This window comes from Haemaphysalis longicornis, unplaced genomic scaffold, assembly GCF_048455015.1.
Source record: "Haemaphysalis longicornis isolate Haplotype H1 unplaced genomic scaffold, Haemaphysalis longicornis Haplotype H1 scaffold_14, whole genome shotgun sequence".
Classification (NCBI taxonomy): Eukaryota; Metazoa; Arthropoda; class Arachnida; order Ixodida; family Ixodidae; genus Haemaphysalis; species Haemaphysalis longicornis.
In genome coordinates this window covers 59,102,652-59,163,599 of record NW_027526245.1, presented here as the reverse complement: position 1 = coordinate 59,163,599, position 60,948 = coordinate 59,102,652, and the positions used below count along the sequence as shown (strand labels likewise).

Genomic DNA, 60,948 nt, shown 5'->3' with positions numbered 1-60,948 from the left:
CACCATGCCCTGTGTTGGTTGTATTCTTTGAAAAATATCTTCGGAGGACGCTCGGTGTCCTTTCGCACGCTCCTCTTCCACGTGCAGCCTGAGTTTTTTCTCGAGAGCATCGTGCCTCCCACCACAAAACGCACGACGCAGTTCCCTACAAGTAAAAAACATCCCCCTCGTGAGGGGCACGATCAAATGCAGAGCATTTCTGCGGGGGGGGGGGGGGGCGCCTGCAAGTCGTATGGATTACGTATTGGTTGTTGTTGTACTTGTCTTCCAGCGTAGACATTGTCGATGAAGTCGATGGTGAAACGTGCCGTGAACCCCTTGCCGCGGCTATGACGCAACGTGGAGCGGCTATGACGCAACGTGGCGCGGCTATGACGCAACACAATCCAACACAATCCACTTTATTCCAATCCAATCCAAATCCAAGCCAATCCAAGCCAATCCAATTGAATCCAATCCAATGCCCCTCGCGAGAGAGTGTTATAGCGCCGAAATCGCCACCACGCGAACGCGTGATGCTGACGTCACGATCACGCCACAGATGTTAGCGACCGCAGCGCGCGCGAACGACATATGTTTTAAGCGCGAACCGACCGCGACGAGAGAGCGCGATGCGAGCGCCTCACCTGTTCTTGCGCGCGAACCTAACGCGGCGAGAGAGGGTGTTGCGCACGTCCCCACCTGTTGTGCGCCCGAACCGAACGCGGCGAGAGAGGGCGTTGCGAGCGGAGAGAAGGCGAGGAGGACGCGGGGGAGAGGGCGCACCTCTGGCCGACGGTTGAATGAGTCAAGGATATAAGGCACGTTCGTCACCTTCCGTTGTGTCGGCTTTGTGGCTCAGTTGGTAGAGTACCGTGCACCTTGCGTTCCGCCCGCAGAGTCGTAGGATCGAAACCTGGCGCCGGCAAGTATTTATATAGTGTAGGTGGAGCGATGCGGACGAGGACTACGGACGCCAACGCGGGTGACATCGTGAGTTACTGAAATGCTCTGCATTTAAAATCAGTCAGGACGACTTGGGCGCTGGATTATCCTCTTGCAATAGTATGACTTCACGGTGATCTATAAGTCTGTTCGCAAGCTTCTCGACGCGGACGCGCTTTCTTGGTGTCGGCTGGCGTAGTCTTCAGATGACGTTGCCCGACATTCCAATATTCCACCTTTGGCCATTGCACCTATCTATATTCCCATCAACAATACCGCCGACTTGGTAGCCCGCAAACGCGCAGACAGTTATTGTCGTGCAATATTCGATAGGCTCACCGGCTCCACACGACCACCGAATAGCAACCGACGTCGTCAGCTGCACCAGTTCCAGCTTCTGGATGGCGCACTGTACCACATCACCCACCACACCTATGGAGCTAGATGGGTTCCGGTTGTGCCCCGTCTCTACGTCCAGGCATACTGGAAGCTTTGCACGATGACCTAACTGCAGGCCACCTGGGATTCCAGAATTATATGACCGCGTCAGAATGATATGACACGCTCCAATATATGAGCGTGTCCGACAACGCTTCCTTTGGCTAGGGCTTTCTACAAGTGTCGCCAAATACATCGCCTCTTGCGCGCATTGTCAGCACCTGAACGCTCTTCGTCGCCCCCTGTCGGTCTACTCCAGCTCTTTCTTGTCCAGCAAGCCGGTTTGAACAAATCGGTTGTGACCTTTATGGTTCCTTGCCTACGGCAGCGGCAGGTCATCGCTGGATAGTTACTGCCGTGGATCATCTTACTCGCTATGCCAAAACCGCTCCACTTCCTTCAGCTAGCGCCACCGAGATCACTCACTTCTATTTAAACAACATTTCGCTACGCCAAGGAGCGCCTCTTGTTTTGCTAAGCGCTTGAGGCAAGAGATTTCTGTCTCAAGTTCTGGCTGGCTTGTTTTGAAACAGATCAACAATTTTGTCATTGAAACACATAAAGAATTTGGAACGAAAGAAAGTCTTTCCAAATTCTTTATCTGTTTCAATTACCTACCACATCCTCCCCTCTGCTTACCGAGGTTTTCTTGACTGCCAACTCTTATTTCTGTGTTATTTTCAACCAGCCCCTCATTTCCCATTCTGATTCGCTACATACATAGCGGGGGCCTCTGTTCTGGCAGTCTAGATGCCATAGGAAGCTTAAGAGGGTTCAACGCTGGTCGACCACTCTCGACATGTCGTAGGAATTGAAGTCACGGCCCGGGGGTTTAAAAGGAGGTCCTCTTCACCACAACCTCTCCTGTGCTTTCCGAGGTTTTCTTGACTGCCAACGCTTATTGCTATGTTATTTTCAATGAGCCCCTCATCTCGCATATATATATATATATATATATATATATATATATATATATATATATATATATATATATATATATATATATATATATATATATTGTGAGCACAGGCGTCATCGTTGTTTCATAACTCTTACTCGAATGGCCAATCCCACCTAGCAACTCATCATCAGTGTGGCGCACGCGAGCACCACACCGTCTTCTTCATCTTCCATCCTCGCGCCTTCTTCACCATCGCTTTTCGCAACGGCCTCTCGGCGAGGTTGCGTCGTCATTAAACGCGTCCCTCAAGTCTACTGTGTTCGAGTCTTGCACGTGGTGGAGGTGCACCTCGATCCACGTACGCTCTCCCCGGCTTCTCCCTTGAGCTTCGCTCAGGTTGGCGTGTCCATCTTCACAGCATGCCGGAAGGTGATCCGACCAACCCTGCCGATGGCCCAGCACCGGCAAGCCCGCTGCCCCAGCCTGGATGATCACAAGCCCGCAGCGAGACCCTCAGAAGTTTTCAGGACTTCCTGGGGAAGACGTAGAGGATTGGCTCGACGATTATAACCAGGTGAGCGCCTACAATCGGTGGGATGATAAGCTCCAGCTCGCCAGCGTGAATTTCCATCTAAGAGAAGTCGCTAAGACATGGTACCTGAATAACAAGAAGGTCTTCACTGACTGGTCGCGGTTCACCGCATAAATACGTCGCATATTTGGCCCGTCCACTTTGCGCTCAGGCGCGGCCAAGAAGAAGCTTGCTGAACGCTATCAGCAGCCCACCAAATCGTACACGTCGTACATTGAACACGTTTTGGCTTTATGTAAGCGAGTGAACCGAGAAATGGCTGAGTCTGATCGAGTGAAGCACATCCTCAAGGGAATTTCTTCTTTTGCGTTCAACGCGCTCGCCGTGCAAAACCCGACCACCGTGGATGATATCGTGGCGATTTGTCAGCGCCTAACTGATCTCCAGGCCTTGCGCCTGCAGCCATCATCTTCCGACACACTTGTACCTGACCAAGGCAACCTGCGAGCCATGATAAGAGCAATAATTCGCGAAGAGCAGCGTGGCCAGGCTTCATCGAGCTTTCTGGTGGTGCAGCCACAGACATTCGGCCCCAGTCTGCGGGAGATTATCAAAGAAGAATTGGCCGCAGTCACGTGCTCTTCACCTCCGAAGCCCGACTTTCGCGCCGGGCCTGCGCACTCTGATGTGGTTGCGACGCCACACCCCCTTCCTCGCCCGCCGTTCCTGAGGCTTCCCATGTTCACCTGCCCCCCCCCCCCCCCTCTCCGCTGCATACCAACCGGCCACTTACCTTGCACCATACTACCCACCATGGCGGACACCTCGCCCACCATGCTACTACTGCGGCATCCGGGACCATATTTATAAGTTCTGCCGATGGCGCCAGCGGGATGAACGTCAAGTATTTTCTACTCCGCGACGGGGTGATCCCCGGTCCACGTATGACTACCGACCGCAGCCATTTACCTATTCTCGCCGCCACTCACCTTCTACTCCGGACTCCGTTGATCATCGTGCCACCAGCAGGTCTGACCGCCGCTGATCCCCTTCACCTTTCCGTCAATTTTCGCCTCCCCTCCATCCAGCCTCTCAGAACGTCGACCGCCGCGCGGAAAACTAGGAGCCGCAGTTCAGGGAGGTAGAACTGCGTCACACGGAAAAAGACAAGTCCTCCTGACCGGCCATGCAATATTTTGGAAGTTGTTGTTGAAGGAATTCCCGTCGAAGCTTTAGTAGACACCGGCGCGAGCATTTCCATTATTCATGCAGACTTGTGTTCGCGGCTACGGAAGGTCAGAACTCCTTATGTTGGTCCTGATCTACGCGGCGCCAACAAAAATGTGATTCAGCCTTCCGGGCAGTGTACAGCGCGTGTATTCATTGAGGGAATCCGTCATCACATTCTCTTCGCGGTATTACCCCATGTGCTCATCAGATGATCCTAGGTTGGGACTTCTTGTCATCAGCATCTGCTATAATTTTCTGTCGTGCACCCGCCCTTTCTCTTACTGACACGGCTTTCGACACGGTACCGGACGGGCGAATACGTCAATTGGTGTCAGCTTCCGATTTTGTCCTGCCTCCTGGAGAATCCGTCTTTTCTATCACGTCTGACAGCATTGTCGATGGCGATGAGCTCATCGTGCCAGCTGGACACTTCATTCCCAAAGGACTTATGATACCGGCATGCCTTGTCCGTTTTTCTTCCGCTGCAGCTTTCGTTGCCGCTGAACCCACGACTGAACCCATTTCCTACGACTGAACCCATTTTGCTACCACAAGGCGCTACTATTTCTTTAGTGCCCCGCGACGATCCCGTAATCGTTCTTCTGGTCTCTTCGCTTTCTTCGCACCAACCTAGCCACGCATCAAAGCCCTCGCCTTCCCTTTTTGCTAGTTTCATCAGTTCTGACCTGACCTCGGATCAAAGAGAAGCATTGCTCAAGTTGTTGACTAAGCACCGAGGATCATTTGACTGCTACTCTTCCGTCCTTGGCCATACCTCTGCCGCAACCCATCGAATCGAAACAGACAACTCCTGCATCGTCCGTCGCCGCCCATATCGTGTGTCTCCGTCAGGAAGAGAAATTATTCACGAAAACGTGGATGATACGCTGAAGCGGGACATCATTCGGCCATCATCGAGCTCTTGGTCAACACCCGTTGTACTAGTTCGGAAGAAAGACGGAAGCGTGCAATTTTGTGTCGATTACCGAGCCCTGAACAAGATACCTCGTAAAGATGTATACCCGATGCCGCGTATCGACGACGCTCTAGATACCTTGCAAGGTGCACAATTTTTCTCCAGCCTTGACCTCCGGTCAAGATTCTGGCGAATTCCTATGGATGAGGCCGACAAAGAAAAAACAGCCTTCGCCACACCAGATGGTTTGTTTGAGATTAACGTTATGCCTTTCGGGTTCTGCAACGCGCCTGCAACCTTTGAGCACATGATTGACAATGTTCTTCGTGGCCTAAAGTGGAAGACATGCCTCTGCTACCTTGACGACATTGTTATCTTTTCTTCTACCTTTGACGAAAACCTTCACCGTCTAGACGTAGTTTTAACGAGCCTCGCCAATGCTGGCTTGCAAATAAACACCAAAAAGTGTGGCTTTGCGAGCAAATCAATCAAAGTTCTGGGGCATGTCGTCGGCAGTGATGGGATTCGCCCCGATCCCGACAAGATCAACGCCGTGGATAATTTTCCGCGACCTCTTCTTCAAAAGGACCTTCGAAGTTTTCTGGGCTTGGCATCCTACTTCCGCCGTTGCATCCGCAATTTTGCCCAAATAGAGCCGCCACTCAATGAACTACTAGCATCTGCGACCCCTTTTACCTGGCCTGGTGACGGCAAACCTGCAATCCAGACACTCAACAATGCCTTGACTTCTGGACCGGTTCTCTACCACTTTGATGATGGTGCTCCCACTGTACTCCACACGGACGCCAGTGGACATGGTATCGGCGCGGTCCTCCTACAACGCAACTCATCATCAGTAGAGCAAGTTGTTGCCTATGCAAGCCGGACTTTAACACCTGCGGAGCAAAACTACACTATAACGGAAAAGGAATGCCTTGCCATTGTTTGGTCCGTCCAAAAATTTAGACCGTACTTGCACGGGCGTCATTTCTCGGTTGTGACTCACCATCACGCGCTTTGCTGGTTGTCGTCACTGAAAAATTTGTCGGGCCGCCTCGGTCGTTGGATTCTCCGTTTACAGGAATATGATTTTACAGTGACCTATAAGTCAGGGAAGAAACACATGGATGCGGACGCTCATTCCCGCTGCGCGCTGTCGTCTCAGTCAGATGATGAGCATCCTGGTGTTAACTCCCGAATTTTGCCGATTGCACCTGCACATTACGATACCTACCACTTGCCTGATAACCTGATCTCTTTGCAGCGGTCCGACACGTACTGCCGAGACCTCATCAATCGCCTCGGCGGCTTGGCGCAGCCTTATAACAGCCGCTCGCGTGGCCAGCTGGACAAATTTCGACTTTTGAATGGCGCTCTGTACCACTACAATTACCATCCTACCGGCGACAGATGGGTTCCTGTGATTCCCCGTTCGCTTCGAAAGGAGATTTTAGAAGTTTTCCACGATGCCGCCACTGCTGGCCATCTGGCGTTTCGCAAACCATACGACCGCGTCAAGAGCCGGTTCTTCTGGCCTGGAATTGCCACCAGTGTCGCCAAGTATGTTGGATGTTGTGCAGCTTGCCAGCTTAGAAAACATAAAACCACGGTACCTGAAGGACTGTTACAACCAATGCTATGTCCGTCTACTTTTTTCACGTGGTGGGAATTGACTTGTACGGGCGCTTACCATTGACGACAGCAGGTAACCGTTGGATCGTCACTGCGGTGGACCATCTAACCAGATACGCCGAAACTGCCCCGCTTCGTACCGGCTGCGCTTCAGAGGTGGCTCATTTCTTTTTAAAGGACATATTCTTGCGACACGGCCCTCCCCGCATTCTTCTCAGCGACCGCGGAAAAACATTCCTGCCAACACTGCTGAATGAAGTTCTTCGCGCTGCTGGTACCGTCCACAAAACCACATCAAACTACCATCCCCAAACAAATGGGCTGACTGAGCGATTTCACCGCACCCTCTCCGATATGCTTTCGTTTTATATCAGCCCTGACCACACGAATTGGGACACCGTTTTACCCTTCGTCACTGAACGAATTACTGGCTTTTCGCCCTTTTTTCTTGTTTACGGCCGCCCTCCATCTTCCGTCCTCGATGCTGCTTTCTTTTCTGCACCTGCCTCTTCGCAAGCGGATGTCCCAGGAGAATTTGTCTCTCGCCTTGAACACTGCCGCCGTCTCGCACAGTTGAACACCCAGACCTGTCAAGAAGACCGCAAGTCTCGTCATGATGCGACGCATCGGACTGTTTCATTTCAACAGGCCGATGAAGTGTTACTTGCGACTCCCATGCGTGCAGTGGGATTATGTGAAAAGTTCATTCCACGTTTCATCGCTCCTTACACCGTTCTGGAGCAGACTTCTCCAGTCAACTATCGAGTGGCTCCTACTCGCCCCACGTCCGACCGCGGGCGCCGTGGAACTGAAATTGTCCATGTCTCGCGCATCAAGCTGTTTCATCGGCGCCCCTCATCTCTTTACGCCCGGAGGCGCCCCTTTAGCCTTGGGGGGATATTGTGAGCACAGGCGTCATCGTTCTTTCATAACTGTTACTCGAATCGCCAATTCAACCTAGCAACTCATCATCAGTGTGGCGCACGCGAGCACCACACCATCTCTTCATCTTCCATCCTCGCGCCTTCTTCACCATCGCTTTTCGCAACGGCCTCTCGGCGATTGCGTCGTCATTAAACGCGTCCCTCAAGTCTCCCCTGTTCGAGTCTTGCGGTATATATATTGCCACGAGCTATGTATGGGTTTGTTTATTTATTGTTTGTTTTTACTGCCTGGCCACGCCCTGCTGTGTTATCTGCGTTCCAAACGAAGCGCGTCTTTCATTCTTTACTTTCATCCCGCACGGGCTATCACATTCAGATAAGCACACTGTTTCGTCCTAACGTCGCTAGCCCAGAATAAACTTCTGTGATCTACAATGCTCTGGATGTGAATCGACGGTTCCAGAAACACTTGCGCCGAAAGTTAAAAACCTGCAGAGCAGATGCCGTGGCATTTTCGATCTCCGAGACGCTCGCTTGAGTGCGTCACTTTGCTGACTGCTGCTTCGCCGCCTGTGTATTATTTGAGTTGTTAGGGGAGCACAAGTTCGTTCCAATAAACGTGTTTTCCTTCAAGACAACTGCGTCGGCTCTGCCTTCGTGGTGACAATATATATATATAAATACATACATACATATATATATATATATATATATATATATATATATATATATATATATATATATATATATATATATATATATATATATATATATATATATACTTTTTATGCGGTATTTACAACTAATTGGCATCTACATGTTTGGTATTTTGATTTGGCGTCTGTGGACGTCAACTGGAGACTGCGAGTGACTAAAGCACGTTCATGGCACCGCCTTTCGACTCGTGTGGCACCCGGCGCTATAGCTTCGCATGTGCTCAAGCCAACCGTATGGTTCCAAACGGGATAGTTGTTTTAGCTTCTCCTCTTAACTGAACAATTAAAGCAGATGACTCCAAGCAGCACAAGCCTGTACGGCTTAAAATCAGCCGAAGAACTTCAGCCGGGTAATTTCTGCCCGGCCTTTCTCCAGTCAAAGTGTAAAGCGCGCACTCAAAGGTGGGCCTCTGCCGTGTGTTTAAAGTTAACTGCTGTACACCCAATGGCCACTCTCCTTTTACCAATTCATAGCAGAGGGGTCCACAACGGTCCCCGGCCGTACAGCTTTGCCGCAGATCAGCCATTAACCTTTGCCCGAGGCCGGCTGTTTAACTTTTGCAGAAGGTCAGCTGTTGACCTTATGCCGATGGTCGGCCGTTGAAATGTGTCTAATCAATGGCCCATAAGCTTTTGCCGAAGTACGGCCAGTCAGCTTTTCCTGGTGAGCGGCTCTTGAACATATTCTGGTGCCTGGCTGTTCAACTTTAGGTGATATACTAGCCGTTCAACCATAGTGGACATTCTGCCATTCACATCCCGGCTGTCCAACCCAAGCAGCTTTCAGTTCGAATTGCGCACATGGGTTCCTAAAAATGGGACATGCTGTAAGTTTGTACTGCATGCATAAGCATTTGTGCCCTTTTAAAGAGCACTGTTTGCCCTTTCAGGGACAAATGTAGTGATTTACAAAGCCTGTGGTGATTAGGTTTTTTTTACTTAATTTATTTTGCTCAGTTCATGCTGTCCAGTGTCTTCCGGTTCGTTATGCTCAGTTCATACTGTCCAGTGTCTTCCGCTTCGTGCAGCCGCCATCCCGGTAACAGGCGGAGTATAGCCATTTCTTAATAACCGCTGCCACAGCGACCTTGTTTGCGTCGGGGTACCTGGGCTGTATCGACACTGAAAGAAAATTGAAAACAGACAAATAAGTAATATACTACACTGTAAAAATATCCACAGGCTTAGCAATGCCCTTCCTGAAAAAAAATTCAATTGATTGATTGATTATGAGGTTTAACGCGCCAAAACTACGCAGGTTATGAGGTGCGCCGTAGCGGAGGGCTCCGGATTAATTTCGACCACCTGGGGATCTTTCACGTGTGCTGAAATCTCAACACACGGGTGTCTGTTTTTCGCCTCCGTCAGAAAAACGGCCGCCGCTGCTGGGATCGAACCCGTGACCTTCAGCACAGCAGCACAATGCCTTAGCCACTAAGCCACCGCGGCAGGTGAAAAAAAAAAAAACGTATTACAAGCTTGCTTAATGCAATGCCTCTAGTTTTCACAACGTACAACTATTCCAGAGAGCCAATATTTATTACGCATTATCAAACAGTATCCATATTCATTCCTGTAAACAAGAACATTAAAAATAAGCTCTAATGGTCGAACAAATACACTGAAATAAAGTAGCCCCTGAAAATATTATAATGAATTCCTCGTGCATAAAATAAAATCAGGGCAGCTTACTAAGAACAAGAGACAATCCTGTCTAGCTCGCAGAAGGCCTCTTTCGCCCCCTTGGACCCTGCCCAGCTGCAGGACAATGCCACTGGCTGCCCAATCACCATGCCCAACACCGTGCGGGCAGCCGCCTTGAAGTCGTAGCTACCCATGTGGCTAAAGTACTGGGCCTAACAGGAGAAAGGAAATTTGAAATACACTTGTAAGTTGAATGCATCGAGGCTGAACATATGACGCAAAAGCATGCCTTTAACGTGAGCACATGAGAAAGCAAACAATTCGTTGTCGTAGATAACACAATCAGTTCTGCTGCCTTTTGGTTATGGCACGGCACAGAGCTCTGGCCTTTTCTTTTTAACAGCAGAGCTGTCAAGCTTGTGCTCCTCGGAGGGATGTTACCAGGGCGCTACAGCACACAGTCCGGCAGCCGAGTTTGCGAGGGGGAGGAGGGAGGAGAGTGGAGACGAGGACCGGTGCACGTACAAGGGTCCTCATGCAAAAGTTTAGCCTTGCCGAGCGCACATGGTATGACGTTAGCAATGACATCAGCATTCCGCGCATAACTTTCGCGAGGCTGTTTGCGACAGCAAGGCCACGCCTTTTCTCGCCTCCAGATCGTTTTCGCGGGTCTGCACCTTGTTTCCCGCAGCGGACTACTTCGATGGCGAGTCCGCCGGGATGAAAAACCCCGGGACATTAGTTTCCCTCTCGGAACGCGCTTTGTCGGGCCGCGCTCATGTTTAAGTTGCTCGTCGCAGTTCCGGGCAAATACTACGGCGTTGTCGAGGTAGACTAGGAAGGTGTGCCATTTTCTGAGGCTTCCCCTCAGCTCCACTGGTCACTGCTGTTTGCAATAGCAAAGCCACGCCTCAATTTTGTTCATAATGTTTTTGAAGTCCACATTCTATGAAAAAAATTCTACATGCGCAAAAAGAATGATCAAAGCGGCGCAGATATGAGAAAGTTATTCTATTTTTTAGTCTAACAATACAAGCACATGCAGTACTGGCAACGTCACACTTGAGGCCTCCGGATATGACGACAAAGAGCGGTGGCCCTACAGTTGGCTCAGCTTGAAAGTGTGTATATGCCATTATTTTGACCAAACGAGCCTAAATGTTGCCTTACTGCTTGTTTTCTTTAAAGTAAGCATAAAAGCTTAACCGTGGGCTCAAAGAATACAAAAATCTATAGAGACAGTAACAGAGCCGCACTATGGCTCCCCTTCGAGCACGTGTGCCTTTCCATGGCGTGTTACGATGCACCACTGTTGATATCGCCTGGCGTCAGCGCGCGTCGCCAAAATACACGCGAACTCGTTCATTCACACGCCGTATGCTGATGTCTATTCACGGCAGATACTGGCATCGATGGTAGAGGAGGCGTGGTCAGGGAGCATAGCAAAAGTGGACGGCAGCTTCCAGGTTATCAGTCCGTCTCTATGTCTGGGGACATGTTTTAGCACTGGGAAATGCTGTTTCGTTCACTGAAAAACAGCAACATTTTTTTCTCTAGCGGTGCTTGGCTGCCTTGAGACAAATTGAACCAAACTTTTTGTTAGCAAGCTATTATCCCTTGGAGACAGATATAATTCTGTGTGGCACATTCTGTACTTCGCTACCTTTGCTTGCGTCGGAGAGATTGCGATCGCGTGATGCTTGTTATGAGGTAAATATGGAAGCTCTAGCTACATTGCTTCTAGTATTAGCAAGATGGGGGTTGTCTGCAAGCTTGGTGCGTGAGACACAAGCATTCTCACTGCCAGAATTTCACAAACATGACAAGAAACAGACACACCTGGCAATATTTGTTGACTATATAGTTCTGTGCTCAATTTTTGCAAGCCTCACAGCTTGTGTATATGGTCGAGAGGTAAGAAGCTGGAGTACTGGTTTGCAAGTCGGTGGTTCTAATCCCGCGTTTTGTTTTTTTGCTGCGAGCGTTCTATAAGGTTTTTTTTTACCAGAATATGCAGCTGTTTCTTTAACCTTTCTTTGAACCCACAAGTGACGTTCACATGAAACCTCAATAGCAAGGCAGCACTGAACATGGCTTCACACTAAATTAAAGAGAGGTAAAGATGGTACAGAGTTCAGACAAAGAGACATAGCAACACCCATCGACGCAGCAGCAGGCACGTCACTTTGCTAGTCTCGTGTGGCTGCTTGTCCTCTCCTACTTTCCGGCACAGTACCACCGAACGACAGCGTCACGAAGCGCGGAAAGGAGCTTTCCAGGTCAGGCCACCCTGGGCTTAAAACTTCCAGGACGTATTTTTTGCCGCCCTCATTTGTCCCGCCATATGACATCGGGGTCAGTGAGAAAGTGAGCAGCAGATTTCCGGTTTTCGAGAAGAGGGCAGTGCTCTATTTGCTTGTATTTTTAAATTTAAAATTAAACAACTTTTTTATTTCTACAAGGATCTTGGCAATTTTTTTTGCATCTATCTCTGCACGACACCAAGAACAGATGTAGTGGCCAAAAAGTACCTGAAAGAAATGTGCTCGAGAAATTCACGAGGGACAAACCCACACACAAAAAAGGAAGCAGACAAAATGAGATTTGACGGACTAGCGATTGAATTTTAATCATGAGTGATAGAAAGATTCCACTTTCCTGCAAAATGTCTTATATAGGCAATTGGGGCGTTGCTTTAATTAAAGGTTTAAAGAGCACCCTGCGCAATGAGTTGAGGGAATGATTATGTGCATCTTGCATCGCACGTACCTTCCATCATAGCGAACATATTTTCATGATTCTTGTGGGAGGTGATTGCTGGGACAATAGACTACCCCAAAATACATTCCGAGTAGTCGAGGGAAAGTGCTACGGGTCCCTTTGATAGGCAAGGGTGCGAGAAAAAGCCCACCAATGCCTACGCAAGTTGCTGTGTAGGGACATTGCTTATGAGATACCTCTTTCATGTGGAAAGGTCTGCATTGGGCACACTGGAAGGTGTGTGAACGTGCAATTGCGTGAACATGAACATAACCTCTCAGTTGAGAACTGCACAAGTGGGCATAACCCCATCCATAGCTCTGCAAGCGCATGCATGACGCTCTTAAAAAGCAAGTGAAAATTGTCCAGGTGCAGTGATACATGAGAAAGGGAGATACAGGAAGCTTACCACATAGGAAAGAACGGATGCGATTTTGTCAGTGACATTTCAACGGGTCTCCATATGAAAGAGCGTATTTATTAGGCTGTGAATTTTCCTTATCACAATTTTTTTTTGCATGCAAGTGGAGCCACGTAACTTTGGCCTGCAATTATGTGTTCTTACGCTGCCTAAAAGTTAGTTGCTAGTCATTGCCTGTTATCACCAGCTACTTTCTGTGATTGTCAATATTTTGCGCCAAGTTCAAGTATCGTTAAGATGCACCAACTCGCCAAACACATCTTTCTAAGCTTGAAAGAAAGGATGAAATAACCTAAAACACAAAGCAATCACACTGCTTCATGGCTATGCTAAAGAACCCACCAGTAACTATTAACAGCAGGTATTGTCTAAAGCCTAATAAACTGCATGTCAATTTCCTCGATTTTAAGATGCAGAAATCCCACAAACCTTGTGAGATTAGCAGCAGTGATGCACAGATTTCGCCCACTCTCATCCATAGCGTTTGTGGCAGGATCAGTAGTAAGGAGCTCATGCCAGGCACTGCAAGAAAAAACAAGACCACACATAATATACGGTACTTTGAAAATGAAAACCGGACACGCAACCAAACCGAATAGAAAACCGGGCAAGCATTTTGATTGCTTGAGCAGGGTCACAAACTGTTAAATTGTAAAAACAATTCTTTCTTAAGATCTTTGCAGCAGCCAAAAAATTTTGGAATTTGTTAGCACCAGGAAACTAGACTGTAAACAGGTCCTCTGACACAGGGGTTCCCTCTCACAAGTGTTGCAACGTAATGAGAGCATGCTTGCCAATCTTCCCACGAAAACCTGCCTTGAGTTGTTCGCAACACCCAGAAAGTTTCCATAGATGCCACTCATCTCTGTCACAAATGAAGGCATCTAGAACTGACAACCTTAGGTTGTCCTGTGCTTCATGTTCAGACGATATACGAAAATGCTATAAATCAGGGGTTGGCAACCCGCAGCCCATGGGGCAGTATTATGTGGCCCCCGGCACAATGGTAGACCCCTTCTCCTCTGTCACTTTCTACCTGAAGGCCGACATGGCAGTTTTGACCTCAACTGGCATGAAAGCTCGTGACATTCGTGTTGGAAATAAACATGATAAGGATTGCTATTCTAGTTTTGTACACTGCTTTCAATTTCCTCCCCAAAATTTATTTGCCTGGAAAGCCCCCCTCCCCTTCCAACCAATGTGCCCTCCGGCCCCCTCCGTGTCCATTGCATTAAACCCGGCTCTCCGCCTGAAAAGCTTGCTGACCCCTGCTATTCAGCAAAAGTTGCAAATTTTTAACCTGTCACTGCTTGTTCCATTCGAAGTGAATGAAAATAAGTAAGATCTCTCCTTTGTATGCATCACGCAAGCATACAAGCCCATTAAACCCTTCATAATTTCAATGAAGGGCCCATGAAGACTTGCTAGGGTTGAGGCTAGGCCAAGTTGAAAAAGACGAGACTGCAAAATGGGCGAGATACATCAGACAAAGAAATGAGGAAAAACACAAGTGCTGTTGTTTCTACTTATTTCTTTGTCGTTTGTGCTGCCTGTTTTGGACATTTCCTTCCTTTTCACCCAAGAGGACAGCAGACATTTTTTTAAAGACTGGGCTGTAGCTCATGTCTCTCGGCAATTGTGTTCAATAGAAAACACTGGTGCCATCACTGAAGGATCCGCGTTTTCTCAGAAGGATCAGGCAGAGTAGGCCACCTTGGAAACGTCATGGGAGCCCTGACATAGGCAGTTTGGGGAGAGGCACACATGGCCTCACACTGATGTCGATGTTGAAAGGAAATCCATCCTTAACTTTTTCGAGCATGCACATATTAAAATTGACTTAAAATATGTTCTTCCGAACACTTAAAGGTTAACCTTCCTGAGGGGTATCTCTATTTAAAAAGAAAGCTTTTTATGTAGTCATCTGTGCTTTGAAATTTTGTGCCAGCACTCCTTTAAGGGTCAGATTGAAGTTTTCACTATTCCCCACACTATAATGTGGCAAGGGCCCTGTGACACACTGGAAGGCAGCAGCAAAAAAATGGGCAGTCAGCAAACTAGATTCCACACCATTGTGATAAAACCAAATCTTTGGAATCGCTGATCAAACAACCTTGCGGAGCTTATCAGTGTTTTAAGTGCAGAATGATATAGCCATGGTGTTCGTTCTTGCTTTAGGTGCTGACTCTGAGTAGAAGCAGGCAACTGAAGCTCACCTGAACCCTCAGGGAGTTCCAAGGGAATGCCAGGCATGATTTGCATGATTTTTCTTTCAACTTTAAAAGCTGCCATGCAGTTGAAGAGCCATCCAAAGAATGGTGCAACATCCTACCATTTGCAAAACAGCTTTCTTTCATTTTATGCTGCTCTCCTTATGCAACTGCATTGCAGCTGTTTGTCCTTCATGTTATCATTAGAAAATATTGTTAATTTTGACATGGAGCCCTAGAAGTTCTGGCAAAAAGTCAACACAACTGTTTTAATATTCAAATATTTTGGTTGTCCCCACACCATACCTTAATTAAGATTAATACCCTAGTTACATGGCGGAAGTAACTGTAGTTACGTTTAACGGTGGTTACTAAATTTTAACTGTGGTTATCGCAAACTGCGGTTTTGGCTGTTACATGCGAAATTCCAAGTGTGTCGACAGCGGTCACTTGGTTGTGAGCGTAACAAAAATAAAGTAACAAACTTTTAACCTCACGATAAAAACGAAAGGCGAAGCAGTGTAGACAAAAAATATCGTTAGACAGTTGCTTCAGACCCAAACGCGACGCACTCGCGCACGCCGAAAAAAGGGCTTCCCCAGCAGCTCGCGAGCGGCTTGTTCTCGGGTCGGTTTGGTGTTGGGAACTTAGGATCGTGGTCGATATTTGACCGGCGCTATCTCTACAACTGCAAATTACAATACATAGCACAATTTTTAACCTTTATAATATCCACTTTGTCGCATGTGGAACTTCTTTTCCGCGATTGATTTCGAAGAGGGGCGACAAGCTGTTGCTATTGTGGTCTGGGCTGGTTCGAGCCGCTTTCAGTGCCGTGCGGACTGGCGCTATCTCTACAACTGCAAATTACAATACATAGCACAATTTTTAACCTTTTATAATATCCACTTTGTCGCATGTGGAACTTCTTTTCCGCGATTGATTTCGAAGAGGGGCGACAAGCTGTTGCTATTGTGGTCTGGGCTGGTTCGAGCCGCTTTCAGTGCCGTGCGGACAGACGCGCCGGCATGTTTGCAGGAACGGCCGACGTGCGCACGGATCGTTTCCGAGTGCTGAAAACGCTTCATGATTGCCTGCTTTGTCTATTTTTTTTTGGCAAACGATCAGCAGAATTTACAAATTTAGGCTTTTCTCATAGTTGATTGGGTGGACCGGGAAACGAGCTGCTGCTCACGCGCGGTCGTGCCGACTGCGAGAGCGACGCAAAGAGCCCAAGCTCCTCTTGGGGGCAGCTTCGAGGGCTCCCGCTATTTCAGGCCTTCGTCTTCTGCGAACGCCAGGTGATTTTTTTCGCCTACGCTGATGCGCCGCCACTTGTGTGCAAACTGACCTGTGCGATTTTTGAACACTGCGGCAGCAGCAACTGCGGTTAGCGTAACCGAACTGAGGTGGCCAAGCTCAGTTTGCGTTAACCGTGGTTAGCGGGGTAACTGTGCCCGTGTAACTAGGGTATAAGGGTCCCAGTCCACTGTGGGAAACTAGCAGGCGAGTTTTACTCATTACATAACCAACTGAAGTGTGTGTTAAAATAGGCCATTTCAATCTCTCATTTGGAAAAACAAAGCCCATGAAATGTGTATTTTGAGAAGACTTATTGATACAGTTCTGTCATTATTAAGCATCATACTACATTTCCCCACCTGTAACTTTATCAAATTAAAGCAGTGCATCTCAGCCGTGCTGCAGTACATTAGCATTTATTCGAATAATCACTAAGATCAAAAAGCCTCATAGCAGCCACTGAGTAAAAATGTTTGTGCGAATGACGGGAAAGGAATGCTTCTATCATGAAAATACAAAACCTGGACCTAGTACTTATATTATTGCACTTTTTACAGCCTACAAACCGTTGGCTTTATTTCAGTTGTCTCAATTACGACATAGTACCGCATTTCCTATTTAGTCTTGTGTAATAAAGCAAGGATATTGCAAGAAGCACACGCCGCAAAATTCTGCGCATAGGTGTCCTCGCAGTGTTGAACCTCAAAAAAAAAAAAAGCACACGCAATAAGAAACAAACAGGCCCAATTTTTTTTGCACTACGGCTATGAATGGTCAGTTGCCTAGATTGTAAAACTCTGCTGCCCCAATATTGTTCAGGCCACGATATGGCAGGGGACAAACTCAGTACGCTCGCACAAGCTTTGCAGCCACAGAAATTGCAGCGTGCAGTCGTAGTTGACAAAGAAAGATGCCAAAAAAAGGTGCGTATGTGTGTAGGGGGGGGTGAGGAGGGGGCATCAGTAGTTGCTCACTAAAGCCACCAGCGGTTGTCTTACAACTAAAGGTAGAAAAACTATTTTCTGCCAAAAAAAAAAATGCATGAATGCATTTGACTTCTCACTGTTTAGCCGTACAGCACTTTCCAAGCTCACTGACGACTTATTTATAAGAGGTTCACAGCACTGTAGAAAGCCACGGCTTCTTTCTTAATAACTACGACTGCTCTAAAATTACAGCCAGGCTGCATTCTGAACTTCTCTACCAGAAATACTGTTTTGCGAAGAACAAACTATTTGCCGCAATGTTTCACTCAGCCTCATCTTTACTACTTTCAAAACAGCGGTTTATTTGTACTGCAGAAACGGCTTCCTCGAATGTTTCTTTTTTTATATTAGCTTTCTAAGGAAGCTTTGCAACCTTCATTTAAAGGTTAGCAGTGTACTGTGTTCGCAATAGGAAAAAAAAAAAAGGCAATGTTTACGTCTTTGCTGCGGTGCTCACAGGATAGCGGCAGCCCATGCACTAGCCCAAAGCTGGGAAGCATGCACGCACCACCGTGTGCAAGCAAAATGCCTACAAGCTCCTAGAGCAAAATCTTCTGAGAAATGTCATCACATCTAAAAATACTTTTTTCGTTTCATGCAAGAAAATGCACTACAATTTCCTACTATCTTAACTGGACCTTTACAAACCGATACCTAACCTCGACATCTTAGAAGCTCTTGATTGAGGAATGCATTGTGATAATTGCTTAACGTTATCAACCTCAGCACTGATTCATTACTTCAGGCACCCCTGTCTCCAGGGACCTGCCAGGAGAAATGCACACATGGCTTTTTCCACATCGGCATAGTGAATGGCAAAAAAGCCGCTGCCTCTTGAGCTACTGCCGCAGCACTAACAGGAACATTGTCAGCTTGTTCGTTTCCACGGTTATTAACACAGTAAGCTTCTAGCCAACAACAGAGGTTAGAAACTTGCACAGGATACTAAAAAAACTGAGCAAGCCTTGTCTATACAGTACAAGAACTTCTGAACTTGTGCTTGGTTGCTGCAGTGAAGTTTCTGAGGAAGCATAAATAAATGCTGCTTAGGAGACAATAAAGACGAATTTCTGTTGAATTTACATTGCCAATATTTAGTTCTTTGTATGATTATAATTTATGTTTCATCCAGCTGCCCCCAAGTAAGGAAGTTTAAAGCGCAGACTCGATTTAAGAGCCCACATCGTGAACTTGTGCGAGAAGCTGCATCTTTCACAGTTTTCGATAATGCTATGAACTTTCTAAAAATAAAGCACCGATGAGGTTAGATAGTGCCATTACCATCAAACAGTGCTTACTCAATTGCATTCCAGACGATTTGTCTCAGCACCAAGGTTTTGGCAAGTACAATTTTATTCAACGAGTCAGCACCCTACAGTTTAACAGTGCACTAGAGAGCGCATTCATGGTGAGCGAGAACTAACTGCACGGCGGGTTTGCCCATGCTGTGCACAGGCTGCAAATGCCCCGTGTTGCATGTTGTCTTATCAGATTCATGGCCTCTGAGTGGTATATTTTGTCATGGCAGTCCTCTTGAATATAACAGCTGTACCCACATTTTTCAGACTTTTTTTTTCCTCCAGCATGCAGGTCGGCATGCCTTGGGTGAAAATGTGCAAAGGCTGCTTGTTTGAGCGTCACTGCACAGTTGTTGAGTACATAAAAAAATAACAAACACAAGATCGTTATGCATTAAAAACCATAACTAAAATTTTGGGGGTCCCTGAGTGCTTCCGCAAATAGATTATCACGCCAAATTGAACATATTTGAATGTAGCACCTTTGCAACAATACGCGCTGTCGTACGCTGTTTTTAGAGCCCAGTTATTGATTCCAATCCCATTATCTATCGCTAATTTCTGTTCACTACAGGTTAGCAGTGTTCATTTTATAGACGAGAAACAAACAAAAATCAACCCTTTTCTAATGCTACAGCTCAGCTCTGCGGGGACGGCGAGACGCACAGCTAATTCGTAGGGTATAGGAGTCGGGTGCAGCAATTGACTGGAAAAAGTGTGGCACAGAGAAATATAGCTCCACAAACCGCGGTTTCGGTGAGAACCACGCAAAGCATGGTCCATTTGCAGCCTGTGTACAGCATACGCAATCCTCGCATGCAACTAGCTTTCACTCGCCTTTAACCCACTTTCTACTGCACTGTAAACTGTGGGTTGCAAACTGTTGAATATGAACTTACCAATTTTCAAATCAGATTAGGTGTCCGAATCGGCCACACGATACGCAGTCCAATGCGGCTGGTGGCATGTGGCTGGGGCCGTGGCTGCTCCCGCTGTCCCCCGGGAAATGCCTGCACAGCTCCACACCAATCCCGGGCAAATGGCGCCACCCTGAGAAGGTTGTAAAATTGTGGTCTATAGTCAGGGCGTTTACCAAACTGATGCGTCAAAATTTTCCTAGTTTTTGCTTCAGCAAATTGCCATGAGCAACATGAGTTCATTCATCTCTAGGCAGTCTCAAAACGTCACATGATGCTGTCATGATCAAGTATGCTGAACAATCAAAACAATAGAGGAGGTGAACAAATATCATACATTTCTTAAATTGAATTTAAATAGTTAAATACAAATACGAATGTTACTGTATTTAGTCGATTATAACACGTTTTCTTTTTGCAACCTGAAGTCAGCCCTCACGTTACAATCTGCCTAAAATTGCAATGATGCACCCAACTGTCAATCAATGGCTACAGTTCTGACCATTTCGCAATCTATGTCAGCAAGATGTGTCAGAGTTGTTCGGGTCCACTACAAGCTAAGATCGACTTTTTCCATTTCCTTGCTTTTTTTCTGTGGTGGTTGACAGCGTGCGCAACTTTTTTCCTTTGTTTTCGCGCCGTACTTTAGTATTGAGGCATAGGTAACTTTCATTGCCCTCAAGTGTTTCAACACCGCTTCAGCTCCCCTTGTTACGGCAACGTGTTGCACTCAGTATGACCCATGCTATTTTAATGGCTCAAGAAATCAGGGATTCGGCAGCTCCCCGAAGAGTCAACATCGACCGTCTGTGGATGGCAGCTACTGCGGGAGCGCCTTTTTACATGCGAACCCTGCCCAATAAGTTTCCGAGGGCCTTGCTACAGCTGCCACGTCGAATTACAAAAGGGTGTTGCTAATTTCGTCACCAAACAGTGTAACCGCCTTTTGGCGGTCAGTGTTGAGCTGATACAGCTCAAAACAAGTGATATCGCTCGACAGATGGGCTTCCTGCGAAGTTATAAGTGTCAAAGGTGGGCGCCTAGCCCAAGTGTTTGAAAAATAAATGTGCTTTTCCATAATTCCACTGGCCTCACGTGAGTACTTTGGCGGCTCTTCTTTTTTTTTTTTTTGGCACAACAGAAAGTTACCCTTTGATTTACTTTAGTGGTTTTAATTTTTCTTTTTTATGCGATGAAGTCACCCCTCACGCTACAATCGTGGTCACATTACAATTCAGTAAACACGGTACGGGGTTGTCTTTGGCATTATTATTGGAAGGGCAAAATTCAAAATTAGCATACACTATGTTCTCTGTGCTTTTTTTAGACCAATCTTGATCAGAAGAGCAAGACTATAAGCAACAACGAAATGAAATCTTATTTGTGCCCAATCACCAATGAGAGAAGCTTTTGAGGTATTAAAAAATGATGGACTGTTTCAGGTACCCCTGCTTGGTACACAGGGGGTTGCGGCCAAATCATTAGGGAGCACTGACTTGCTGCCCCAACATCTACCTATAGTAGACCATGCAGGAGCACAAGCCAGCATGGGCTACTTTAGGTAAACCTACCCATCCGTACCTGCCGCAGTGGCTAAGGCATTGCGCTGCTGAGCACGAGGTTGCGGGTTCGATTCCCGGCTGCTGCGGCCGCTTTTCTGATGGAGGCGAAAAGCAAAAACGCACGCGTGTACGAGATTTCGGCGCACGTTAAAGATCCCCAGGTGGCCAAAATTAATCCGGAGCCCTCCACTGCGGCACGCCTTATTGCCGGCGTTGCGTCAACGCGTTAAACCCCACAATCAATCAATCATCATCATCTACCTATCCGTACCATTGATGCATTTTATTTGCCAGGGCTATCGACGTTTGCCCCCTCATCCCACCAAAAGGCTCTGATAAAAATCACGTGATTACGTTACGCCGTCGGATTGACTGATTGCAGGGTTTAACACGCTGAAGCTGCACATGGGCTATGAGGCGTGCAGTAGTGGAGGGCTCAAGATTAATTTTGAGCACCTGGGAAACTAACTTATGCTGAATCTCGAGACAAGGGTGTTTTCGCTTTTCGCCTCCATCAGAAAAGCAGCCACCGCGGCCAAGATCAAACCAGCATATATGGGCTCAGCACCACACCTTAGCCACTGAGCCTAGCTGCGGGTGCATTATGCTGTCAGTGTCTCAAGCTTGTGAATACAGTAAATGCTGCTTAGGTACTAACATTACCCTATAGTGCAAAGAACAAAACTTTTGACTGCATTTAATTTACATTGTTTTGGTACAATTTGTTTTTTTCACATCCTTCGCACACTATCTAGCCAAATATATGTTCAATATGATGACCAGGCGGTTGATGCCTCGCCAGAATTACCACCCCATCAACATGTGCAGTCACTTTACTGGCCCGAAAGAATCTAAATTGTCAATTCTTATGATTCGAGAAAGCGAACTCAGCATGTAAACGTTTGTCTGCACACATTTAGAGGCACTAAAGCCATTTTATATAGATGAAAAAAAAATATTTTTAATTAATGAGCAAGAATAAACAAAATATGGCAAAGAAAGCCCAACGGTTCGTTTTGCTCCGACAAAAATCTATTTGGTTGAAATGATTGATTGATTGTAGGGTTTAACACGCCGACGCAACGCAGGCGATGAGGCGCGCCGTAGTGGAGGGCTCCGGATTAATTTTGACCACCTGGGGATCTTTAACGTGCGCCGAAATCTCGCACACATGGGCATTTTTGCTTTTCGCCTCCATCAGAAAAGCGGCCGCCGCGGCCGAAAATCGAACCCGCGACCTCGTGCTCAGCAGCGCAACGCCTTGCCACTGAGCCACCTCGGCAGGTTATTTGGTTGAAATGAATTTGAACTCACACAACTGAGCCTGTGCGCATAATGTAAGCACTGTGCTTACAGCATTTTGAGCAGTCACAGTATGCCGTCGACAAAGAAATGAAGCATAAAGATGCCTCACTCCAGGTGCCACCAACAGTGCAGCTCAGTAGCATAGACATGATCTTATTTCAGAGAAAGGGGTGGGTAAGCTTGAATGCAAAAAAAGGGAAAGAAATTCAATTGACAGATCAATTTACAACTCAAGTTCACAAATAACTTTGGGACCTTGCAGCACACCCAGCATAACCTCCCCACTGTTTTTTTATTTTATTTTGCTTAACCCATCGCAAAACAGCCGGCTGATTAACTGACCACTGACAAGGAAGCCATGTAAATTCAGTGCATAGGTAGCGCGAAAGGATGTCAGGAGTCTGTATTCAGAGAAAAGAACAGTGCCTTCCTGTATCTGCAAGAGATTCAGCTTGACTAGCTCACATTCACTGGAAGCATGCAGGCTATGCTGCCAGAAGTGTCTGCTGAGAGCACCATCACTCCACTGGCGCGGCATCCAACATCCAATGCATAATGCTCAGTGACACGGTAATACAGAAGGGTCCATAGGTATAGAGGGGATATTGTGGCCGATATGCATGTGTATATGATATGCTGCTGTCAGTTACCGCTGGTGCAGCTACACAGACCCGAGTTTGGCCCCAGCTCCAGCATTCCAATTACTTCTTGCGGCACTGGGACTGCACCTGCAAGATCTAGTGCTTACTCACATTACTAGCATTATGACATAACAGCTGCCCAGCCTCAAGCAGATGTTGAAGGACTCTTCACCCAGAAAACCTGGTTTGCACAGGCACTACATCGTGTGCAAAAGAAATATAAAACAGGAATTCACTTTCTGCACGTATAAAAAGCTACATTCAACATAATTCAACTGTCCTAAACATGCAGAGCATCCTACCGCTGAAAGGGCTACCTACTACTATTATTCCTGTGGTAATGCAAGAATAAACAACTCCCACAAGTTAGGTGGGCATAATTCCTGCTGCAAAGGCCCCACATCACTCAAACGCATACTCATAGGTCCAGTTTCTATTTCTGGGTTCCTATATCGGCAACATAAATGCAGTACGTACCTGTTATTGCTTTTCATCTTGCCAGACAGTCCCCGTCCTGAAGCTCCAGCCACTTTTAAATGAAAAGGTTGCAAAGAAAAGTTACATAAGCACAAACGTCGTTACCTGCCAAAGTTAAAAGCTCACAGTACACTACACATTCCGAGAAGTAAGAACACTCACTCAATGATTGTTTTATTATCAAGACAGTTATGTCAAAAGACCTAACCACTGAATTGATGAAAGGTGCTTAAAACCAATGCTATGTAAGCGTAGATAGCGTTTACAGCAATGTGAAATATACTCCGCCTATGTGCTCCTGAACTACAAACCGTTTGAAACAAATAGTTTTCAGCCAGTAACAAGACGATAAAAAAAATATCAAAACACTTTTATTTCCAAGTTAAGATTCTCAAACTATTTAAGGTTTTCATTTTTCTCAAGGGAAGTTTTACGTCCGATAAGTTAAGCAGTCGCACATTGTATTTTGCTTTGTTCAAAGTGGCACAGCTATCGAAATAAAACAAAAGTACGGTGAAACCGCACGGCCGCATATAGAAATAGACCTAATGCGATAAAAACCGCATACGAAACAAAACACGTCGATTCCTCACGATGTTATCAAGAGCACCGGCAATTATTTCAAGCTTCCTAAGGCCCTCCGCTGCGCCCACCACCTGTCCGTCAGCAACGCTAGACATATCGAGCAGCGCCAGCAAATTACATTTAGCTTGCACGAACCACAGCGTGAGACTGACGCGGAAACGAGAAATCAAGCCAATAACACGTTTCTGGCACCGAACCTTAGTCGCGCTAGAAAAGGTCCAGCAAAAAAGAACTTACCGAACTTCTTTGTCCGGGCACAGGAAAACGCCGCCGTTCTTCGATCGTTTGCCGCTGTATTTCAGCTTATCCTTAACCGCACGTGTTTCCAACGTGGCAAGCAGGCTTTATCCACAAAGGGCGAACACATTTTACGACGGTATATCGCACAACAAACATGAATAACAACACGGACAACGCGCAACCACGGCCGACCTCGCCGCCAACCACTTGATGGAAAAATTACATCGGAAACGACCGCAGCGCCGAAACGGCCAAATACATGAGCAGAGTTACGACTTTAAATTTTAATTCAAAGTGATCATACAACATTTCCAAATTTTTCAATCTTCAAAGAATCATTTATTCAAAATTGTCATTGCTTTTGGTGTTCACAAGTTTTTCAGTTTAAATAGAATCCTGATCGGAAGCGACTGCAGCGCCGAACAAAAGAGCAGAGTTCCCTCTTTGTATTTTTATGCAAAGTGATCACACAACATTGCGAAATTTGTCAATCTTTAAGGAATCATTCATTCAAAATTATTATTGCTTTTTGTGTTCACAAGTATTTCAGGTTTAATGGGCTCCTGATTGCAACTTTCCCGATCGCTGCCTTCTTGCTCCCGGTCTTTTCCGATTGGCTGCCAGTTTTGGCCAGAAGATCTAAGCCATGGAGGAAGAAAAAGTTTCCTCCAGGATCTAAGCCAATCAGGCTGTATTTTTGGCGCATGGCAGCGCCCTGAAAAAACCTTGAACGGGGATGATGATGGCGAGTAAAAGTCTTTGAATCGGAGTGACGGCATGTTCCATTTCACCTGTCTTAGCTATTTATTTTACCTCGGACTTGTCTTAGCTGCCGCTATCTCTGGCTCTGGTTCCCTTCGCCGTACGCGGTCTCGTGGACTTGTCTCGGTCATAACCAGACAAATAAAAATTCACGTGTGCCTTACAATGCTTTTCAGCTCGGACAAAATTTCGCGTTCGGCCTGCTTCAGCGCAGGCTTGCACGGGAGTCCTGAATCATTCGGCTCGCGCGTTTGCAGATCGTGATGTTGCATTAATCATTTGAAGGTGTGATCTGAGACTTCAGGGTGCGTAATCATTACCGAGGGAAATCTTTGTCGCAGGTGTCGCTAGCCTTACGCTTTTTCAACCACTTGGTTGGTAAATCTATAACTTCTCGTAAAAGGTACAGCGTTTATGTGAGTCTTTACTGTACTCGCACAGGACTATTCACTAGCATTTCTTTTTTTTTTGTCGGGTGTTTTCTTCGTAACTTCTGCGAGGAAAACTGGGAGGGAGGAATACCTTTATGATACGGAGAAGTCAGCCTGGAAACAAGATGGCTTGATGAATGAAAATGACGACAAGGAATGAATACACCAGCACAGAAAAACGCACGCATACACTATAAGTACTCTAGAAACGCAAATCTGAAAGACGCACAAACGCGCACACAGTGCAAACGTTCACAGAATTTCCTCAAAGCCGGTCACGGAGAAAGGCAAGGCCTTCGCAGCCCTTGTCGCAGACGCAGTCGAGGGCTGTGAGCCTATGCTAACGCTGAGTTTCAGCACACAGTGCAGGTTCAATGTCCTAACGAACACTACAAGAGTGACAGAGAGGTGATACTCGTCTCGTCTTATGCATGCAGGTAGTCGTTGGCGAAAGCGATGTTGAAGCTTCCTCACGTTTCCGTAGGTCATGCTGAAGTAACTGGAACTGGCCCATGCAGCATTCGGGGAGCCCAGGCGGGGTCATTTCTGTAGTGGTCGGTTTGCAGTTGTAGCTGCAGCGGCGGCTAGCTGTGGCTTTTTGTGTGTGCGTGACAGCTTACTCACCCCGTAATTGCACATATTAGGCAATAGACCCCCAAACGAACGAGTTCCTCTAACCAATTACCTTTGGTTAAAGCTAGTTTTGTATAAACGAAGTTATATGCTGTCAATCAAAAGTATTAGAAATCAAACATAAAGAGCTAGCTCTTCTGAAACATTGAAACTGCATTGCTGACGCTGTCATACAACTACACTTCTGATGAAGGCCAAAAACGAAAACGCCCGTGTGTTCGAGATTTCGGCGCACGTTGAAGATCCCCAGGTGACCGAAATTAATCCGGAGCCCTCCACTACAGCGCGCCTCGTCGCTTGCGTATCTATAGCGTCAGCGCGTTAAGCCACATAATAATAAATCAACCAATCTCAGAAATTTACGTACCAGTTTATTTTTTTTTCAGGGCTATAACAAAATACGCTCAAATTATGCACCGTTCTTACTGGTCACGTCTGAGGGGTTGTAAAGATAAGATTGGGACCACTTCGCCTTCCACAGAAACAATGAGGGAACTAAAATTTAGGATGCCCACGTGGTCTAATTAATGAATCGTTGCCTTCATATTTAGACTGTTATCATGGCTTCGGCTGGTGAAATCCTCGTTTTCTTGACGCGTGAAAAAAAAAAAAAAAAACGTTATCTCTAACCTGAATTTCGGCAATTTTTTTAGTGGGAGATCTTATCGGTACATAGATCTGCTGTCATGTTTAGCGTCCGCAGAGCGGCACATTTGTTTGCACATAGCTGCTGGCCTTTTCTCAGTCCAGGAAGCCACGAGCTTTCGCCACTGTTCGCGCCCATGTTAGTGCATTTCTTGACTGCTACTTAGGTGCTAAAGCCTGGAGCTGGTTCAATAGCACATACGATTTTTGCTTCTTTCCATCAACACAGACGGCGAATGAAAAGGGTTGCTTGATGGCACGACATGGGCCAGTTGCATGTAATTACTGCTATCGCGATGAATGCTCCAAAATACAGATTCTATAGAATACATATTTCCGCATAGTAGTATTAGGTCGCTTGTACGAACAAGGAAACTTGCTGACAAACGTTCTGCGTACAGTGATTTTGACGTCCCAAGGAAAAAAGAATGCCAAGAGACCGCCAAAAGGGCGGTCTTTTTTACTCTAGGTAATATGCGTTGTGCGCCCGGAGCATTGATCCTTAATCTCCTCGGCGTCGCGGTTCGTCACAAAGCTTACGTTTTTAACTTGTATCAAAAATTGCACTACCAATGATGTCAGCGTCTGTACCAATGCGGTCAGTGTCTATGCAGGCTCGCAAAGCACGAGTTGTTTTACGCGCACTTCTTCTTTAGTCCAAAAAAGTGACATTTATTTTTGGTTTCAAGTCTAAAGAATGGCCTAAAACGTATAATGGACAAATGAAACGCGAACACGAAATTATGAACCGGAACACACAAATAGCGCGATTTCTTTCCATGCAAGTGAAATAATCGCGCCGCTATATAACAGCAGAGTCTAAAACATTGAAGGACTCTGATAACAGTAACAAAGATTGAAAATGTGTCTTTCCAAATATACCACTAGCGAGCCATTGTTTTGCATTCACTATCCATATTCTTTCCTCTAGAGCGTTCGGTTTAATATTTTCGTGTTTTCATTCGTTCGTCCATGAGTGTACATGTATATACAGCACACTGTGTTCGGTGGCTATGCGCTAGCCCACGCATAACCTTCGGAACTCCGGTGATTGGGCAGGGGCGGTGCTAGACCTGTGACAGACATCAGCCGTTCACCTTTCGAAGAGCAGGAGCGTGATTTGGTTCCGAATGAAATAATGCGATCGGGAGCCAGACGTTTTCTTGTCGACTTTTGAGCATTAACTGCCATAGGAAAAACGAGTACTCGGCTACGGCATCATAGCCGTTCATCTTTTATACTCCGGCAGGCGAAAAGAGGTTGGCCGCTCGGAAGACGTGTGCGTGCTGCTCATCTTTTGATGAGCGGCTTTCAAAGAAAAAAAGAGTACTCGGCAGCCGCAAGCTTGCCGCACGTCTTGTGATCAATGTTGCGGGAGCAAGCGCCGTTCCTCGGCGGCGGGTGACTTACCAGAGAATTTATAAGCAACCCGCGCCGGGCAGAAACCGTGGTTACGGCAAACCAGTGAAAGGCGACCAACATATGAGCATTGGCTGCCGAAAACGTTCGAAGGTGACGGCAGCCGGATTCGTACCGTCCATTTTATTATCAACGGCAGCCAATTCGTTGCCTCTTGCCGAGCATGCCGGAGAACAGCCATAGGATGGCCGGTCAAGAAACGGACTTTCCGTGCTGCCTGGTATATAATCCCTTAATCTTCCTTTCAATGCACTAAGTGTGCCAAGGGCAAAATGCATTGCTTCTCGCAGTGTTTCCCGTTACTAATTTATTATTTTTCTCCATATTTTAAGCGCTGCGCTTCTGCATCCTTTACAACGGATTCCCGCCATACATTGTGTGTCATCTACACACTGAACCTAATTTCTGGCTGAAGACGTGGGACCCTGTACTAGCCATCTCAAAAAGAGACGCTACAAACCTGCTGTGCAAGGCAATTAATTTTACGCCAGCAAACATAAATTACACCAATATTTTTGCCAACTCATCCTTACGCATACATTGAAGTAAAATGTTATTCTTTGTATCAAAAATAACTGTCGCACAATAGTAATCCTTGTTCCTTGTTATGAAGGTGGTTCCAGTGAGCTATAAAAACACCTGACTGCCAATAATTTTTAAACGTGTATCTCGGAATTGTTTAAAAAATCAAAAGCCCTTTTTTCGTACACTGCAGTGCTTGTTTCAAATATATCAACAAAAAAAGTGTTTCGCCACCGGAATTGAAAGTTTTACAACTCTGGTGAAATTCATCCCCCCTAGTACGTTTCTCGATCGTGAGAGTGCCGTCTTCTGCAGCGCTCTTCCTCTGCGCTTACAATAGAGAGACCACGACTCAGCGCTTATATATATTTGTTAGTAGCCCATACCGGTACCAAAAGTGTATGAGAGCCTTTATATTTTAGCAGGCTTATTTCCACTGGATATTTAGTTTAGGTCACTTGTAACACAATGGTTATTCATGCACCCAAACCCACTTTTAAAATATACGCGTATTTTACAAGCAAACTTACGTTCATTGTTCCTCAGTTCCGCAGGACACAAATATCGATTGCTCAGAATTGGGTGAGTTGGTCAATTTATACTACACATTTCTGATAAAACAAAAAAATCGAAGTTCATAAAAAAACAAATTCTCCATGCTGCGTGCATATGTATCATGGAATGTGTCCGGGTTTTCTTTTCTCATTACTGTAATTTACTTTCTACTAATCCGTAATTTACTTTATACTACTCTACTTCCGTAACACCTAATTTTCTCTTACGAGTATGGTGCAAGCACGTTACTTTTACTCCTACTTATCGTGTTCCATTTTTACTCCTACTTATCGTGTTCCATTTAATACCTTGGGGCAATAGAAGTACCGGCTAAAATACATAGATAAGGTGTTGCCCTAATTGCACACATTATAAACACGTTCCAGGTCCGCTGGCCGGTGGAATGTCCGCAACAGCAAGATGTAAATTTAATATATCGAAACAGTGGGTACCGATATTTACGTTTATTTCGGTTGTTGGGCGTTAATATCACTTTAGGAGATATCACACACTACTGGCAATGACATAACGAAGGCAAAATTTATGGTGTTGGTAGTAACCAAACGGTATTATGCAAACCATTTCGCACCTCTGTTGTGCGAGGAGATGAAGTAAATTGGAATGTATTTGTATCGCCAAATACTGCCGTATAATACGGATTGTGGCAACTGCGGGCTAAAAATTATCTGAAAAATCAGAAGTAGTAATTTTCCCATGCATGCCAGTAATGGCAATGTGCAATGCATTTAAGCTGTTCTACAAACGTGCCCCAATTTCCAGAAACAAGAGAACGTTTTAGGCGTATCAGGGCAGACGAAGGTAACAAATTGTGATCATATGAATGACAGACCAACAAAGTGATTTTGATATTTATATGTGAGTCTACAGGCCAACTGCAAAATATGCTTCAGGAGCTACAATTAGATAGCTTGGCCGTGGCGGTAACGGTGAATATAAATACATGTATAGTTCTGATGAATACACTGGTCACAAGCGCTCTTTTGTGTGTTTTAAGTAAACGTTAGAACAACAAGTAGAAGATTTTAACTAACTCCGACAGACCGTCTGGGCTGATCTTAACACCGAGAAAGAAATCCAGCGCAAAAAAGGTACTGACTGGGGGGCACTCACCAAGCACACCGAAATAATAGAAAGTACGACACCTCTACTGAGCTTAAAAGAAGAACATACCACCAAAGCGCCATGGCTATGCTAATGACGTGCTGGGTACGGCGGCACAGCCAGTATCCGGTCGTCTGAAACGCCATTTGTATTCCGTCTACAGTTCCGTGGATTACTGGGCCCACTTCTTGCAGAGCCTTCCGGTGCGTCAGTGAGAGATGCGCATATGCGCTACCACGCAACCAGACTCATCCTGCCTTGCCGGCCATCAACTGCACTCCTGACCCGCCTGCCTATGCAACTATAAGCCACGTCAGCATTACTCATACCACAAGTGCTCCGGGTGGCGCCATTGCGGATTCCGCCTATATAATAGCGTGCTAGTTATTTTTCGTCCATTGGGCACGGCGTCACAGCAAGTATGCTGTGCTTAAAAAACCCGCTTCTTTTTTTTGGACAGTTGATTTGATCACTGGGTTCCCTTCTTCCCAAGCGTTTTCATCTGCATGTGGGAGACACGCATGCGCACCACCACGCAACCAGCCTTATCTTGCCTTACTGGCAATCAACTGCTCTCCCAGTCCACCTGACTATACAGCTATCATCCACGTGTGCATCACCGATACCACAAGTCCCCCAGGTGGCATTGTTGCGAATTCCGGCTTTAAATGAGCATCCTGCTCAATTTTTGGCCACTGGACATGGCGGCACAAACAGTATGCGGTAGTCCGAAAACCCGTTTGTCTTCCTCCTAGATGTGGGCAAACGTTAAGGAAAAAGCTTTCCCTCAAGCGATCCGTTCTTACTCCTGCTGCCATGCCCATGTTTTTGTGGTGTGCCGTATCATCTTTCCGGCTAATTGCGGCAGTCGCTCTTTCTGGGAGGAGACATTGAGACAAATATTTGTCCTGAATTAGGTAAAATAGTTAAAGTACTAGCAAGTATAGTCGCTGACATAATGGACATAAAGCAAAAGCGACTAACTGATATAGAGAAATTATTAGACGCCCTGGGGAATGTGGACGACAAAGCTGGTATTTCCCAAACTAAATATCTTTAATTCGTACCTATGTTCAGCAACATAAAAACCAAATTGATCTAGTATATAATTATAGTAGGAGATCCAACCTGATATTATGGGCGTTACCTCAAAAAAAAAAAACAAGTCCAATGCCACAGCGTAGTGTGTTTTCAACAAAGAAATTATTCAAGACATACAGGAACCTAATCCACTTAGAATTGAGTTCATCCTTCGAGTAGGTAGGCCAACACAAAACAAAGTTAGACCACTTATTTCTAAGCTTTAGGACGCAAAGGACTAGATTTAATTCTCAAACAAGGATCTAGGCGGAAATATTTAGATTTCTTTATTGTTGAAGATTTATCTTGTAGAGTGCGATGCGTCATAAGTAAACTGTGGGCATGCTTGAAACAGAACCGCTACAAAAAAGTGTCGTTAGTTTTCAACAAAGTACTCATCAACACCAACGTGTACACTTGGGGTAGAAAAAATGATGGACGGATACTCCTACGAGAAAACGAGGAACGAAAGCCAGATCGTCTCATGAAAAGTCAGCAAGTACAGGCACTAAACCATGCATCGTGAACCGAAATATTCTCGCAAGGTCAGTCATCTAGATGTCCAAGAGCGCCCCTAACAGTAATGCGAACCCAAACAATAAAAAGCAGCTGACCCGCACCCATCCCAGCCTTTCGCAACTCATACTTCTTGCCCAATAGTGTTACTGTATTTTTATGAAATTCTGCGTTATACTTCAGGTGGTGCCTCTATTTACTTTCTTTGCTTTGTCACTGAATATTGCAAAGGCTCGCACGCGACTTGGAGTAGCAGGTAAATAATAGAGATAAGTCAAACGCGGGTCATTTGCTTCTGCACTCCAAAGCCTGACTTCACGTATTGTGAAAAATAAAAATGGCCAGCTTGAATTTATATTGCTTCAAACTGACCAGAACATTGTGATAGTGACAGAAACTTAGCTTCGAAGCGATATGACAGATGACGGCATCTTCTCTATGTCGTATCATGTAATACGTAAATACAGGGCTTCCATGGGTGAGGAAGTAACCGTTCTTCTGAAGAGCAACATACAGGCGGTTTTGTTGCCTGGAATTGATGAGCTTGTGTGCTCGGGCTGCAACGTTTCGTGTCGGGGGGTTTACAGGCCCTTGAATCGCGGTCTGAGTATCTAAGAAGACTTCCAGAGCACACGTCAAAATTTCTTAACATTGAAATTGCTTTCGTTGAGAATTTTAACCTTAAAGGGATTGAACAGAAACGACTGATCACTATGTCCAGAATTTTCCTACACACAAATATAGTATTAGATATGATTGATTGATTGATTGATTGATTGATTGATTGATTGATTGATTGATTGATTGTTGGGTTTAACGCGCCTACGCAATGCGCAATGAGGCGCGCCGTAGTGGAGGGCTGCCGTATAATACTGACCACCTGGGGATCTTCAACATGCGCCGAAAACTCGCATACATGGCCGTTTTCGCCTTCCGCCTCCATCAGAAAAGCGGCCGCCGTGGCGGGAATCGAACCCCAACCTTCTGCTCAACACGCAACGCCTTAGCCACTGTGCCACCGCGGCGGATAGTATTCGATATATTGGCCGCGAGGCCCACCACTGGAGAGGCGGGCGCTGCGATCGTTTTGACGTCACTTGTAGGACCGCCGTTCCTATCTCGCTGCGTAGTTGGCTTCCAGCGCGTGACACTTCGCTTGGGAAGCGCGTTCTAAAAGTATTTTTGTGTTAATTTCCTTCGTTTGAAGTTCATTTTCAGTGCGTCAAGCGCAGTTCGACCTAATGGTGACTGTGTAACCGTATCAACTGCGGTAGATTATCCGCAAACACCATAAGCGTGGTGTTATATTACGCATGCGACCGAAGCGTAAGCAGCGGCTTGTTTCCCCGATCAACAATGTGGACTACGACGATCGCCGAGTGAAGTTTCTGGATTTCCCTTGTTTGCAAGAAATGTATAAAGCAGAAAATAGTGAAGCGTTAACTGCTCGCAGAAGCACAAGCACCCGCCGTGCCTGCCCCCACAGCCGACGGTGCAGCTCGAACCGACGCAGGTCGCTACAGCAACAACTTGTCGCCGCTTTTTAAAATCACACAAGCCACGGAAAAGAAGTTCCAGATTGGTGAAAGTGGGTGTTAGTGTGATGAAAAACTCTGATAGGTAGTGTCATCAGCTGTGGTTTCCAAAGCGATGGTCAAATATCTGCCGCGATTTACGCCGACCGGCCGCGGAGGTCGTCCCGGCAGCGCCGGCACGTTCACGCACGGTGCGGCGAGCGGCCGAAGGATAGCTATGCTTGCGCGCAAGAATCGGCCGAGGCCGTGCAAGTATCTTGATCGTCGATCGCTTCAACGGAAATCACCGCGCTTACAGAGTTCCCAGCGCAGTGAAACATTCTGTTAGGGACTGTCACTCTGAACTCTAACGGCGATGAAATATCTGCTGCGACGCCAAGCCTAAAGTTCCCAACATCCGATGACGTGCATCCGAAGCCGGCTGCGAGCTGTTGGCGAAGGCCCTCCCGTCGTGCACGCGCGTGTTGTGTTTGGGTTCCTCGAACTTCTTAGGGGCCCCCAAGGCTTGGTTCTCCTATTATAAATAACCCCATTACCCGAAATCATTAACGACGTGTTTCGTCTCGAACGCAGCTTCGCCTTCTGTGAGCAGTCGTGAGTTTCGAAATTGATGCTTGAGAAATGTCGGCTTACTGTAAACATACAAAACACGCTGCAATTACCGAGCACCTAATGAAAACTAAATATACCGTTGTCCGAACCCGCTCGAAGACGTTAAAAACTCGCGTTCATACCGTTCATACATTGCGGACAAGTCGCGAAAAGTAAACATCAGCCGTGCAGAGTACAGGCTACGGCAGTGATCGTTAATCAAATCCGGGCATGACTATAAAAACATCATAAGGGAAATAGGCACTGATTAAGCCAAACTGTAGACCATAACAATACTTTTAAGCATGTCCGGCGAAGCAATCTGATCACCGTTCTCGCGTCATTCATTTACCAGGCAATACGAGCAGTTCGCGCGGTGAGATCATAAGTGAGCGACGCGTTTCCGTAGCTGTAACAAGGTGTTTACCTGCACACACATGTCCCGTCACAAGTATTTCATAATGAATTTACAGCGTACTTTTCTCGGCATCAGTTGCATCTTCCTTGGCGTTAGCTCGCTGCGTATGTAAGGGCTATGGGTCGCGATGGTAGCAACTACCTAAACGCGGCGGTGTCGCCGAGAACAAGCGAGTCGCTGATTGCTTGCCCGAATTATTTGGTTTACAGTCAACTTTTTTGGTAATTTGCATCAAATCCACAAGGAGCGGGCGAGACGGTGGCCACAACAGAAAAACACGCTTTCGCATACGCACGGGAAATGTGTTGTAGCAGACGACAACACGACTCGGCGTCCTACAAGTGACGTCACTCGTAGGTGGCGCCACGGCATGTCCTCGAGGCCAATAGTTTTCACATACCTTAACACAAATTGTAAATAAACGAACTTGTTTATAAGGCCCCTGCAGTTCTGTCTTCGGTATCGATCTTATTCCCCGCGATTTGGACCATATTCTGTTGCAATAAAACCAGGGATTTCCGATCCCAACTTTGTATGCGTTACTGTTCTCCTTAAGCTAAGCCACGAAGATAGGTCAACGGGATGGTGTTACAAAGATTATTCACTAGCTAACGAGAAATGTTTACTAAAACGCGAAGTTGCCAATTTTCATGGAGATGACGTTTGCAACCTATGGGGCCGTTTTAAAAATATGTGCATTACTGCTTTGAAAGCTTCATACGGAGCAAACGCAATAGCGTCACACGTGAGCACCATGGATAACACGTAAAATCATTCATATGAAATGCAAACCTAAAAGATGAAGAAGAAAGCATCGTGTGACGTTATCAGAGTGGTTAAAAACACCTTGCCAAAAATAGCGCGCTACTCAAAAGATTACTACTGTCAAACGGTCCTACCAAACGTCATAAAAAACGATCCTCAAAAATTTTAGAATTACATAACAAATAAAATGCAACATGTAAGGGAAATCAAAGCCCATGACAACCTAATGGCTGAGCCTGCAAACATTGCTGGACATTTTCATTATTTCTTTGACAGTATGTTTTCTCCAGCCCAAAGGTATGCGCTGATAATAGCTTATTCTGGTATTTACAACGATGATTTTCTATGTTACTCTGGTGTACTATCTGTGCTGGTAAATTTGAAACCCAAGACTTCCTTGAAAACTGTGAAGCACCCAAGTGACTGGAGAATGGATCTCAAGGTTCCTCTTGTGAAAAAAGGTGACGAGTCTCTCTTTCATAACTACCATCCTATATCTTTAAAGTCTTAGTGCTGCAGGATCATTAAATATATCATTTATAAGCAGATTCTTGAATATCTAGATTAAAATGCAATAATTACAAATTGTCAAAACGGTTATAAAAAAGGCTCTAACACGGCACCCACTTGGTGACCATTGTTCATTCTTTTGCAGCGCGCATTGAAAATGTTGGAAAATGTGATCTGGTTGAGAAGACGAAGACCTCGAAGCCACCTCACAGGCAGCGAGGCTCGTGACACCATCTTCTTCCTCCACCGAATTACCCCGTCATTAAACCTCTGTTCTCTAACATACGTCTGCTTCCTGGTCTTCAACAATTTGGTGCCGTGACCAGGATCGAAGGATTACACTGTTAAATACCCCTACGGATGAAGCAGGCCGATTGAAGAGGACGCGGCTCCCAAGAACGACGCATCGCCCCAGCTCCTTCTAGAGCAGCACCTCCGCGTACCGCGTGTCATCATAGACCTGCTCAAACGAAAACGTGCTGCTCTACGCGCCTCAACTACACGGATCATCAACGACATGAAGGCCACAATGGAGAGTACCCCGCTACCGATGGGTGAGCTGGCGGAACAGCTAAATATGCTCAAATTGAAAGAGACTTCTTTAAACGATATGGACAAAGAAATCGAGGGTCGCGTCCCCGGTGAGGAATTAGACGACGAGTTGACAGCCGTAGAACACTACCGTGATTCCATCGCACGCATGATTTTCCGCGCTGAAGGGATTCTTGCAGACACGTGCCTTTTCACGGCCGGTAATACAATACAGGCTGCCAGCTCACCTCCACAACGAGTTCAAGTTCGATTGCCCAAACTTGAGATACAACCTTTTCACGGAGAATTTGCTCAGTGGCCTGCATTTTGGGACCAGTTTGAATCTACGATATATAAAAACCCATCACTAGCCAACGTTGACAAACTCACGTATCTGCACAGTTATCTGAAGGGGAATGCGCAAGGCGTCATTAGCGGATTACCAACAGCTAACGACAGCTACCCCATAGCCATCGAACTGCAGCAGCAACGATTTGGAGACAAGACGCTGATAATCAACGACCACATGAGAAAACTTGTAAACCTGCCAAAAGTAGCCTCCTGCGACGACTTGAGTGGCCTTAAGACGCTCCATGAACGTGTGCAGAGCCATGTCAGGTCGCTAAAGCATCTCGATGTTCACATTGATTCCTACGGAGTGATGTTAAAGGCTGCGCTATTGCAGAGTTTACCGTATGAGCTCGTGCTCAACTTTAACAAGTTAACGTTGACGGAAACATCAGCACGAGAACCGAGATGTGAAAGGCCCGATGAAGTATCGACGTTACTTGACCCTCTGAACCTAGAAGTAAGGAGTCGGGAGATTACTTCAGTTATGACTGGATCTGCAATCGACACACCACGGATGCAAGTGAAGGACAACACTCAAGGGTCTGCTTCGACATTACCCGTTAGGTTGTCCCACAACTGTTGCCTTTTCTGTGAATCGCACGACCACATCCCACAGAACGGCCAGGCTGAACTACACTAGACGAAAAGAAAGCCAAGTTGAAACAACACGGATGTTGCTTTCGCTGCGCTAGGCGTTTTCACCGCACCAAGGAGTGCAGGAGTACGAGAAGGCTTTCATGTAAAAAAAATTCCCCCGCCATTCCCCGAGGGGGATAATGTGAAAGTGCGAATGCACGGTTGTCGGCCCGCTTGCGGCGCTTGCGCTCGGCCCCCGCAGCCCACCGCCTCCCCGCCTTCTCTTCCATCTCTTCCATCGGGTTCGTAGTATCACGTGTACACCACGCAGTTATCAAGCCGCTATAACGCCGCTGAGTCGCCAACGCACGCCGCTGACGACGTAGTTTGAATGCGTTAAAGATATAAGGCGCGTCACTAACACTGATATCACCGTCGCGTCCGTGGCTTGGTCGGTAGAGCGTCGCGCTGCGGCCGCAAAGTCCTCGGATCGAAACCTGGCGCCGGATGCTGTTTCTTTTTTAAATATAGAGGAGCACTGCGGACGCCGACGCCGCCGCCGCCGCCGGCGGTGGATGGTTTGGGGTCGCTTATAAAGTGCATTCGCACTTAAAATTGCAATGGACGCCATATCACTTCCTTGTGTGACCCAGCGTGGAAACGCCGACCGCCGGAAAGATTGCCGGCGTCCAGCTCGTCAACGGAATCAAAGACCTCCGACAGAATTGTTCTGCTTCGGACAGCACATGTCTATATTACGGGCACTTCACGCAAATATCTGGTGAGACTCTTATTCGACGGAGGTAGCCAACGTAGTTTTTATAACCGAAAGGCTGTCGAGGAAGCTACGATCCAATGTAGTTGCAGAGGAGGAGATGACGATGTCCGGTTTTAGAAATTCGTCCTTTCAACGCAGGCGATACAAAAGAGTACAACTCACCCTCTACAGCCATGACTGTCGCGAATTTGAAATTGAGGCACTTGAAGTACCTGAGGTAAGCAAGGACCTGCCTCGGTTAACGGAACAGACGATTCTTCAGGAACTCGATGCCAAAGCGATGCCATTCGCCGACTTCTCCATTGAAGCTCAGCCCGAACCAGGCATTAACCTACTTATCGGAGCGGACTTTTACTGGAAACTTGTGACTGGGGACATTCGGCGCCTTAGTGAAAATCTCACCGCCCTGAAAACAGTCTTCGGGTGGACGGTGCACGGAGGTGCGACATCCATCTCTCAAAGAAATGAGAAGCATGCACGTGGCAACTAAAGCACCTGCAAATGAGCAGAAGAAACCAATTTCGGACCTTGACCACCTAGGAGTTACGGCCGAGCGAGAACTTTCCGAAGAAAGTACAGAGAACTTCAAAGCTTTCAAGCATGACGAAGATATTGACAACTCAGGCGGGGAAAGCGCCTCTACATAAGAAAACGCAAACCTTTGTTGCGGTAGTGCTGAAATCGACTTTTGCAGATCAAACACCCCTCTCGCACGATTTACCGCTTGGAAGAAGACGTTAACTGATTGCTGCAAGAAACCCTTCAGCGCGGAAAATCATGCGTACAATAGCCGAAGTGATGCAATAATTTTAGATTTCACATACCCCATTCGATAGGTACTACATGAAAAATTATTACCAAAACTGAAAAACATATTCCAGATATGTTTGTTTCCTGGATCGCAGCCTACCTATCAAACCGCAAACAGATTGCAAAAATCAACGCAGAGCAAGTTCGGCGTCGTCCTGTCAACTCAGGGGTCTCCCGGGGTATTTGGAAATCACTGCTTTTTCTGTTGTGTATCAATGATTTAGCAACTGTTGTTGACCCATATATTTCAATTTGGTTGTTCGCTGATGGCTGTGCATTGATGCAAGAAGTCACAGGTAATAATGGCCTGAACAAACTAACAAAAACAGCGATAACGTGTGTAGATGGTGCGTAGAATGGGGAAGGGATTTAAATTTGGAGAAAAGTGTATATATTTGTGTGACATGAAAGAAAAACCCCTTTGAACACGTGTATAAACTAGGATCGTCTTCACTGAAGCAGGCTCACAGCAATAAGTACCTACGTTTTACACTAAGAAACAAGTTATCATGGATATTGCACTTAGATAATACCTGCTCAACAGCCTTCCGAAAATTATACTTCATAAAATACAATCTATGAAATTACCTTCCAAGCGTTAATCTCCTTAGTTATTTTTCTTTTATTTAAGCGAAACAGTAATATTCAGGTATCATGTGGGACCGCCCTACAAAACAAAACATTAAAAAAGTTAAGAGTATTCAATGGACGACCATTCTCTTCGCCTATTCTAAGTTTTCATGAACAGACTTCCTCTTAGACTTATTGCAAGGTAACAATTCTTCCCTGTCGCTTTATATAATCGCCAACTTGCCCTTGATCCAACCCCATTGGGCACGACAGCGCTTGCCGCACAATGCTCACGACACTGCTCTTCCGGGTACTGCTATGCTGCCTGCCGACCACAGACTGCCCCTGCCACGTCAGCGAATTGCTGCCCGGAGCCCTACCCCAACCCCAACCCAGCCTGCTGGAGCGTGGAATCCCCCCAAACCCGCCACCAGCCGCCTACCACCTGGATTCGACGCCTTCAACTGACCTCGCCTGGCAACCGATGTACCCGCCGACGTCACGAGTCACGGGGGACGCACGCGCTCTACTTAATCAGAAGCTCGCCACCAAAATCCCGGGGCACGACAGCGCTTGCCGCACAATGCTCACGACACTGCTCTTCCAGGTACTGCTATGCTGCCTGCCGACCACAGACTGCCCCTGCCACGTCAGCGAATTGCTGCCCGGAGCCGTACCCCAACGCCAACCCAGCCTGCTGGAGCGTGGAATCCCCCCAAACCCGCCACCAGCCGCCTACCACCTGGATTCGACGCCTTCAACTGACCTCGCCTGGCAACCGATGTACCCGCCGACGTCACGAGTCACGGGGGACGCACGCGCTCTACTTAATCAGAAGCTCGCCACCAAAATCCCGGGGCACGACAGCGCTTGCCGCACAATGCTCACGACACTGCTCTTCCAGGTGAGTTATCTTAACAATGCTAAACATTATATTTCTAACAACCCCTACCTTGTAGCGTTGTCGTGCCCCTACGACTTGAAGTGGCGAGATTTTGTTAGCTTGTGCTTCAAGGCCCTCGAATTTCATTCATCATCACAAGTGCTACTACTACTTTGTGGCGATGTTGAGCTGAACCCCGGCCCACCCCAACCCGACCTCCCATCCATCATGATTACCATTGAGAGATTGGAGAAAGCCCTTCTGACTGTTTCCACCGACATAACCAAAATCATGGCCACGCAGTCCAACCATGAACAGCTGCTTACCACTTTAACAAACCGTATTTCTGTGCTCGAATCACCTCAGACCGAGCAACGCACACTCACCGAAACTAACGAGGCACTTAGCATAAAACACGACATCGAAATCCTTAAAGCCGCCCACACTGATGCTAACAACCGAATGCGCCGTAACAACCTTCTTTTTTTCGGACTTGACGATTCGGCGGACGAAACCTGGGAAGGTTCGGAGGAATCGATTATCACGTTTTGCAACAACCATCTTCACGTCAAACTTGAACCAAACAGCATCGAGCGTGCACATCGCCTGGGAGCATTTGCAGAACTCAAAAAACGTCCCATTGTAGTAAAACTAAGCCATTTCAAAACTAAAGAGAAAATACTAAGTAACGGACCAAAATTGAAAAACACTACCTTCGCAATCAGAGAAGACTTCGCCCCATCCACGCGCCTTGCACGCTCGAGGCTGTTGAAATTCATCCGGCCCCAAAACTGCGCTTTCAAACTTAGTGTCGACAAGTTACACGTAGGTAAAAAAACTTACTTCTACGACGCACTATCTGACAGCATTAAGGAACGCAACTGGTCTAATGACACGTTAGAAATCCATGCCCAAGCACCGCCAGCAAACACAACCACTAGCGCCCCGTGACAATCCCCGAATCGCCCATTCCAGAGTACCACGAGCCACCGTCCTGCATCTGTCTTAAATCTTAACGTTGCATTTACAAACATTAGAAGTGTAATCCCTAAACGCGACCAGATTCAGAGCCTCATCGAAGATATCAGTGCTGACATCATAATACTGACAGAAACTTGGCTACACGTGAACATGAGCGATAATGAAGTGCTTCCCTCTAACCTAAATTTTTCTCTTTATCGCCGCGATCGTAACGACCGTAGAGGCGGTGGCGTTCTCATAGCTATCAAAAATACCTTTTCCTCTTCGATCATATGCGCCGACGAAAATATCAAACTAACATGGGTTTGCGTATCCGATCCTCCCCGGAAACTAATATTCGGCATTTGCTACAGGCCACCGGACAGCCCCCCTAATTTTTGTAACACGTTCCGCAACTCTTTAACATTAGTTCAAAATAAATATCCCGATACACCCATCTTCATATTTGGCGACTTTAACTACCCACAAATCAGCTGGCCTTTACTTTCTATCCCTGACAGATCTTCTAAAGAAGCAGAGCAATTCCTAGACGTAACATTAGATTTCAACCTTCATCAGTCAATAACATGCCCTACCAGAGGCAACAACACACTCGACTTGCTGCTAACATCCTGCCCTGATGACATCAAATCAGTAACCGCACTTCCTGGGCTTAGCGATCATAGTTTACTTCATATTTGCATCGCTTCCCCACTAAAAAGGAGATCACCAACAACGCAACTTATCACAGATTATAAGCGGGGAAACTTTGATGCCATTAACAATGAACTTGCTCTTTTCTTCGATAGCTTCCGAGATACTTACTTAACCAGATCTGTTAATGCCAACTGGGAACTTTACAAGACTACGTTACTTAATCTTAAAAACGGACACATTCCAACAATAGTTATCAAATCTGACTCTAACAATGAATGGTTTACAAAACGCCTAAAAAGCCTCCGTAACCGCAAAAAGCGCCTTTACAGAACAGCACATTCAAACAACAGCTCTTTAGCATGGGAACGTTACCACTCATGCGCTAAACAATATATTCAAGAACTAACTACAGCAAAAGAAAAATTCTTCTCCGAAGATCTGTTATCCATTCTTCAGACTAACCCAAACAAATTCTGGCGCATTCTATCACCAAAGTCCCGATTCAGCCGCATAGCACTTACAAACTCGGAAGGAGTAACTATCGACACTAACCAATGCGCCACTGCCCTGAACGATCACTTTTCCTCTGTGTTTTCCTCCGCCAGTAACAATGTTGCCGTCACACCACTGGACCCTCCCCCAATCGAAATGCCTGATATTGTAATCTGCCCTGAGGGAATAGCTAACCTTATAAAAGCTCTTAAACTTTCATCTTCAGCCGGCTGCGATCAGATTAACAGTAAACTACTGAAAAATACCCTACTGCTCTCTAGTCAAATCTTACACCTAATATTTACCCAGTCACTTGACACCGGGCACGTCCCGGATGATTGGAAAAAAGCCCAGATCGTACCAATTTTTAAATCCGGTAACCCTGCAATCCCAACTAACTATCGTCCTATCTCAATGACCAGCATCCCATCCAAACTACTTGAGCACATTCTTTTCTCCAACATAATGACCCATCTAGAGTCGATCAACTTTTTTTACCCACAACAACATGGCTTTCGAAAATCCTACTCGTGCGAATCACAATTATCAGACTTCACAAACGACTTACTACAATATATGGACGCCAACCTTCAGATTGATGCCGTCTTCTTAGATTTCTCGAAGGCATTTGACCGGGTTCCCCACAACCGACTGCTCGCTAAACTTTCTAACCTTGGAATTCCTTCTAACATAATTTCCTGGCTTAAAAATTTCCTCACCAATCGTAAGCAATTCACAACTGTCAATGACCATCATTCGTCCCTCACTGATGTGACGTCCGGGGTCCCACAGGGTGCGTGCCTCTCACCACTGCTTTTCCTAATTTACATTAACGACCTACCGAATAATATTGTTAACCAGTTAAGACTATTCGCCGATGACTGCGTCATTTACACTACCATCCGCAACCCTGGAGACAGTATTGCTCTTCAACATGATCTCAACCATATCGCAGCATGGTGTGATCAATCATTAATGCCACTAAACACAGAAAAATGTAAACTGGTATCATTCACCCGTAAAAAAACCGTATCACAGTTCTCCTACAAAATTAACTCGTTCCCGATTGCCGCTGTAACATCCTACAAATACCTCGGAGTTCATCTCTCACCATCCCTATCATGGACATTTCACATTCAAACCATTTGCTCAGACGCCGCGCGCACGCTCGGCTACCTACGCCGGAATCTAAAACTTGCATCTCCGGACATAAAAAAACTAGCCTACCTAACGTTCGTACGACCAAAACTGGAATATGCATCATCGATTTGGCATCCCTCACAGGCATACCTCACCCACAAATTAGAAGCCATACAGAATCGTGCCGCCCGCTTTATCTGCTCACAGTACTCCACTAACACAAGCGTAACCGCCCTAAAGCAATCTTTGAACCTGCGTTCGCTTGAGTCACGCCGGATCATTTCACGCCTCTGCCTTCTTCATGCCTTTTATTATCACCCGAAATCCAGACACCCTCTCTTAAAACCGCCTCACCGAACCTCGTCCCGTATCAGCCACAGCAACGCCATAGCACGACTACCCAGCCGTACTTCATCAATGCTCAACTCATTCTTCCCTCAAGCAATAACCCTCTGGAACCATTTGCCCGATACAATAGCCTCGTGCGCAGACCGCAAATTATTCCGCGAAAAATTGCTCATCCATGTTTCATAATACCTGCGTATCAAATGTGCTTTATGTGTTTCCTTTCCTTAGTGCTGTATCTTTTGTACATTTGAACTGTATTTTTGTACTGTAATTTTGTATTTGCTGCTAATATTGCTGTACCTTTGTCACTAGTTCTTTTTTTTTTGTTGCCTTGTAATTTTTTTTTAGCGCTGTGTCATACCTTTGTGCACGCCCCCCCTTATGTAATGCCCTCAGGGCCCTTAAGGTGGAAATAAATGAAATAAATGAATTATCTTTCCCCCTAATCACAAGACCCACAAGACATTCCCAAACGAATTCCGTACTGGGCGAGAACCGGCACATTCAAATTCTCGTTTTTCCCGCGCACTATTTCAGACTGCAACCAGGTAACTGGAGTACGTCCTTCCGATACTGGGTAGTTATGCATTGTTTCTTGTGTATATTTTATGATATTGCTCTTTGCATTCTACGGTGCCCTCCTGCTTGGACAGAATTGTGGCCCGCAGTATGTGTATATAAATAAATAAATAAATAAATAAATAAATAAATAAATAAATAAATAAATAAATAAATAAATAAATAAATAAATAAATAAATAAATAAATAAATAAATAAATAAATAAATAAATAAATAAATAAATAAATAAATAAATAAATAAATAAATAAATAAATAAATAAATAAATAAATAAATAAATAAATAAATAAATAAATAAATAAATAAATAAATAAATAAATAAAATTAATCAAAAATAAATAAATGCATACATACATAAATAAATAAATAAATAAATAAATAAATAAATAAGGCCGAGATTTGGCGCTTTACAATCGCTGTCCGGCGGAGTGCGGCAGCCATGCTTAACACCTTTGCTCTTCCAGGTAGAATCGCCTGCATCGCGGCATCGTGGTCTAGGGACGGTTACGCGATCGGCTGCCTCATTTCGCGGATCATCGTCCTTCTGCCAGAACACGTGTGCTGGAGTTCTGACGTCACCATATCACATCGAGGATCTTGTGCTGGACGGTGGCGATGGATCTATGCCGCAGCCAATCGGGGCATGCAAGCTGTACCGCCGGGCTATAAAAGACAAGCACTGGCGGTCAACGGGCGCAGTCTGGCGGAGTAGGGCAGCCGTGCTTAACAACTTCGCTCTTCCCAATAGGTGAGCTTGGTTGGGAACTTTTTTACTGTGCATTTTTTTGCTCCGCTGGACAGCCCCCTGATCCGTATATGTGTTCCGTGTTTCACCAGTTTTAATTCGTAGCTATTGCAGAAAGTCGTGACTGCTATCATGCATGAAATCAATACTTCCTGACGCCTTGCACTTGAGTTGCACAGACTGTGGCCACCCCTACATTATAGGGAAGTGTTCTGGTGAAACAAAAGCCGACATAAAAGGAAAGACGCCCGATGTGGCAAAATCGTGTCGTGACTGGGCCTTATATGTGCAAAGGTGCAATCACGATTGTCGCTAAAGCAAGGGACACAAGATGCACAAGCGCACGAAGCCCTAGTAGAGCCAAGTCTGGCACAAGTGTTGGTTAAACTGGGCGCAGTTTTCCATCGCCTAGGCGAGCTAGAAAGGAGGCAGGAATTACAGCTGGCAAAGCAGGATACTACTGATCGGAAGATTGAAAAACAGGGAGAAACAATTCAGGCAATGGAAACTGCGTTGCACCACTGTCTACAAAGAATGATGAGATAGTGCAATTCTTTGAAATTCAAAAACGGCAGACGAAGACGCTGAAGAAAACGATAAATGAATTGGAGGCGCAGTGGTCGGCAGGGGACTCTCGTCTTCCTTACCTCGAAACAGAACTAGAAAAACTGGAACTTTATTCAAGAAGGAACAATCTCAAAATTCTCGGCATTCAAGCCAGTGATGGTGAAAATTTGAGGGCAGTAGTAGGGACTATTGCCGAAACATTTCGCCTTCCTTCTATTACACACGATCAGATTGAAGCTATCCACAGAGTAGGTGGAAAGCGGAATGCTGCTCCACCCATACTCGTGTGCTTCGTTTGGCGGGGGACCAAAAGCAGGGGATAGAAAAAAGGAATTTGCTCAAAGGTGATAAGATGTACCTTAACGACAATTTGACGGCTAAGATGAAGAAACTGCTCTGGCTAACAAAGAATCGGGCAAGAGAAAGGCACTATCGCTTTGTCTGGATCCGGAATGAGCGTATACTTGTCAAGAAGAAAAAGCTCCTGCATTCCATATTGATAATCTAAAAGTAATAAACAAAATCATCTAAACATGTCGGAAAGCTATATTTCAGCAGTGATTGGTCGAAACGTAAAATTGAATGGGCAACCAGAAAATCGAGACAAGTTGCACACCAGCTGTTGCACGTCGATGTTAGAAGCTTGCACAAGCATTTTAGAACATTACAAGTACTCATTTTGAAATGTTTAATGTCATTAGATATAATATTCTTAACTAAAATTAATATAACTGAGGACGCCTGTTCACTGTTTCAAATATATTATTTCCAAAATTTTGCAGTATGCCGGAGAGATAGAAGAGGTGGAGGTATCCTCCTGTATGTCAGGATTGATTGGTTATGTGACCGCTTTGATGTGTATTTCAGTGAGGCCGAGATTTTGGGTATACTGATGACAAAGGCTAACGAAGAATACCTGGTCTGTGGTGTATACAGGCTTCCTAACAAAAAATATCCCAGTTTTTTTATAAGAACTGTCTCAATTTTTAGGAAAGTATGGCGCTTCTGAACAAATTATACTGGCTGGTGATTTTATATAGACGTAAAAGCAACAAATATTCACGAAACGGTAGACTACCTAACCCTGTTGGAATGTTATGGAATTGGAAACCATATAAATGGATACACAAGAGAGGAACAACTTGGAATAAGCTTACCCGAACATACATTGATCATGTCCCGACAATTATGGCCAATAGAGACTTTCTAGGCAGCATTGTCAAAAAAATAGTGACTAATCACTATTTTGTAACGTTAACAGTGCTAGGTGAAGTAATCTCAAGTGTACAACCGATGACTGAGAATACCCCTATAATCAGTAACGTTGAATCTATAAACAAATAAGTTCAGTTGATTGGGATTCGGTCATCACTCACCACCATTGAGACGCTTACGAGCTAGCCGTTCAGAAGTCTGAGGAAATATACAAAAGAGCGAAAAAAAGTGGAGTAAGCAAAGAAACCCTACCATCCCATGGATAAATCATGAAATAATAAAACTTTGTTATCCTAAAAATAACCTACAACGAAAATGTCAGAACAATCCTCATGATCTGGCGGCAACAATAGAATTCAGAGAACTGAGAAAAAAATGGACGAAAAATTAGGTGGGCAAAAAAGTACTACCAACTAAGCAAGTTTCCGCATGTCGTAAAAATGCGCTGAAAACCTGGGACGTGGTAAATAATATTGTTGGCAAGCCACCGAAATTAAATATTGATAAAGCACTACAATACGCATTTACAAGTACAAGTTCGGTGATTCTGGCCAGTAACTTTAATGCGCGCTTTGTTGAATCTCTAAACAATCAGACACGTATTAACATAATAAAGAATGCGTTTAAATCAACCAAATCTCCTAACTCCGAAATGCCAACAGTCAATGAAGATGATTTATGGAGAATTCCCCAGTCGATGTCGATTACGAGGTCTCGAGGAAAAGAAAAATTAGGATCATTGATTCGATAGAAAATTTCAACAGCATCAAAACTTTTGTACTCTTCATCATCAACCAAATATTATTGACAGGTCAAATTCTAAGGAACTCAAAAGCCGCGTAGTCAGGCCTTTATACAAAAAAGGCCCTAGAGGCAGCTATAGCAATTATAGGCCAATCGGCATACTAAACTTGTTGGCCTGCATTTTGGAAAAAATATTACAAGTAAACATCGGCTCATTTTTTACGAAATATATATTAGTCAGTAATGCTCAGTATGAAATTCCTAGCGGTCTGAGCACCACGAGCTTTCACGAAGAATTCAGTGACTTTATTTGTAGGTAAATAACAAATAGAACATTGTCCTCACACCGTTTGTTGATCTGGAAAAAGGCTTTTGACACCATTGACCATTCGGTGCTTCTTCAAAAATTACACCATTTTGGTTTCAGAGGTCGATACCTCAGATTTTTCCAAGACTTTTTTTCCGACCGTTTGCAATATGTGAAAGTGGGTGACTATTTCAGCAAACCATTGAGTGTGATACGCCGAGTGCCCTAAGGCTCACTTCTGGAGCCGATGTTGTTTAATCTCTACATTATTGATATAATTAGTGTCACGCATTAATCGGCAATATATTTATATGCGGACGATACTGCTATTGCTTTGCCGTGCTCAGAGTATAACGAAGGAGCACGAATCTTTCGAAAGGACATTATTTCTTTGCTAGATTGGTACGCAGGCCAGAGAATTTTTATAAACAACTTTTTAATGTTTTCACAGTCCTCAAAAAACAATCACAGCATCACATGTCGTTTACCTAAACAATAGCTAATGCCAGTCTTGCTGTTGCCCTCCTCTTAAACCTATAAGTAGCATGAAAAATCTTGGTTTACACTTTGTTGATACATTATCCTTGTGTTTCCATATTGACTATATTGTAAACTTTTAAAGCTGGTTTTTGTTTACTTGTATACCTTGAGGTCGATTTTTCACATCTCTCTTAGAAAGCTTGTTTTTAAAAGCTTAGGGGAATCTATATTATTATAAGGAATAACCCTTCACGGAAAGCGTCTGCATATAAATTAAACGCTACTAACAAAGTCATTCGTAATATTGCTTTTAATCTCGCCTACGGAACGTCCCAACATGGGGAAGACTGTTCAGCCGTTATGAAGCATTTTACATTTCTTCCCATGCAGGATCAAGTTATCTTCGATGCACTCCTTAAAAATTACTTCTCTCTCATTTTGAAATCTCCACATATCAAACCACGCCGTCTAGGACAGGTTGATAGATTTAATGTCCCGAGAAAATATACGAACTACGGCAAAGGAACTTGAGGTTACTGCGTCCCACTTTTCTTCACTAAAATACAAACAGATTATAGCCTCACGTCATTTCTGGACAAAAAATATCTAAGAAAATGTGTGAGTAGTTTGAAAGTAGGATGACTGTATGGCCTGTAGTTTTGAAATTGATGGCTTCTTTTTCTATCCGTAATTTGTTATCTCCTGTATAAGATCCGATTGTAGTTTACTATAACTGTGTGTTCGCTGAAAAAGGAACTCTTCCCTTTTTAGGCTGTATTTGTATGCGTATGTTCTAGGTTGTGTTTTTTGTCTTTTGGTTCTCCGGTTTTTGTAATAGTATGCTTATGTGGCAGGTTGTGTTCCTTGTCAGTTGATTATCTGGCTTTTTGCTTAACTGCTGTCAACTGAGATTGCCCAGCCTAGCACACAAGCCTCAGGACTTCTCTTCTAGGTAGGTTTAACGGGCCAGTGAGAGCTGAGTAATAGGAGGAACGATCAGAGAGAGGGAATGAGCTTCCACAGTTTTTTTAATATTACTACTATAACACTGTCTTGAAGCAGTATTGGCGTGTCATGTGTAGATTTTCAGGTGTGAATTGAGAGTGACCGTGTACTGTTTTCTGTTCTTATTTCGCTTACATGGCTTCGTAAGCTGGCTTTATTTGTTCACGCAGCACTGCCAAATCTTCAAGCATGGAAGGGGATCTTTGTCTTTATCACATGCTGTTTACACATAAAAGGGTCGCCAGGCACTTTCAAGCTTTAGTTCGCTTTTAGTCTGATGGACCCCTAAACGTGGTGAAGTTATTGGATATAAACTCATTTTGATTTGATTTGATTTTTGACCTTCCTTGGTCACAGAAATCGAGGAGAGGATATGATATTTCAAATGAAGAAAAAGAAATTGACTTGGTCTGGCCCTGTATTTACACGAATTGAAAACCAATAGACCACCACGGTAACATAGCGGATACCGGCAGATGGGTCTTGAAAAAGGGGAAGCCAATGACAATTCACTGGCGAAGAATGGATTCAGGCCGAGCATAACAGTAATGGTTGGAAGTATATGGGAGAGGCCTTCGTCCTCCAGTGCACCTGGTGGGCTGTAATGATAATGATGATTTGAGGAATTTGTATTTGCGGGTTCTGGTGCGTTTGAGATGGGTAAGGCGCATTCAATATTCAGGCGAAATATTACCTGAAACGTGAGGAAATCACGTTCCTAATGATCATCAACTCAGCCCATACGTTTTAAAGCAGCATTTTTTAGCAGTACTAAAGCAATAGCGTAAATATATGACTCAAGAACCTACTTATACGGTTCTTAAGGATGACTCTAAACATATGAAGTTAGTTACCCCTAAAAGTAAGCAGTTTTTGCATGAGAACTTCGAGAAGAGCAGTTTCTTATAAAACAGATTTTATACCGTAACTGCCATCTACGGATTTTGAACGGCAAACAATGGTAGCCCGGAATTTACGAGGTTGCGGTCGACAATTAGTAATGAATCAACACAAAAGGAAGCATTGTTGACCCTTGTAAAAACTAGTTATAAAACGCGTGTAGTTCAGCAGGTCATTATTGCGGCGCACAAATTACTGATATCAGAGGTCACAGAACTCAGAAACACCTCAAAACACTTCGAAGCCTCGAATTCAGGTTTCGATGACGCGAACATTGTGTTGTTCTGAGTAAAACTCTAATATTGCGATCGCGATGTGTGATCCTCTTGAGTTGCGTGAGGGTGAATAGGAAGGCTCTAGTGCAGAAAGCCAGACAATCCTCGATGTGCCATATGCAGGGTGATCGAAGTTAGGTCGGCAGGATTTTTTTACTTATGCGGTCATATGTACGTGACTACAACCTCTACGCTGAGGTTGTGCGCCCAGGGGGACACAGAGTTAGGTGGTAAATATTGATGTCGGTGGCTTAATTATCTAAAATTGAATATGTAGCTCTTTAGTGGCTGAAGTACGCAAGCATGTTTGTAATATAAAGTTGGACACGATTGTGTTTCTACGTTGTTTCATTTGGCAGAGTACGTTTAGCACATCCGTGCTCCGTTATAGGGAGCTGCGAGGTAAAATTGACGTTCCAATCATCACGCATGCAACAGAGTGAATACAGGCATAATGCTCCTATCTTTTGCGGCGTGCCTACTGTGTACAGTGCTCAGTTTGACAGCGGGGTGGAGGCATAGGACAAAGTGATAACTGCCCCCTTTTCAGTCTTGGCTGTTCTTATCGGAATCTGCAGTGCTCGAAGCGGTATCGAAGCACAAAACAAAACGGAAGAACTTTGCGCTGGTCTTCAGTATCTAGAATTCGTCATCATCATCATCACCAGCCTATCTGCGCCCACTGCAGGGCAAAGGCCTCTCCCATTATTCTCCAATTATCTCGGTCAAGTGCCAACTGTGACCAATTTATCCCCGCAAACTTCTTGATCTCATCTGCCCATCTAACTTTATGCCGCCCCTGCAACGCTTGCCTTCTCTAGGGATCCACTCTGTTACCCTTAATGACCAGCGGTTATCTTGCCTTCGCATTACATGCCCTGCCCACGTCCATTTCTTCTTTTAAGTTGTACTAATATTTCTTCAACACCAGTTTGCTTCCTGACCCCCTCCGCTCTCTTCTTGTCCCTTAATGTTACACCTATCATTTTCCACTCCATTGCCCGCTAAGTCGTTCTTAATTTAAGTTGAACCCTCTTAGTGAGCCTCCAAGTTTCTGCCCCGTAGGTGAGTACCGGTAAGATGCAGCTGTCATACACTTTCTTCTTCAGCAACAATGGTAGGCTGCTATTCATTATCTGAGTATCTGAGAATGTCTACCATATGCACCCCACCCCATTCTGATTCTTCTAATTATCTCTGCCTCATGGTTGGGATATGGGGTCACAACTTGGCCTAAGTATATATATTCGCTTACCACTTCCACTGCCTTGCCAGCTATCTCAAACTGCTGTGCTGCCCCGAGGTTATGGATCATTACTTTAGTTTTCTGCATATTAATTTTCAGGCCCATGGTTCTACTCTGTTTGCGCAGTGCGGAAAGCATGATTTGCAATTCGTCCCCCGAGTTACTTAGCAAGGCAACGTCATCAGCAAATCTGAGGTTACTGAGGTATTCTCCATTAACCCTTACTCCCACCTGTTCCCAATCCAACGTTCTGAATACTTGTTGTAAGCATGCTGTGAATAACATTGGAGAGATTGTGTCTCCTTGTCTGACACCCTTCCTTATAGGTATTTTACTGCTCTCCCTATGGAGGAGCATTCGTCATCATACAAACGGCAAATAAACTTCGCAGTTCAATATTTCGGAGTACAGATGCGCTAGAATTTTGCCAAACGAAACAGTCGAGAAGCAAGATTACATCTAACTTTACAAAATAAACATGCCTGTTTACTGCAGCATATGAAAAGTAATTATTCAATTTTAAATAACTAGCACACCTACATCAATAATTACCCCCTAATTCTGTGTCCGTCAGGGCGCATAACCTCCTTGTAGAGATGGTCTTCACGTAAATTGAAGCGCCTCACTAAAATAGCAGTGCCTTAGTTCGCCTATGCCAGGATAAAGGTTACGGGAGCTAAGGTTCAGCTGGTTATTCTTAGGTTTCCTGGTTGTCTAGGATTAGCTGATTATCATACTGACTGTTGCTAAAACGATTTTCAATCCAGTCTAGTCCAGTCCAGTCCAATGCAATCCAATCCAGTCAGGTCCGCTCCAGTCCAGTCCAGTCACTGCTCCTCGCGTATGCGAGCACGGCTCTCCAGCAGCCATGACAAACGGCTATCAAGTGGCACCGGCGCAGCGTCAGAATTGGCTACTGCGCAACGGAGGCGCATAGCTTGGCACCCGCCAGCGCCAGTGCGTGTGCCGGGGCTATGACGCCCCTCCTGTGGAATTCGCAGACTGGCGAATGTACAGACACAATTCTCTACACACCCGTACTCCGATTGGATTGAATTTCCAATCAGATTTGACACAATGTAATTTATTTCAAACCAATCGAATGCTCCTCGCGCTTGCGCAGCACGTCCCTTCAAGGACAATGCAAAACTTCCATTGCTATACTGGCCGAGGTTTGCAAAACAAACCTCTACCAGTATAGCGTACGCTACATAAGAACCTGTCGACTTAATTTTGGTAACCCTGTCTATCCTGGGGCCCATGAGGTGCATTATTTGTAAGAGGGGGGCATTCGGGAGCTGTTGTGTTCGTTTAAATATCTGGGTGTGATACTCTAAAGCAAAGCGTGTACCTTTGTATCCTGTAAGGCCGGACTGGCCATCGGATGAAACCTGCGTCTATAAATTCGGAGAGGTACCATCTGTGAAGGTGGTGTTGATTTATTAGGAAGCAGGGAAAAGAAGCAAAAACTGGGGATATTGTTGAACTCATCAATGAGTTCACCCTCATACAACCCAGTCCAAGGAAGAGAAAGGGGGGTTCAAAAGGTACTAAGACAGAAAGAGAGGAACGAAGGAGGTGAGTCGGGTACACTCTATGTAGCGTTCGTCTCGTCCAAGGATCTATGGCTACAAGCGTTGCACTAGTCCTGTAACAACCATGAAGCTGAGGAGGTGCTGGAACGTCTCCCGTTGGAAGGCGTCCGGACCCGTTGGGAACAGGAAGTCTTCCAGATTGTGGCTTGGTTCCCCGAGTCACTGGAGGGTGGCCTGGAGTTCCTCCCTCGCGGTGTCATGCTGGTGGCAAGAGCAGAGTTAGTGCTCGAGCGTGTCTGGTTCTGGCAGTCGGCGCATGTGGGGGATGCCCGGCGTCCCTGGTGGTGCAGGCGGGCTCCCACGTTGCAGCAATTAAGCCGCAGGCGAAGCAAGAGAGACCGGACGTCTGTTCTGATGCGTCAGGGCAGGACCCATACGATCTCTCAAAAGTTAAAGCACTTAACTTTAATCTGTCAAACGTTAAAGTGAAGTCCTTTCTGGGTATTTGTTTGTCATCTCTACGTATATTATACGTCAGACCGCTGTTACGCACGAACCTCAAAGGCACTCCAGCAGCTTGACTTGCGTTTCCCCCAGTAGATCAAGACCAGAGATCACGCCCTGGGAGCTGTTTTGTTTGCAATGGAGCGTGACGCGGATGGCCTGGTCAGGAATGTGGGTTTGGGAAAGTTGATCAGCCTGATTCTGGTGACTGACGTCGACAAGGATTTCACCGGTTTGATGTTTCTTGGTTTTATACGATTCTCTAATGACACATCCAAGAAAGATGGAAACAAGAAACACCGACAGTGAAGCAAGAGGTTTTGACGGGTCGATTGATTCTATCACCAAGGAGCAAGGATGGAGTTGTTCGGTTTAGACCGAGTCAAGTTAGGAAGGGGTGGAAAGGAAATTTCGGTGCGTCCCCTTTTGAGGGAGCGGTCACGTTTCGGAGGGGGTATAAAAATACCATATGCTATAGTATAAAGCATGGGTGTAGGCACTTTCTTTGGCAGCTTTACCCTGATATCTGGAGGTCCCTTACCTCATGCCTGTTAAACGGGCAGGGAGCCCATCGGCTGGAGTTTGACCGTGGCTCCAACCGCCACCGTTGGAAGTCCCTTAGCCTCCACGCTTAAACAGATTCACGCGGTAGGCTACAACGTATGTTTGGGGGCTCGGGGTCAGATGTGTCGCCTATGAATACCATGAATACTCAAGAGGCCTCGTGCGGGGCTGGGTGAGATCATGAAATGCCCTCTTTCTGTTAAGTAGAAGAATTGAATACCTGTGTTTTCAGGGCATTTTCACCAGCATGTCATTTTTGGTTGATGACTGTGAGGATTGGCCATCATTGTTGGAAAAAGTGGACCACGCGCTGGCCCACGAAGACGTGGAGGAGAAAGAAAAGGGCTGGAGGTGGAACGCGGTTCAGGCGGCAGCGGAGACTCGGAGCTGACGCGCGGGCAAGGTCCGGGGGCGGACCCGCAGTTCCTGTGATCCCGTTCGAGTAGTTCGAGGCGTGTGAGTCGAGGCCCGCCAACCCGTGTGGGACCCGCAGACGACCGGAGCGTGATCGTGCGACTGGCCGAGGCTCGGGATCACGGCCCAGGGCGGAACCAGCGCTGCACCCGCCACGTAGGGCGTGGTGCATCTTCTTCCGTCTCGCTCGCCGCAGAGCTGGCGACAGACGGCCAGCGCTCCACCGTGACTCGGACTGGCGACGACCCGCCATCGACGTCGCCGAACATCCACCATCGAGGCGGCTGTTAGAACGTTTTTTTTTGTTCCCTCTATTGAACGCTGGTTAGGGGTATTGGACTCGTGTGTTTTTGCTGTTGTGCTTCGCAATTGTACCGCTTTTCCGCTGTCTCGTTTTCTGGCGGCGCTGTTATTATACTTTCTTTTCTCTTACCCTCTCGAGTACCGTTCTTACGCGTCGTACACCCACAAGGCCAAACGAGTCCATCACAATCTGGCGTCCGCGACAGGCCTTTGCTCTTAATTCCACCTTCAAGAGCCTCGCCTTGTTACCGTGTGTGTTACGGACAAAAATGGAGCTAGAGAAGTTGGTGAGCCTAGGGGAGAAATGTGGCCTCCCCGGTACTGAGTTGAAAGAGTTTGTTGACAGAGAGCGTGCCAGAATCAGGGAAGAACGCGCAGCGGAACGGGAAGTGAATCGCGAAGCGGCAGCTCGCTTAGAAACGGAGCGGTCGGTCCTTGAACTCCAGTTACAAGTACGACAGCAGCAGCCTAACGCTCGCGCAGAGTCAGGCGCGTCTGCAGCTACAAGCGTCACCCATGGGTGCGACAGCCCCCACAAGCTGATCCCGACATTCAATGGAGAGCGCGATGAACTTGACGCTTACATCCAGCGTTTCGAACGTGTGGCAACGAGTCAGAATTGGCCGCAGGACAAGTGGGCGTTTTCATTGAACCTGTGCCTCACTGGTGAAGCTTTGAGTGTCATCGGACGCATGGCTTCAGATGATGCGCTGAATTATGCTAAGCTGAAGCAGACCCTGCTTCAGCGATTTCGCTACACTGAAGAGGGTTACCGCACCAAGTTTCGTGGAGCCAAGCCAGAGAACTCTGAGACAGGTCGCCAATTCGCTGGTCGCTTGTTAGGCTATTTCCATAGCTGGCAGGAACTGGCTAAGACCACCACAACCTACGAAGCTCTTCGTGACAAAATAGTCTCGGAGCAGTTTTTGAGCAAGTGTCATGATAAGCTGGCCATTTTCTTGAAGGAAAGGGGCTGTCAAACGCTAGACCAGTTAGCCGAGAATGCTGACAACTACCTCGAGGCCCAAGGTCTTACAAACCTAGGAAAACGCCGAGAGGAGAATGAGTCTGGCAAGCCGCCAGTGCCTCCAAGAATGTTTGACCTCGAGGATGTCGAAGGAAAGCCTCACTGCTTCCTTTGTAACAAGCGAGGGCACAAGCCAGCCGACTGTTGGTCGAAGACCAGGGCTTCCACTAGCCAAAAGACTGTTTCCTGTTTTAAGTGCCACAAAACCGGTCACAAAGCGGAAACATGCCCAAACGTAGACTCTGCCAACAAAGCTTCATGTTCGCTGAGCCGTCCAACGGAGTGTCGCGATGGTAATGAGGATAAGCTGGCAACCCTTTATGAACAAAAGAACTTTGCCCTCAGCCGCAAAACCTTCCAGGCTTCCAAAAACCGGATGCCTACCGCTAACGGTTGGCTGGAAGGAAGGCGAGTAACCGTGTTACGCGACTCCGGCTGTAACACTGTAATCGTGAACCGTTCTTTGCTTCCCGATTCGAAGCCTACAGGAGGAATGAGCAATGTGCACCTTCTTGAGCGCACTGCTCTGTGCCTACCTGAATCCGAAGTGTATGTTGACTGCCCATTCTTCACCGGCCACGTAACAGCAACTTGCATGGACAACCCTCTTTACGAGGTGATTTTGGGAAATATCGCTGGCGTTCGTGATGCTGCAGCGCCGGACGTCAACTGCAAGGGTCAGCAACGCACTTCCGTCTCTCCGAAAGGACATCCTTCTTCCAAGCGGAAGTCGAAGTCTAGCAAGGTCAACGACAGTTCACGTAGGCCAAGCCCATTTGCGCCACCACCGTCCGTCAAGGAGAAGGAGGAATGCGCGAGTGCGGCGAAACGCGTGGACCAGCTACCTGTAGCTTCCATCGGCCCACTCAACATAAGCCCAACGGAGCTCGCTTCGATGCAGAAAGAAGACCGCACGCTTCAGTCCTGCTTCGACTCGGTTGGCCGGAAAATTACCGTTAAGACTGCAGAAACGGTCTTCGTCCTCGTGCACGGAATTCTTTTCCGCCGATGTCGGCTCCCATCGAAGAAGGAGATGGAACAACTGGTCGTTCCTAGCGATCTCCGGGACTTTGTTCTAAAAATGGCCCATGAAGAAATTCTCTCCGGCCACCAAAGCATCAAAAGAACAACGGATAGGGTGCTGGAGGAGTTTTATTGGCCAGGAGTGCGATCCGATACCACGCGCTTTGTAAGATTGTGTGATGTGTCCCACAGAACCGTACCACAACATCTGGTGGGGCGCGTACCTCTTGGAAGTATGCCAGTCATCGAGACCCCGTTTCAGCGAGTAGCGATCGATATTATCGGTCCTCTCTCCCCAACCTCACAGAAGGGGAATCGGTACGTCCTCACAATGTAGACTTTGCAACACGTTATCCAGACGCAGTTGCTCTACCGAGTATTGACACGGAGAAGGTAGCCGAAGGGTTGATGGAAATGTTTTCCCGCGTTGGTTTTCCACGAGAAATTGTTAGCGACCGAGGAAAGTCATTTACATCAGGCCTGATGAAGGAGGTGAGCAGGCTCCTCTCGTTTGCACAGTTGCCCACGACACCATATTATCCCATGGTCAACGGGTTTGTCGAGCGGTTCAACGGCACGCTCAAGCAAATGGTTCGCCGCATGTGCCAGGCGCGCCCTAAAAACTGGGATAGGTACCTGGCGCCGCTACTATTCGCTTACCACGAAGTGCCTCAAGCCAGCCTGGGTTTCTCACCCTTTGACTTGATCTATGGCCGCTACGTCAGGGCCCTATGGCCATCTTGAAGGAGTTATAGACAAGAGAAGAGATCGATCAGGACACGAAGACATCGTACGGTCACATTGCCGATCTGAGACGACGCCTGGAAGACACCTGTCGTATTGCCCACGAACAGCTTAGCAAAGCCAAGTTAGTGCAGAAACGCTACTACGACCGAAGGGCGAGAATGCGTCAACTCAGACCTGGAGACCAAGTATTGCTCCTTCTCCCGTCCGACACGAACAAGCTCATCCTGACATGGAAGGGGCCCTTCACTGTGCTGGAAAGAAGAAATGATGTCCACTACGTCATCGACCTGGGAACGCGAACCAGGTTGTTCCACATAAACATGTTGAAAAAGTATGAACCCCGAATTCCGGCTGAACAAACACGTCGACAAGCTTCTATAGCACTCCAAACAGAGGATGCGGCATGGCAACAGCCGTATGAACCTTCTTTTCACCGAACGTATGTCGTGAACCGGCGAAGCTGTTATCCTTCGAACTGGCCCTTTTACCGCACCGATCTGCAGGGTACTCCTACAGTGGCAGAAAGGAATTGCTCATCTCGTTGCATATGCCAGCGGGCGCCGGTCACCACATGGGACTGTCTGCTCAACGTCGGTTTATATTCCAGTGGCGTCTACTGCCCTTGACTTTGTTTTTCCCCAACACTACCATAGTGCATTTTTTGCTGTGGTTAGACTGATGTGTGATTTTTGCTTAGAATTTATCTTTGCCTCTGCTTCATCCACGGGTGTGTGTTTTTTTTTTGCACCCGTTACTTTGAACATCGAGCTCGCGTGCGGGCGCGCGTTCGGAAAGACATTGAACGCTCCGCATCAAGGCCCACGGACAACCTCCGAGCAGCCTGAGCAGGTTGTTTGAGCGCAACAACCTCGTGAAGTGGGGGGTGATTGTGAGGATTGGCCATCATTGTTGGAAAAAATGTACCACGCGCTGGCCCACGAAGACGTGGAGGAGAAAGAAAAGGGCTGGAGGTGGAACGCGGTTCAGGCGGCAGCGGAGACTCGGAGCTGACGAGTGGGCAAGGTCCGGGGGCGGACCCGCAGTTCCAGTGATCCCGTTCGAGTAGTTGGAGGCGTGTGAGTCGAGGCCCGCCAACCAGTGTGGGACCCGCAGACGACCGGGGCGTGATCGTGCGACTGGCCGAGGCTCGGGATCACGGCCCAGGGCGGAACCAGCGCTGCACCCGCCACGTAGGACGTGGTGCATCTTCTTCCGTCTCGCTCGGGCAGAGCTGGCGACAGACGGCCAGCGCTCCACCGTGACTCGGACTGGCGACGACCCGCCATCGACGTCGCCGAACATCCACCGTCGAGGCGGCTGTGAGAACGTTTTTTTTTTGTTCCCTCTATTGAACGCTGGTTAGGGGTATCGGACTCGTGTGTTTTTCTGTTGTGCTTTGCAATTGGGCCGCTTTTCCGCTGTCTCGTTTTCTGGCGGTGCTGTTAATATACTTTCTTTTCTCTTATCCTCTCGAGTACCGTTCTTACGCGTCGTACACCCACAAGGCCAAACGAGTCCATCACAATGACGTACAGTCGGGAAATTTTTTAACTAGCGTGCGCGAACTTCGACTTTAGAGTATGATGCTCTAAGGAAGGAACAACCTAGCAGATGACGGGCTTGTTTGCACCTTGACTTGCAACCTTCTCGGAACTCGACCTGTTTGCAACTTCGCTTTCGTCATACGCCACTGAGGCGTGAAAAGTTGCCGCTCCACAACGCTAAATAAATATTTGGCCAACTGTTTATCTTCAGCATTAGGATTCAATAAAAATATGGTGCTTAGCGGTGCGAAAGTAGCTATTTCCTATATGAAGCCGTTTAGAAAACTGCGTTAACACGCAAGACGTGTCATAAAACAGGCGTAGCCCTTGAGTATGATGGCTTCGACCAACTTTAAGGCTATTCCCATGTTTTCTCACCTTTGTCAGTGGTGGGCGAGCTCAAATTTTGAGATGTGCCTTTTTGACTAGTGCGCAGTTTTGTTGGCGGTCGAGTTTATATTCAGGTAATATTCGCAGATACCTTCCCCATAGGGATGTGAACTAGGGCTCGGTTTGAAGCAGAAAGCGTTTAAATGTTGGGAACCCGACGTGTGCGGAGGCTATAGTAACGTGACAACAGATGTCCTAAAGTAAACGTTCAGTGCAAACAAAATTTTATTCTTATACAGGGCACGTAAATTCTTTCATTCAACGAGTGCCTTACCACACACAAACGGTACACACATTCTTCGCAAACTATACATTGTTTTCTTTATTTCAATCGATCCTGCGTGACCAGTTTACCTATTAGAAGTGTTCTATTCATTTTTATTTAAAAAAAATAAGTGCAAAATGTCTGCCAATTACGTGAGTTTTGCATATGAAGTAACACTAAATTGTGGGCTTCAAAAGTCACACTATTTTATTTTGGGTATGGATACCACGCCAACGCCGCTGGCATTCTTCCAATAAAATTGGTTGCTCCCCTGAATGCTATCGTCTCCTGCCACCATATAAAATAACAAATATTTGGAAACAGGTCAGTTTGTCGGGTGCAAAAACATGCTGATCTTTGCAACCTTAATAGATTTCGTTTGGTTAATTTATTATAATGTGTGGGCTTCAACTTGAGCAGCTCGCATTATGTTCGTGGTATATATTGT

At 46.2% G+C, this 60,948-nt stretch overlaps 1 long non-coding RNA gene across 2 annotated transcripts; it reads right to left on the bottom strand.

The window, feature by feature from the left end:
- Positions 1–9,126: 9,126 nt before the first annotated feature.
- LOC144165296 (uncharacterized) lies at positions 9,127–24,717 on the bottom strand. 2 transcript variants are annotated; one of them, XR_013321449.1, is made up of 5 exons: positions 24,519–24,717; positions 23,697–23,748; positions 19,694–19,844; positions 13,428–13,520; positions 9,127–10,029 (listed from the first exon to the last, which is right to left on the bottom strand). It is a non-coding gene; the product is annotated as an uncharacterized LOC144165296 (long non-coding RNA). The 2 variants fall into 2 exon arrangements; XR_013321448.1 differs by having other exon boundaries at positions 9,127–9,295.
- Positions 24,718–60,948: the final 36,231 nt, after the last annotated feature.